Below are 72089 nucleotides of genomic sequence, written 5' to 3' on the forward strand. Positions count from 1 at the left end.
GTACGTCTGTGGCTTATTTTTGAGTGCTCCTCGTACATTTTTGATTGTGATAGAAATTCTCAGACCAAAGTCAGACCAAAGTCGCCGTACAGTTTTCTTGTGGATTTTTTAGTTGTTTCATCTCGTATCTATGTCAGTATCGTGATGGTGAAGTGGAGAGGGTGATTTTCTTCCTCTAGGCTTCGTTCGGCCGACTTTGCTTCGTCTTCGTTGAAAAGTGATCCTGAAAAAAAAGGCGATTCGCAAAATTATGTTGATTTTCAATGTACGTGATGACATGCGATTGCTGACTATGGCTTTCACCCGTAGGCAGTGCCCCAAGAAATTTGACCCTGCCGTTATTTTCAGCTTCCAGCAGCCTTGGGCGAGTTCTTTAGAGAAATGTGGCTCTTTCTCTTGGTGCACTTGTCTATGTCCAGGTGCACAAGGAGATGAGGATGGTCATTGTCGTTTTCTGAGCTGCGAACGGGCAGAAAGGTGAGAAAATGTCGGATTTTGATCATTTGTGCTGACCATTCGATTTCAATGTACCTCTCTATGACATGACCCAGCTGTAATGTCAGTCGTTGCATTGATTTCATTTTTGGTTTGCTTGTAGAGCGCTGGCACCCATATTCATTGACCCGAAAATTTGGCACTGCTGTGAATAGTTTAGTCGCAAAGTGAAGATTCACGGGTAAAAAGCCTCAAACTGTGAGATAGGTTATTTCAGCTTTCAGCAGCCCTGGGCGAGTTCTTTAGAGAAATGTGGCTCTTGTTCTTGGTGCACTTGTCTATATCCAGCTACACAAGGAGATGAGGATGGTCATTGTCTGTTTCTGAGCTGCAAACGGGCAGAAAGGTGAGAAAATGTCGGATTTTTACCATTTGTGCTGACATTTGAATTTCAATATACCTCTCTATAACATGACCCCGCTGTAATGTCAGTGGTCGCATTGATTTGATTTTTGGTTTGCTTGTAAGGCGCTGGCACCCACATTCAGTGACCCAGAATACTTTGGCACTGCTGTGAATAGTTTAGTCGCAAAGTGAAGATTCACGGGTAAAATGCCCCAAAGTGTCAGATAGGTTATTTTTCAGCTTTCAGCAGCCCTGGGCGACTTCTTTAGAGAAATATGTCTCTTTTTCTTGGTGTACTTGTCTATGTCCAGCTACACAAGGAAATGAGGATGGTCATTCTCTGTTTCTGAGCTGCGAATGGGCAGAAAGGTGAGAAAATGTCGGATTTTGACCATTTGTGCTGACCTTTGAATTTCAATGTACCTCTCTATAGCATGACCCAGCTGTAATGTCAGTGGTCGCATTGATTTGATTTTTGGTTTGCTTGTAGGGCGCTGGCACCCACATTCAGTGACCCAGAAAATTTGGCACTGCTGTGAATAGTTTAGTCGCAAAGTGAAGATTCACGGGTAAAAAGCCCCAAAGTGTCAGATAGGTTATTTTTCAACATTCAGCAGCCCTGGGCGAGTTCTTTAGAGATATGTGGCTCTTTTTCTTATGCACTTGTCTATGTCCAGCTACACAAGGAGATGAGGATGGTCTTTGTCGTTTCCTGAGCTTCGAACGGGCAGAAAGGTGAGAAAATGTCGGATTTTGACCATTTGTGCTGACCTTTCAATTTCAATGTACCTCTCTATAACATGGCCCAGCTGTAATGTCAGTGGTCGGATTGATTTGATTTTAGGTTTGCTTGTAAGGCGCTGGCACCCACATTCAGTTACCCAGAAAATTTGGCACTGCTGTGAATAGTTTAGTCGCAAAGTGAAGATTCACCGGTAAAAAGACCCAAACTGTGAGATAGGTTATTTTTCAGCTTTCAGCAGCCCTGGGCGAGTTCTTTAGAGAAATGTGGCTCTTTTTCTTGGTGCACTTGTCTATATCCAGCTACACAAAGAGATGAGGATGGTGATTGTCTGTTTCTGAGCTGCGAACGGGCAGAAAGGTGAGAAAATGTTGGATTTTGACCATTTGTGCTGACATTTGAATTTCAATGTAGCTCTCTATAACATGACCCAGCTGAAATGTCAGTGGTCGCATTGATTTTGATTTTTGGTTTCCTTGTAGGGCGCGGGCAACCACATTCAGTGACCCAGAAAATTTGGCACTGCTGTGAAAAGTTTAGTCGCAAAGTGAAGATTCACGGGTAAAAAGCCCCAAAGTGTCAGATAGGTTATTTTCAGCTTTTAGCAGCCCTGGGCGAGTTATTAAGAGAAATGTGGCTCTTTTTCTTGGTGGACTTGTCTACGTCCAGCTACACAAGGAGAGGAGGATGGTCATTGTCAATTTCTGACCAGCGAACGGGCAGAAAGGTGAGAAAATGTCGGAATTTGACCATTTGTGCTGACCTTTCAATTTCAATGTACCTCTCTATCACATGGCCCAGCTGTAATGTCAGTGGTCGGATTGATTTGATTTTAGGTTTGCTTGTAAGGCGCTGGCACCCACATTCAGTTACCCAGAAAATTTGGCACTGCTGTGAATAGTTTAGTCGCAAAGTGAAGATTCACGGGTAAAAAGCCCCAAACTGTGAGATAGGTTATTTTTCAGCTTTCAGCAGCCCTGGGCGAGTTCTTTAGAGAAATGCGGCTCTTTTTCTTGGTGCACTTGTCTATATCCAGCTACACAAAGAGATGAGGATGGTGATTGTCTGTTTCTGAGCTGCGAACGGGCAGAAAGGTGAGAAAATGTTGGATTTTGACCATTTGTGCTGACATTTGAATTTCAATGTAGCTCTCTATAACATGACCCAGCTGTAATGTCAGTGGTCGCATTGATTTTGATTTTTGGTTTCCTTGTAGGGCGCGGGCAACCACATTCAGTGACCCAGAAAATTTGGCACTGCTGTGAAAAGTTTAGTCGCAAAGTGAAGATTCACGGGTAAAAAGCCCCAAAGTGTCAGATAGGTTATTTTTCAGCTTTCAGCAGCCCTGGGCGAGTTATTAAGAGAAATGTGGCTCTTTTTCTTGGTGGACTTGTCTACGTCCAGCTACACAAGGAGAGGAGGATGGTCATTGTCAATTTCTGACCAGCGAACGGGCAGAAAGGTGAGAAAATGTCGGAATTTGACCATTTGTGCTGACCTTTGAATTTTAATGGACCTCTCTACAACATGACCCAGCTGTAATGTCAGTGGTCGCATTGATTTGATTTTAGGTTTGCTTGTAGGGCGCTGGCATCCACATTCAGTGACCCAGAAAATTTGGCACTGCTGTGAATAGTTTGTTTAGTCGCAAATTGAAGATTCACGGGTAAAAAGCCCCAAACTGTGAGATAGGTTATTTTTCAGTTTTCAGCAGCCCTGGGCGAGTTCTTTAGAGAAATGTGGCTCTTTTTCTTGGTGCACTTGTCTATGTCCAGCTACACAAGAAGATGAGGATGGTCATTGTCATTTTCTGAGCTGCGAACGGGCAGAAAGGTGAGAAAATGTCAGATTAACACGCATGCACTCGCTATTGCAGACCAGTGGAGAGCACACATCACTTGGAGGATTTATGGAGTGCTGGGCAACCGAATCTGGCATGTGATATTCATGTAGGATAGTCCACGCACGAGGTGCAGCCCATAAAATGGGCACCCATGAACTGGGCGGAGTGTGGACGGCCTGTATGATAGTGTGTATGTATGTCCACGCACAAAGTGCAGCCCATGAAATGGACGGAGTGTGGACGGTCCACGCACGAAGTGCAATGCCCGTTAGGAGGCAGGAGTGTGGGAGTATGAGTGTGATGGCCGAAGGCCGTGATAATTGCCAGATGAGAGGAGATAGCTGGCCCATGGTTGCCCAGCCTCCATGCTAAGTTGTGACACATTGCAATGCACGTGAATGACACTGTTGTTGCTATCAGCGCAGTTTGTCAGCACAATCCTAGCAGAGCAAGTTGCTGTGCTGTTCCAAACGGTCAGCCGTGTGGGTACGTGCATGGGTGCGAGTTGCGTGCCCGCGTGGCGGGTTCTTACATACCTCCATGCGTTCTGTGATGCGCTTGTACCTCTGACAGCTTTTGGGTCAGCTGCGCCATGTCTGTGTCGGTTGTCCTGATGTAGCGCAAGACACTGTCGCTTCTCCATCGGCCCATTGCCCTGATTAGCCAGTCAGGGGTACCCGCCATGGCTGCAGTTGTGGCGGCACCGATGCGGAACGAATGACCAGCGTAATCGCGTGAATTGGGTGTTCCCGTGAGTGGGAGAAGCTGTCGGAGCTCTTCTGTCAGTGCCTGCCTGGTCAGCGGTCTCCCAGAGCGGTAGCGGAAGAGTGCGTCAGCGGCGTCAGACGGACAGACTGTAAAATATGCCAGGAGGGCGGCAACCGGGCAAGGTTGTGAAGTGGTACTACCGATTATCACTGCATGGCCCTGACGGATTTGGTCCGTCTTCGATTGCTTGATGTGGAAGCGGATATATGTGCGTCCTTGAGTGACATCCAGAGTCACATCCTGGCGCGTGGCATGAGTGGCAGGGTCAAACCCGGCTGGAGGCGCAGTAAATTCAGCGCATCGGAGAAATCCGAAGAAGGCGAGCACCATTGCCGCCTTGAGCATGCACTTGTCCTGCTGGTGACGCCGTTGGTCCAGGCTGAGTTGGTTGAGGAGCTTCCGCAGCAAATCAATGGTGATTGGGAGGCGAGTGCGCTGGATTGCCGGGTCAGTCGCCGTCCTCTTGATACCTCGCATAACACGTGGCAGCAGCAATGCGTTCATCGTTGGATCGCGGAATCCGGCTTCGAGATGCATGTTGCGTACTGCGGCCATGTAGACATGAATTGTCTGTGGTTGAACCGATTGTGTGAGGTGTGCTGCGAAGCAGCTGAGCATCGTGTCTGTAGCCGGCATGGGCGTCCATCTCTGCAACGCACAGAATTGCGTAAATTTCCTTTCGCCAGTGGTGTACGTGCGCCGTGTTGTCGGGGCGATTGCCATGGCTGCCAGGTCGGCGACCTCCCGCATCAGTCCAGAAGAGGGAGGCGGATTGCAGTGTCCGGGGGTTGCTTTGCCGATGGTGCCAGCTGCTGGAATGCCTGCAGGTTGAAACGAGACAGAGCATCGGCGATAGAATTCAGATGCCCAGGTACATATTTGGCAGTAATGGTGAAGCTGTGAGTTGCACAAACGAAGAACAATGCACGCAGCAGTGACATCATGCCTGGTGACTTGCTGGAGCTTGACTGCAGGCATTCGACAACGGACTGATTTTCGCAATGCAGTACTATACGTTGCTGGGACCACAGATGGCCCCAAGTACTGCAAGCCATTGCCACGGCATAGAGCTCTTTGTATCCGATGCTCTCTTCTTCTTGCTCCTTTGTCCAACTGCCCTGGATCCAGCGCTGCTCCTTGCCGTAGAATGCGCCCCAGCCGAGAGTGCCGCTAGCGTCTGTGTACAGTCCAAGGTCGGCCGACGATGTACTGCTGTTATAGAGGAGGAATGCCTTCCCGTTCCAGTGCTGGATCAGAAGCTGCCACCAGCGGATGTCTTTCCTGGCCTCGCCTGTCAGAGTGATACGGAAATAGGGCTTGGTGCGGCTAAACCTCTTGTTGATATCCCATAAGCGCCGCGTAAATGTTCTGCCTGGTACGACGACGCTCGACGCAAAGGAGAGTTTCCCCAGGAAGTGATCGAGTTTGCGTTGCGTGGTCTGGGTGCAGCGTGACAGCTCGCTGAGGATAGTGACTTTACTCCCTCGCACCCAGACGCTGATTTTTTGGAAACAAGTTTCTATACTTCCGATGGGAGAATCCGACATGGCAGTGCATTTTGGCGTGGCCAGGTCAAATTGTAGAATATCGCATTGAGTGAATTGCTTTATCTGAGAGAGGAGATGTTCGTGTCCTTGAGACCCGAAGTCCCGTTTCCATACGACAAAATTTAGGAGCTCTGCGCTCAGCGCTTTTTCAGGGTATGAATTTCGGGTTGTTCTGGTCGGGTCGCAGCGTCGCGGACTATTCCATCGTCTTCAGCGTCGCAAAACTACTGGCCATGTGAAATTACAAGGCGTTGAGACGCTTTCGTCTTCCTCTACGAGAGAATTTGTTCTGCGCCAGCATACCAAAGTATGCAATTTCGTACGCGCAGTTCGAGTGACGAGGCGTGTGCACTGTACACTGTACTGCATGCACTGACTGTGCGGTCGTTCTCGATTCTCCCATCACTCCCATTCAGTTCTGTTTCCAGCAAAAGTCCAACTTGGCGCACTTCAAATCACTAAAACTCAAGAATGGCTGGGCCGATTTGAATAATACTTGCAGATTTCCTATGTACTAGGCCTGGGAGAATCGAATGAGACCAAAATGGAAGCGATCGGAGCAAGTTTTGGAAATTGGGTGTAGTCACTACTGAGGAGCTCGCTGAGGAGCTCGCGGAGGTCCGCCAGTTTGTCGTCTGGGAGACGGGCTTCCATGCGCACCGTGTCCAGCACAATTCTGAGGAAGGCAGTAATGTGTGAAAGCGAACAGTGTTCAGGGGAGTGGAAGTCGGCTTACTTTTTCTCAGTGGGCTTCGAAGTCTTCTCGTGGCTATTTGCAGGGCGCTGCCACCTGAAGCGGGTGGTGCTGGTGCAGGATGTGGCGGCATGTCCTTTGTCTTCACAGGAGCTGCGGGCGTAGAGACGGTCGCAGGGTGTGCGGGAGCAGGGCCTGCCGCGGTTGAAGTTAAAACAGACTTGGCGGGTGCTGCCCGCCACTGATGGAAAGGGCTGCGCGTGTTGAGCTGCGGCATGTGGACAGCGGTCGCGGCTGTGTTGGAGCGTGCATTTGGTGCATGACGGACGGGGAGAGCGGAGTAGGTGAATACTCCACAGCGTCTGATTGATAACGTCCCAGCGCAGTGCCATGCTGGCGGTGTGTTGGCGAAATGCTCGATCATAGTTCAGCACAGCAGACGTCGTGAACTGTTAGTTCGCAGTACAAAGTATGTGCTGGTAGCAGACGAGCTCATGAGCTCGGTCAGGACGAGCACGAACGACGATGCCCATGTAGATCGTCCAGGCCTCCAGCCAAGCCGAGAAGTCGTTGATCACGCGCGTGTGCTTTGCGCTGAGGTTGAGCGAGAGCTGAGCCATATCGCCGCCAGCTGTAACCAGTTGTATTGGCTCCTGTTCCTGAGAGCTGAAGTTTTCCGGCAAGAGTTCGTCAAGTTCCAAAAACTCTCCGCGCTGGATTTTTTCAATCGCACGACGTGGCGGTGTGGGTAGAACCGAGGGCTCGGAGAGAACTGGAGGTCCTGGCAAAGTCGGAGGTTCCGATAGAACTGGAAGTTCCGGGCAAGATAGTTCCGGAGCTTGACGCTCCGAGCGTGGGAGCGATCTTTCAGGTGCGGAGCGCGCGTGTGGGAGAGATCGGCTTCCAGACTCAGCACTGTTCTCCAGGCGTTCCACGCGCTCGAGGAGAGGGTGGAGGGCGTTCATCTTCATCACGGCTGAGGAAATGATGTCCGGGGAGAGCAATGAGGGCTCGTCCTGCATAGAAGCTTTGGTGCCTGGAGCGGGGTCAGAAGTCTGAACTAGCTGCTGACGGTGTGTCGGAGGCATCAGGCGCGAAGGCGCGCATGCCGTCAGTCCGCGCGTATGGCGAGGTCGAAGTCCTACCCGAGCGGCGACGGGTAACCTCGACGGCATACCCGCGTCCGCGTCCACGTCTGCTTCCTCGTACAAAGCATCGTGGCATGGTGAAAGAGAGAGAAAGGAACAAACCGGTGTTCTTCTCACTACCCAAGCAAAGCAAATATGAAGTAGCAATGTGGCCAGCGCGAAGTATGGTGTATGCGTTACGGGTTCAAGCTCCGATGTCTGCTGCAGCCGCATATGGCTGGTTGGCTGGCGAGTTCAGGTGAGTTCCGGCGTACGCATGCTACATGCCACCACAGCGTGCATGTACGTGTTACTTGACATGCATCAATGAATAGCGGGGGATCTGCGGGCTCTTTGGAAGCCGCTGGAGCGCGTGTGAAGTGGTGGCTTGTGCAATGTGTTAACCTACATTACCGCAAGCTCTAATGTGCTATTTTGACCATTTGTGCTGACCTTTGAATTTCAATGTACCTCTCTATAACATGACCCAGCTGTAATGTCAGTGGTCGCATTGATTTGATTTTTGGTTTGCTTGTAGGGCGCTGACACCCACATTTAGTGACCCAAAAAATTTGGCACTGCTGTGAATAGTTTGGTCGCAAAGTGAAGATTTACGAGTAAAAAGCCCCAAACTGTCAGATAGGTTATTTTTCAGCTTTCAGCAGCCCTGGGCGAGTTCTGTAGAGAAATGTGGCTCTTTTTCTTGGTGTACTTGTCTATGTCCAGCTACACAAGGAGATGAGGATGGTCATTGTCATTTTCTGAGCTGCGAACGGCCAGAAAGGTGAGAACATGTCGGATTTTGACCATTTGTGCTGACCTTTGAATTTCAATGTACCTCTCTATAACATGACCCAGCTGGAATGTCAGTGGTCGCAGTGATTTGATTTTTGGTTTGCTTGTAGGGCGCTGGCAACCACATTCAGTGACCCAGAACATTTGACACTGCTGTGAAAAGTTTAGTCGCAAAGTGAAGATTCACGGGTAAAAAGCCCCAAACTGTGAGATAGGTTATTTTTCAGCTTTCAGCAGCCCTGGCCGAGTTCTTTAGAGAAATTTGGCTCTTTTTCTTAGTGTACTTGTCTATGTCCAGCTACACAAGGAGATGAGGATGTTCATTGTCATTTTCTGAGCTCCGAACGGGCAGAAAGGTGAGAACATGTCGGATTTTGACCATTTGTGCTGACCTTTGAATTTCAATGTACCTCTCTATAACATGACCTAGCTGTAATGTCCGTGGTCGCGGTGATTTGATTTGTGGTATGCTTGTAAGGCTCTGGCAACCACATTCAGTGACCCAGAACATTTGGAACTGCTGTGAATAGTTTAGTCGCAAAGTGAAGATTCACGGGTAAAAAGTCCCAAACTGTCAGATAGGTTATTTTTGAGCTTTCAACAGCCCTCGGCGAGGGTTTCTAGAGAAATGTGGCTCTTTTTCTTGGTGTACTTGTGTATGGCCAGGTACACAAGGAGATGAGGATGGTCATTGTCGTTTTCTGAGCTGCGAACGGGCAGAAAGGTGAGAAAATGTCGGATTTTGACCGTTTGTGCTGACCTTTCAATTTCAATGTACCTCTCTATGACATGACCCAGCTGTAATGTCAGTGGTTGCATTGATTTGATTTTTGGTTTGCTTGTAGGGCGCTGGCACCCACATTCATTGACACCGACAATTTGGTGCTGCTGTGAATAGTTTTGGCAAAGTGAAGATTCACGGGTAAAAAGCCCAAAACTGTGAGATAGGTTATTTTCAGCTTTCAGCAGCCCTGGGCGAGTTCTTTAGAGAAATGTGGCTCTTGTTCTTGGTGTACTTTTCTATATCCAGCTACACAAGGAGATGAGGATGGTCATTGTCTGTTTCTGAGCTGCAAACGGGCAGAAAGGTGAGAAAATGTCGGATTTTGACCATTTGTGCTGACCTTTGAATTTCAATGTACCTCTCTATAACCTGACCCTGCTGTAATGTCAGTTGTCGCATTGATTTGATTTTTGGTTTGCTTGTAGGGCGCTGGCACCCACATTCAGTGACCCAGAAAATTTGGCACTGCTGCGAATAGTTTAGTCGCAAAGTGAAGATTCATGGGTAAAAAGCCCCAAAGTATAGGTTATTTTTCAGCTTTCAGCAGCCCTGGGCGAGTTCTTTAGAGAAACGTGGCTCTTTTTCTTGGTGCACTTGTCTATGTCCAGCTACACAAGGGGATGAGGATGGTCATTGTCGTTTTCTGAGCTGCGAACGGGCAGAAAGGTGAGAAAATGTCGGATTTTGACCATTTGTGCTGACCTTTGAATTTCAATGTACCTCTCTATAACATCACACAGCTGTAATGTCGGTGGTCGCATTAATTTTATTTTTGGTTTGCTTGTAGGGCGCTGGCACCCACATTCATTGACCCAGGAAATTTGGCACTGCTGTGAATAGTTTAGTCGCAAAGTGAAGATTCATGGGTAAAAAGCCCCAAACTATCAAATAGGATATTTTTCAGCTTTCAACAGCCCTGGGCGAGTTCTTTAGAGATATGTGGCTGTTTTTCTTGGTGTACTTGTCTATGTCCAGCTACACAAGGAAACGAGGATGGTCATTGTCTGTTTCTGAGCTGCGAACGGGGAGAAAGGTGAGAAAATGTCGGATTTTGACCATTTGTGCTGACCTTTGAATTTCAATGTACCTCTCTATAACATGACCCAGGTGTAATGTCAGTGGCTTCATTGATTTGATTTTTGGTTTCCTTGTAGGGCGCTAGCACCCGCATTCAGTGACACAGAAAATTTGGCACTGCTGTGAATAGTTTAGTCGCAAAGTGAAGATTCACAGGTAAAAAGCCCCAAAGTGTCAGATAGGTTATTTTTCAACTTTCAGCAGCCCTGGGTGAGTTCTTAAGAGATATGTGGCTCTTTTTCTTGTGCACTTGTCTATGTCCAGCTACACAAGGTGATGAGGATGGTCTTTGTCGTTTTCTGAGCTGCGAACGTACAGAAATGTGAGAAAATGTTGGATTTTGACCATTTGTGCTGACCTTTCAATTTCAATGTACCTCTCCATAGCATGGCCCAGCTGTAATGTCAGTGGTCGGATTGATTTGATTTGATTTTTTTTCCTTGTAAGGCGCTGGCACCCACATTCAGTGACCCAGAAAATTTGGCACTGCTGTGAATAGTTTAGTCGCAAAGTGAAGATTCACGGGTAAAAAGCCCCGAACTGTGAGATAGGTTATTTTTCAGCTTTCAGCAGCCCTGGGCGAGTTCTTTAGAGAAATGTGGCTCTTTTTCTTGGTGCACTTGTCTATATTCAGCTACACAAGGATATGAGGATGGTCATTTTCTGTTTCTGAGCTGCGAACGGGCAGAAAGGTGAGAAAATGTTGGATTTTGACCATTTGTGCTGACATTTAAATTTCAATTTACCTTTCTATAACATGACCCAGCTGTAATGTCAGTGGTCGCATTGATTTGATTTTTGGTTTGCTTGTAGGGCGCGGGCACCCACATTCAGTGACCCAGAAAATTTGGCACTGCTGTGAATAGTTTAGTCGCAAAATGAAGATTCACGGGTAAAAAGCCCAAATTGTCAGATAGGTTATTTTTCAACTTTCAGCAGCCCTGGGCGAGTTCTTTAGAGAAATGTGGCTCTTTTTCTTGGTGCACTTGTCTATATTCAGCTACACAAGAAGATGAGGATGGTCATTTTCTGTTTCTGAGCTGCGAACGGGCAGAAAGGTGAGAAAATGTTGGATTTTGACCATTTGTGCTGACATTTAAATTTCAATGTACCTCTCTATAACATGACCCAGCTGTAATGTCAGTGGTCGCATTGATTTTGATTTTTGGTTTGCTTGTAGGGCGCGGGCACCCACATTCAGTGACCCAGAAAATTTGGCACTGCTGTGAATAGTTTAGTCGCAAAATGAAGATTCACGGGTAAAAAGCCCAAATTGTCAGCATAGCCAGCAATCGCATGTCATCACGTACATTGAAAATCAACATAATTTTGCGAATCGACCTTTTTTTCAGGATCACTTTTCAACGAGGACGAAGCAAAGTCGGCCGAACGAAGCCTAGAGGAAGAAAATCACCCTCTCCACTTCACCATCACGATACTGACATAGATACGAGATGAAACAACTAAAAAATTCACAAGAAAACTGTACGACCATCATCGCGCTGACTTTGGTCTGACTTTGGTTTGAGAATTTCTATCACGATCAAAAATGTACGAGGAGCACTCAAAAATCAGCCACAGACGTACCTTTATCGCTCTCTACTCCTTTTTCAAGGCACAAAAGTCGACTCTCCACTTTCAAACCAGGAACCAGACATACCAGTGGTCCTTTTCAGCTGCTCCACGAGCGCAGGAAATGTTCACCAAGGGGCGCAGAGCAGCATCCATTCCAGAAAAAGAGCTAAAATACGAGTGAGACTGCATGCCTGAGTACATGAGTACATGTATGAGTACATGCAGAAAATAGTCAATTTCAGCGTTTCTGCTCCAAACAGCAACCAGCTTCGACTAGGAACACAGATTACACCAAAGGATCAAACAACAACGATTTTCTGCAGTTTTTTTGCAGTTGGCTTCCTTGTGCTTGGCCCAGCACGCCAAAAATCACACCTCGGAGGAGTACAAAAATTACAACTCTCAGATGTCCTTGATTGCTGGCCATGATAGGTTATTTTTCAACTTTCAGCAGCCCTGGGCGAGTTCTTTAGAGAAATGTGGCTCTTTTTCTTGGTGCACTTGTCTATATTCAGCTACACAAGAAGATGAGGATGGTCATTTTCTGTTTCTGAGCTGCGAACGGGCAGAAAGGTGAGAAAATGTTGGATTTTGACCATTTGTGCTGACATTTAAATTTCAATGTACCTCTCTATAACATGACCCAGCTGTAATGTCAGTGGTCGCATTGATTTTGATTTTTGGTTTGCTTGTAGGGCGCGGGCACCCACATTCAGTGACCCAGAAAATTTGGCACTGTGGGGAATAGTTTAGTCGCAAAGTGAAGATTCACGGGTAAAAAGCCCAAAGTGTCAGATAGGTTATTTTTCAGCTTTCAGCAGCCCTGGCCGAGTTATTAAGAGAGATGTGGCTCTTTTTCTTGGTGTACTTGTCTATATCCAGCTAAACAATGAGAGGAGGATGGTCATTGTCAATTTCTGACCAGCGAACGGGCAGAAAGGTGAGAAAATGTCAGATTTTGGCCATTTGTGCTGACCTTTGAATTTCAATGGACATCTCCATAACATGACCCAGCTGTAATGTCAGTGGTCGCATTGATTTGATTTTTGGGTTGCTTGTAGAACGCTGGCACCCACATTCAGTGACCTAGAAAATTTGGCACTGCTGTGAATAGTTTAGTCGCAAAATGAAGATTCACGGGTAAAAAGCCCAAAGTGTCAGATAGGTTATTTTTCAGCTTTCAGCAGCCCTGGCCGAGTTATTAAGAGAGATGTGGCTCTTTTTCTTGGTGTACTTGTCTATATCCAGCTAAACAATGAGAGGAGGATGGTCATTGTCAATTTCTGACCAGCGAACGGGCAGAAAGGTGAGAAAATGTCAGATTTTGGCCATTTGTGCTGACCTTTGAATTTCAATGGACATCTCCATAACATGACCCAGCTGTAATGTCAGTGGTCGCATTGATTTGATTTTTGGTTTGCTTGTAGAACGCTGGCACCCACATTCAGTGACCTAGAAAATTTGGCACTGCTGTGAATAGTTTAGTCGCAAAATGAAGATTCACCGGTAAAAAGCCCCAAACGGTGAGATAGGTTATTATCCCTTTGCGGACTGATGCCGCACATGTGCGTCAAAACGTTATACCCTGATTTCCTTATGCCGCATATGTGCGTCAAGTAAAAGCGCATACTTGTACAGTGCATATACATCGCTGTTCAAATTGTTGTAACTCCATTGTCCTTTATTTGATCGTCGCTCATTGGAAAGGTGAGAGAATAAGCTTTCCGGCGGTATGTCGTTTGATATAGCGCGGTGCGGAATCACTGAGTATCGAAGAACGAAACACGGATAAGCTTGAAATCGTTTCGAAAATTTGTACGCAGAGCGCTTCAAAGTGCATCGGTGTGCCTCAAACGGGGACTTTCCCAGTGACTCATCGCTGCACAGCGCATGCGAAGTAGAGATCAAATGAATCGCTTGAGCTTCATGAATCTTCAGGACTTTGAATCATCGTTCTACGTTGAGTAAAAATTGAGAAACGATAAAATTTGTGGAGGTGGGTACAGAATCTCTCTCAGGCGCAATAGGGCAGCTCTCAACAGGCTTGAAGGCGATTCTGTTGCTCCTGCCGGGTGTCTAGTGGCGATATTCAGAGAGAGGACATTTGTAGCTTTCCAATGAGACCAAAACGAAATAATTACGAAACTGGAGAGTGAAATTAGATGATTTTCAAATGCATACTGGGACTATTGCGAACGGCAGGGCGGCCGGTGGCAGGAATCAGGGGATTTAGCACCAGGGCGCAAAAGGTTAATCAGCTTTCAGCAGCCCTGGGCGAGTTCTTTAGAGAAATGTGACTCTTTTTCTTGGTGCACTTGTCTATATCCAGCTACACAAGGAGATGAGGATGGTCATTGTCTGTTTCTGAGCTGCGAACGGGCAGAAAGGTGAGAAAATGTCGGATTTTGACCATTTATGCTGACCTTTGAATTTTAATGTACCTCTCTATAACATGACCCAGCTGTAATGTCAGTGGTCGCATAGATTCGGTTTTTGGTTTGCTTAGAGGGCGCTGGCACCCACATTCAGTGACCCAGAAATGTTGGCACTGCTGTGAATAGTTTGGTCGCAAAGTGAAGATTCACGGGTAAAAAGCCCCAAACTGTCAGATAGGTTATTTTTCAGCTTTCAGCAGCCCTGGGCGAGTTCTTCGAAATATGTGGCTCTTTTTCTTGGTGCACTTGTCTATGTCCAGTTACACAAGGAGATGAGGATGGTCATTGTCATTTTCTGAGCTGCGAACGAGCAGAAAGGTGAGAAGATGTCGGATTTTCACCATTTGTTTTGACCTTTGAATTTCAATGGGCGCTTTCGATTACACGTTTACACAATTCTGGAACTGGTTTTTTAAATTCTGGAATGACCAGAATGAGCGTATTCTGGCCTTGTAAACGAACGACTGGAATTCACAACGAATTTTATTCATGTCATGTCACAAATGAAATTGATGAATCGCAAAAAGAGATCACGTACACCCTCGCAATCGATCGCGCGCACGTGGAGCTAGCACCGCGCACACGCCGGCCAGGGAGGCTCTTCGCGCGCTTGAGTCATGACCAAACCGGTAACACACCGACAGTGCAATTCTGGCGCCAGAATTAGAGAAATTCCGCCTTCTCTTCAGAATTGATGGATTCGACGGAATTGGATAAAATCAATTCTAACGACGGAATTTGTCACTTTTTGTGTAATCGAACTGTGCATCAACAATAACTAATTCTAGAATTGACCGAAATGCATGTAATCGAAAGCGCCCAATGTACCTCTCTATAACATAACCCAGCTGTAATGTCAGTGGTCGCATCGATTTGACTTTTGGTTTGTGTTCGTATTTTCTACTCACACGCACACGAACCCTTCGAAGACTGTATATTCATGCACTCGAGTACTCATACACTCGAATCATCACACAAACTGTGGGGCTTGATCTGTCTTACAACGTTCTTGCAAGACGATACAACAACAGCTCCTGTTCTCTACAAATCCTTACACACACACTAAAGTACTATCAACTAAAACCAGCTAATTTATGCACAGAACATATCCTGAAAAGCAGCGAAACAAAGGAAGCCAAAGCAGCAGGCATGGAAAGATCCCGTACGCACTATGAACTCTTGCACTCTAGATATGTGCAGCGTACGATACTAGTTCAGCGGCTACTAACACTAGCATGACAGACATGAATGAAACCGCAACCAAGTGAGCGTGACACAGATTACGAAGGTAATGAAAAGAACCAGACTGTCATCGCACAACCGCCTATTGTCGGCTCACACACAGAAACCAGATAGTCTAGCAATATATGAAATGCGACGGAACATAATCCCCCTCTCACACGAAGGGTATAAGACTGAGTGTGATACCAAACAGTAACGATAGAACATGAAAAGACAAAGAACTAAAAGGAAATATGCAGGTCCATTCTATGCTGCTACTGTCACTACGGTGGGCTAAGGCACTGAATTCCTCAGCCACTATCTGCACACAATGGAACAAGCTGGTGAACACTCCGGCGCTTGATCTTGTCGGCGATCTTCACGTCCACTACCCTTACATGACTATCGGCTCCTGGATGGGTTCCTACGACTCTGCCTAGTGGCCACTCAGTGTCAGTATAGGAACACCTTCAATTGTGAGCAACACCGGATTCAGCCGTTGTAGCGGGTCGGATGCCGGCAGAGTCTTTCCAAGTGCAAGTCGCTGGATTGTGCCTCCATAGGTGTCGACTTGAGCCGCTCTAATCCAGTGTAGTTCCGCATTCTGCAGTTCTTGCGGCGACAACTCCTCCGTAGCGTGTTGTTCTGTGGAGTTGCTGGCTGCACTCTTTGCAGACGTCCCGTCAGTCTGTTGCAATGGTACCACTACCGCGCTGGTGGGAACCGCTCGCCCCCTCGTGATCCTTGCTCTCAGGTTGCCTAGGAATCGCAAGCACCATGCCGTGATGCGTACTAGCCGCGACCAGGACGAGTACGTAGATGGGCTTAGCCTGATCTGTTCATGTTCGACGGCGAACGTGATGGCTGGCTTCTTCTTCAGTTGTCCGGGGAGCTGAGCTGGCACAGTGAGGTTGGTTTTCGGCCATTCTGCCGGTGCCGACGGCAGAAATTGGGGTCCTCTCCACCAGGTATCGTTCCGTATGAAGTCGGCTGCGCGCTCGCCACGGGTGCTGAGGTCGGCTGGATTGACTTTGCCTGGCACATGGCGCCATTGATCGGCTGTAGTACTCTTCTGGATCTCAACAATACGAGTGGCAATGTCGCTCCGGAAGTTCTTGGCGTTGCTGCGCAGCCAGTACAGAACGTTGGTTGAGTCAGTCCAGTATACATGCTTCTCTACTGGTATGTCTAGCGCTCGAGCTACGACTTGACTCGCACGTACTCCCAGGGCTGCACCACGAAGTTCGAGCTTCGGGATGGTGGTTGGCTTGATTGGCGCAGTCTTGGCTTTGGCGAATGCGAGCGTGACTTTCACGAAGCCATCAGGGTACTCGCAGCGCACGTATACTGCTGTAGCGACTGCATGCGATGACGCATCGGTGAAGACGTGTACTGAGAGTGCCGCGGACTCTGGAGGACGACGTGCATCCTTGAAACATCGATCTGCCTTGATCTCTGCCAGCAATGGTAATTCCGCAAACCACCGCTGCCACTTAGAGCTCTGTTCATCAGACAGTGCGGCGTCCCAATCCTTCTGCTGCGTACATAGCTCTTGGAACATCAGCCGTGCACGGATAGTGAAGGGTGACAGCTGACCTCGTGGATCATAGATGGTAGCCATCTTGGACAACACTGATCGTTTCGTGAGTTGCTGCGGTGATGTTGCTTTGTAAATGAAGGTGAACACATCATCTCTCGCATTCCAAGCTACGCCGAGTGTCTTGACTGGATTGGAGATGGTCGGGTTGTCGTTGCTACTGAGATGCAGTAGCGAATCTGTAGCACGGTCAGCCTCGGGTATAGCCTTCAGCACTTGGCGGTCGTTGCTCCGCCATTTGCGCAGGTGGAATGAACCATGTTGCAGGAGGGACTGGACTTCCCGCTGAGTGGTGATAGCGCTATCAGTTGTAGGACAGGACTTGAGCAGGTCGTCCACGTACAGAGACCGGTCGATAGCACTACGAGCCATGTCACTGTAGTTAGAGCCAAATCTGCTTCCAACCTCCTTGACGGCACGGCAGGCTAGATATGGCGACGCCTTGAGGCCAAATACCAATCGGTTGAATTCAAACGCTTCCATGGTGGATTGTGGGGACTCTCGCCACAAGAATCTCACATACCGCCTATCTGCGGGTTTGAGGCCGACTTGCAGGAACATCTCAGCGATGTCGCCGACGAGTGCAACAGGTTCCTGACAGAATCCTAGCAGGACCTCCACCAGGTCTTGCTGTAGTTTCGGCCCAGAATACATATGGTCATTCAGTGACTGGCCGTCGTGGGTGGCTGCAGCGTCAAAGACCATACGCACTTTCGTTGTCTCCTTGTCCTGCCGCACTATTGGAAAATGGGGCAGGAACCACTGGTCTGGCTCGGTGAGAACGTCGGCATCGCACCTCGTGATGTAACCCTTCTCTAGATGTTGAGCTACAAGCTGACGGTACTGGTCGTATACTGGTGGGCGCCGAGCTAGCGAGCGCTCCAGGTTGAATAAGCGGCTCTTGGCTGTCGCGATGTTGCTTGTCAGTTGCGGCCGACCACCGTCACTCGTCCATGGGATGCCAGTGACGATCCGAGTACCATCGTGCGTAGTCATCTCACATACCAGACGGTCGGCTTCGATTTCAGCCTGGGTGAGGGTAGACTGTGTCACAGTCCCAACATCGTCCCACAACCAGAACTTCTCCACAATAGCGTCCAATCGCTGCTGTGGTGTCATGTCATCTGCTGGCTTGACGGCTGTGGTCATCGAGCACTGTGAGGGCGTCACTACTGGTCCAAAGCACACCCAGCCCAATGGTAGGCGACGAGCGATTGGGTCACCATCATTGCCAACGACTTCTTCCAGTGTAGTATGTGCTCCCGGCACATTCAGGCCTACTAGTAGCTCCGGAGTGCGGGTGTTGGTTGGTGGTAATGGAATATCTCTCAGGTGCTCATAACAGCATTTGATCTTGTCCCAGTTGACCGGTGCTGTGTGGGTGGTAATCTGTGGCTGGGTCCACACCTCGAGGTCCGCACTGTAGTTGCCATCCACACTTCTCATAGTGACCTCGACACACTGGTGTTGTCCTGTCACTGTCTTACCGCCCAGAACAGTTGTCTGGAGCGACTGGGGCTTGCCGACTATGCCGAGCTTACTCGCAGCGTCATCCGTCAGAAAGCTGGTAGTAGAGGCTGGGTCCAGCAATGCGGTGACGCGCTGTTGGCGACCCTCATACTCCAGCACTACTGGCACAGTCATGAAGGCAATCTGATCTCCCATCGATGCACTGGTTTGATGGTTGGTTGCTGCCTGGGGCTGTGTTCCGTCAGTGTTCGAGCCCTCTCGTGCTCCACTCGTTCCGTCAGTCGTCGAGCCCTCTCGTGCTCCACTCGTTCCGTCAGTCGTCGAGCCCCCTCGTGCTCCACTAGTCCTCTGGGTACGCTCTTGGTGGAGCAGAGTGTGGTGCCTGGCTGGACAACGTTCGCATCCTCCCGACTGACACGCTGCCCTCCAGTGCCCGGACCTCAGGCAGCAGGTGCACAGCTTCCATTCGTATACTAATTCCCGGCGCTGTTTCACTGGCAGTGCCTTGAAGCTTCGGCACCAGGTGATGCAGTGGCTGCCGTTGCAATTCCGGCAGGACCGAACTGGTTTGTCTCGCCTGGCCTCGTTTGCAGATGAGCTGGCGGCGTGCAGTGCTGTCTGCCCGCGAGGCTTGTACGTTGTCGTTGGTTGTGCAAGGCTCTTGGCTGGCGCCACCAGCGCTGCAGCCTCAGCTCGCTCTCCCAGCCAGGACGAGAACGTGTCGAGTCCGAGCTGATCGGTCGTCAACCCTTGCGTCTTTAGATACTCTCCCCATTGCATCCGTTGAGCTGGTGGTAACTTCGTGACCAACTCGTTGCGCAATGCAGGGTTGGTCAGGTGGCCCTGGCTGTTGAGCAGCTTCATTGTCAGCACGATGTTGTTGATGGCCGTTGCCAGTCCGATCAAGCTGTCGGGGTCGTCTGCCCTCACGGGTTTGAGTGATTTGGCTTGCTCGATCAGCTCAGTGACGACGAGCTCCGGCCTGCCAAACCGTCGCTCGAGCGTCTGCACGGCCTGCTCCACATTGTCGGGCACGGAGAGCATCAGCTGTACCGCATCCCGTGCTTTGCCCTTCAGGCACGCTTGCAGGCGTTGAACGTTCTCGGCATTGCTGAATCCGCACTGCTTGGTGCTGCTCCTGTATGTGCTGATGAACGTTGGCCATTCCTCAGGTCTCCCAGAGAACGTGGGCAGCTTGGTGTTGATGGAGCTGTGTCGGGCTGCTAGCTGGTGTAGGCCAGTGTCAGAGTCAGGAGTAGTACTGTGGCTGGTGGTGGTGTTGTTGCCACTACTCCGTAGTGCTGCTGTCAAAGCACCCATAAACTCCTGTGCCATGTTGGCGATGCCTATGGTGCCCTGGCCAGTACACTGGTCTGAGTCAGCATTGCCAGCTGTACTGCTACAATCATTACTAGAGTCACTGCTGGCTGGCACGGGCACTTGACTGCTGGCCTCATCTCTGACCACTCGACTGTGACTGCCACTCATCTGACAGGCAGACAGCCCGTGCGTTACACACTTGGCACCATCACGACTGTCTGTACTATTCACGGATTGAGGAGAATTCACACGTGATGCAACTACAGCTGTGGACTCGTCACATACCTTGCTGTGTGCATGCTGCACGCGCCGCTCCATCTCCGCGAGTTCGTGCCGCGCTTGCTCCAGCTCACTGTACATGCTCTTCTCCTGTTCGTAGCTGGTTTGCAATAGGTCTCGATTCTCCCGCTGTGCGACCCTAAGCTTGCTTTCGGCGACCTCCAGCTTCTGGACGATCGATTGAGCACGGTCTTTCACCCTTCTCGACTCCTTTCGGCACTCGTTCAACTGCTCGCCGAGGTAGCCGATTTCCTGCTGGTACCTGAGTTCCTTCAGCTGGAACTCGCGTCGGAGGTGACTTTCGGCGTCCGACTCTATCTCCTGGACGTGTCCTGCTACGTCCCCGACATCTCCTGCAACCAGTCCGACGACTACTGCGTCCGGTTGAGAGTTGTCGTGTGGCTCTCCTTGTGGTGCCTCCTCGCCTGCATCAAACACTTCTGCGGCCTCCGCAAACACTTGTTGTTGCATCCCGAGAGACGGGGACCTCCCTGTCCCGGAGCCTGGCGAACGAACACTACTTGTCCTTACAAGAGTTTCCGCTGCCAATTCAGATTCTCGCAGTTCCAACTGCGCCTTTGCGACTCGAATCTCAGCTTCCAACACTGCTCGTCGCGAGCTACCACTGTGCTGGGCTGATGATGTCCGCGATCGAGCACTCACAGCTCGACTTCCATTGCCGGACGTCGGCACTGCTCCTTGCTGGTCACGATTACCTTCGACAGCTTCGGTCTCGAAACCCCATCGCTGAGGAGGTACTCCTATCGTGGAACGGCTGCTCCTACGCATACCAGGATCCGACGCCATGCCACAATCCGGCTCGAAGGACCAGATATGTTCGTATTTTCTACTCACACGCACACGAACCCTTCGAAGACTGTATATTCATGCACTCGAGTACTCATACACTCGAATCATCACACAAACTGTGGGGCTTGATCTGTCTTACAACGTTCTTGCAAGACGATACAACAACAGCTCCTGTTCTCTACAAATCCTTACACACACACTAAAGTACTATCAACTAAAACCAGCTAATTTATGCACAGAACATATCCTGAAAAGCAGCGAAACAAAGGAAGCCAAAGCAGCAGGCATGGAAAGATCCCGTACGCACTATGAACTCTTGCACTCTAGATATGTGCAGCGTACGATACTAGTTCAGCGGCTACTAACACTAGCATGACAGACATGAATGAAACCGCAACCAAGTGAGCGTGACACAGATTACGAAGGTAATGAAAAGAACCAGACTGTCATCGCACAACCGCCTATTGTCGGCTCACACACAGAAACCAGATAGTCTAGCAATATATGAAATGCGACGGAACAGTTTGCTTGGAGGGCGCTGGCACCCACATTCAGTGACCCAGATAATTTGGCACTGCTGTGAATAGTTTAGTCGGAAAGTGAAGATTCACGGGTAAAAAGCCTCAATTTGTGAGATAGGCTATTTTTCAGCTTTCAGCAGCGAATTCCTTAGAGACATGTGGCTGTTTTTCTTGGTGCACTTGTCTATGTCCAGCTGCACAAGGACATGATGACGGTCATTGCCATTTTCTGAGCTGCGAATGGGCAGAAAGGTGAGAAAATGTCGTATTTTGACCATTTGTGCTGACCTTTGAATTTCATTGTACCTCTCTATAACATGACCCAGCTGCATTGTGAGCGGTCGCATTGATTTGATTTTTGGTTTGCTTGTAGGGCTCTGGCACCCACATTCAGTGACCCAGAAAAGTTGGCACTGCTGTGAATAGTTTAGTCGCAAAGTAAAGATTCACGGGTAAAAAGCCCCAATTTGTGAGATAGGTTATTTTTCAGCTTTCAGCAGCCCTGGGCGAGTTCTTTGGATAAATGTGGCTCTTTTTCTTGGTGCACTTGTCTGTGTCCAAATACACAAGCAGATAATGATGGTCATTGTCATTTTCTCAGCTGTAAACGGGCAGAAAGGTGGGAAAATGTCGGACTTTGACCATTTGTGCTGACCTTTGAATTTCAATGTACCTCTCTATAACATGACCGAGCTGCATTATCAGCGGTCGCATTGATTTGATTTTTGGTTTGCTTGGAGGGCGCTGGCACCCACATTCAGTGGACCAGAAAACTTGGCACTGCTGTGAATAGTTTAGTCGCAAAGTGAAGATTCATGGGTAAAAAGCCCCAAACTGTCAGAAAGGTTATTTTTCAGCTTTCAGCAGCCCTGGGCGAGTTCTTTAGAGAAATGTGGCTCGTTTTCATGGTGCACTTGTCTATGTCCAGCTACACAAGGACATGATGACGGTCATTGTCATTTTCTGAGCTGCGAACGGGCAGAAAGGTGAGAAAATGTCGTATTTTGACCATTTGTGCTGACCTTTGAATTTCAATGTACCGCTCTATAACATGACCCAGCTGCATTGTCAGTGGTCGCATTGATTTGATTTTTGGTTTTCTTGGAGTTCGCTTGCACCCACAGTTAGTGACCCAGAACATTTGGCACTGCTGTGAATAGTTTAGTCGCAAAGTGAAGATTCACGGGTAAAAAGCCCCAATTTGTAAGATAGGTTATTTTTCAGCTTTCACCAGCCCTGTGCGAGTTCTTTAGAGAAATGTGGCTCGTTTTCTTGGTGCACTTGTCTATGTCCAGCTACACAAGGAGATGATGATGGTCATTGTCATTTTCTGAGCTGCTAACGGGCAAAAGGTTGAGAAAATGTCTGGTTTTGATCATTTGTGATGACCTTTGAATTTCAATGCACCTCTCTATAACATGACCCAGCTGTAATGTCAGTGCTCGCATTGATTTGATTTTTGGTTTGCTTGGAGGGAGCTGGCACCCAAATTCAGTGACCCAGAAAATTTGGCACTGCTGTGAATAGTTTAGTCGCAAAGTGAAGATTCATGGGTAAAAAGCCCCAAACTGTCAGATAGGTTATTTTTCAGCTTTCAGCAGCCCTGGGCGAGTTCTTTAGAGAAATGTGGCTATTTGTCTTGGTGCACGTGTTTGTGTCCAGGTACACAAGGAGATGAGGATGGTCATCGCCATTTTCTGAGCTGCGAACGGGCAGAAAGGTGAGAAAATGTCGGATTTTGACCATTTGTGCTGACCTTTGAATTTCAATGTACCTCTCTATAACATGACCCAGATGTAATGTCAGTAGTCGCATCGATTTGACTTTTGGTTTGCTTGGAGGGCGTTGGCACCCAAATGCAGTGATCCAGATAATTTGGCACTGCTGTGAATAGTTTAGTCGGAAAGTGAAGATTCACGGGTAAAAAGCCTCAATTTGTGAGATAGGCTATTTTTCAGCTTTCAGCAGCCCCGGGTGGGTTCTTTAGAGACATGTGGCTGTTTTTCTTGGTGCACTTGTCTATGTCCAGCTACACAAGGACATGATGACGGTCATTGTCATTTTCTGAGCTGCGAACGGGCAGAAAGGTGAGAAAATGTGGGATTTTGACCATTTGTGCTGACCTTTGAATTTCATTGTACCTCTCTATAACATGACCCAGCTCCATTGTGAGCGGTCGCATTGATTTGATTTTTTGTTTGCTTGTAGGGTTCTGGCACCCACATTCAGTGACCCAGAAAAGTTGGCACTGCTGTGAATAGTTTAGTCGCAAAGTGAAGATTCACGGGTAAAAAGCCCCAATTTGTGAGATAGGTTATTTTTCAGCTTTCAGCAGCCCTGGGCGAGTTCTTTGGATAAATGTGGCTCTTTTTCTTGGTGTACTTCTTTGTGTCCAAATACACAAGCAGATGAGGATGGTCATTGTCATTTTCTCAGCTGTGAACGGGCAGAAAGGTGGGAAAATGTCGGATTTTGACCATTTGTGCTGACCTTTGAATTTCAATGTACCTCTCTATAACATGACCCAGCTGCATTATCAGCGGTCGCATTGATTTGATTTTTGGTTTGCTTGGAGGGCGCTGGCACCCACATTCAGTGGCCCAGAAAATTTGGCACTGCTGAGAATAGTTTAGTCGCAAAGTGAAGATTCACGGGTAAAAAGGCCCAATTTGTAAGATAGGTTATTTTTCAGCTTTCAGCAGCCCTGCGCGAGTTCTTTAGAGAAATGTGGCTCGTTTTCTTGCTGCACTTGTCTATGTCCAGCTACACAAGGAGATGATGATGGTCTTTGTCGTTTTCTGAGGTGCTAACGGGCAAATAGTTGAGAAAATGTCTGGTTTTGACCATTTGTGCTGACCTTTGAATTTCAATGTACCTCTCTATAGGGTAGGACTAAAGGGACAAGCCCAACTTTTTTTGCAGTTTTCTGTCATAAAAAAATAAACGTCACAGGCGTCCGCGTCGGAGCGGTCCGGGCGAGCGACCGCATCTCAGTGGGACACTTGTCCGTGGCCGTTGTACTGGAAATCTGTGGCAGAACCTTGCCATGCCAGAGGCTACACACACCCGGGTACCTATACCGGGATAGACAAATCCTTGGTGTTGCTCCTTTCATTTTTATTTGTTCTTGCTGAGAAAGAAACGTTGCTGCTTGGAAAGCTTTCTGTTCACTCCAGCGACTTTCCTCTAGTAACGTTGCTCACTGATAATGATCATAGCTCGTGATACCAATGGTGAAGAGAAGCTGGGTTTCTTGCCATTTGCAACTTCCTGGCTCTGAAAATATAGCTTGAACAAATAAGAGCTCCAAATATTTTAGTTTTAGATTTCGATGTGCCAGACCTATCGTTACGAGATGCAGAGATGAGGAGCAAGGGAGGCGTTGGATTAATGCCAATAATGGTGTTTATGGCCCAGACAACGCCAGCGATTTTCACTTGTCAAGAGGACAGTCAAGTTGGAGCAGGCAGATGACAGATTATTTGAGCATTTATAGCGGAGTGGGTGGTTTGCTAAAGAGAATCGTCTCAGTACCTCATGGTTACTAGTATCTGACAAATGCCTCTTATTGCTAGTCTGCATTAGAGCATAGCAGAATTGATCATGTCACAAGTAGTGTCAAGACTTGATGTCCTACGATTATACTCAGATCATGTTGTAACTTCACGGGAATATCCGTCCTGCCACTTTACGCTCTCCCAAAATTGCCTGCAGGAGTCACGTGCCTGTGCAAGGGACAATGCGTTTGCATTGCTTACGGATGCAAGCGGATGGAGTGTAGACCAGATGAGAAAAAGTGATCCGGATATTCAACTAGCTTGGACCGCCATTATAAATTTGCCTGATGCCTGGACTATCTGAACATTGCTCCAAACCAATCCACAGAAGCAATACCCACACAGGAAGCCAAATGATAAACCCATTCATCAGCTATCGAACCTTTCATCAAAACATAATGCAGTGCATGCCTACTACTACTCAAACGAGATCAACGGATGCCACATGCCACACAGATACAACGTGGAGGCTCAGTATTTTCAAGACCCCGTGCAGTCTACACAACTAGAACAACGAGGTTTGCACCTAATGTCCCTCGATTTGCTTGCCGTATTTAGTTCCTTGCAATTGAAGCAAGCCGTATCCGAGAACCGATCACTGAGTTTGCAGTGTCGTCGTCGCGTGTATGTTGCCGTGGTGCTCTCTACCCTCCTGTACGGCGCGGAGACCTGGACAACGAAGGCTCCGGACCTACGACACCTCAACCTTTTCCACCATCAATGTGTCAGATCTATCGTTGGAGTGTCGCGACGGCAGCAATGGGAGACCCACGCAACGTCCTCAGCCCTTGCAAAGACCCTTGGAGTGCCTGAGGACATTGGTCACATCATACGGGAATGACGTTTGCGCTGGCTTGGACACGTGGCACGGAGGGAAGATCACCGGTTGCCGAAGTGTGTTCTCTTCGGTGAACTGCCTGCCCCGCGCCCCGCGCGTGATCCACGGAAGAGGCGGAGGGACGTTGTTATGCATGACTTTGCGTCGGTTGAGCCACCGGTACCAACATGTGGATGGTAAATGCAGCCCAGAACCATCCGGAGTGGCGTGCCATTGCCCGTCGACCACACAAGGCACCCTCTGCTGCTGGCTACGGTTGCGCCTGCGGCCGCATGTTCCGTCGAAGCGGCGACCTGAAACGCCATCAGTCATTCTGTCGTGGACTGGAGAAATAACAATGCGGTATCTTTGCTACGCAATGGGCAAGGTCAAGGTGTGTTTATGGTGGTACAGGTAATGCTATGTACGCCTCTTTGGTCGCTCACACATTATCCATTGCCGGCATTGGTTACACGTTATTATCAATTTGTTATGACCTTCGCTGGTCTGCACACCCACCCACTCTACTCTCTACTCTACTCTCTGAAGTTGAGACTTTCGTTTGCCATTTCATCCAGTAGTTTGACTCTCTGAGAATATCCCTGCTACATGTATATGTATAATATAATTTATACTTTACAATTATCCTTGTCTTATCTATCTTCTTGACACCATGACTTTCTTTGAAGGTCTTGTAGCTATGAAATGTTATTTGCTGCAGGCCATGTGTGTGTGTGTGTGTGTGTGTGTGTGCATCCGTGAATGTCCCACGCTTGGCCCGTGGGTAAATATACAGTCATGTATATGTGTTAGCTGCTCCCGGCTAATAATGCCCCCTCACACCGGAACACAAGGGTATTATGATTGGATAATTAGAAGTATTCGAGAAGAGTGTAGACAAGGAGAACAGGACAACGACAACTCAAGACTAGACTACAACAGAACTGGAGCATGCGCTCTTCTATGTGAGTGCTCATTGCCAAGGGGAACGAGCGGGAAATACAAATAGTGAGTATTCAGGTCGTAGCATACATACACCTATTACACTGTGCCCCCCTAGCTAAAATTCACGTCCACGGGAATGAACGAAATACCTAGGAAACAACAAAAGAAAACAAACCAAATAATAAACTCAGTCCAGGACATAGTCAGCTAGTCGAGCAGGTGCAGTGCGGACACGGCCAGAACGACGAGAAACAGGAGAAGAAGTACGGACCGGATCAGACGACGGTGGCTGTAGCGGCGGAACGCAGCGCGGCAAATCATCATCAGGCAGCGTAATCGGGTCAGGACGAGAAGCAGTAACGGCAGGCGGTTGACAGTCGGGAGGACGGGAAACGGCTTCAGGCGGACGAACAAACTTGCCACTGGCAGCATCATATCGGGTGAAACACTCAGACAGAGCAGGATCAGCATACGGAGCAAGAAGACTCTGAGGCTTGTAACAATCCGGCAACGGTCCAGCAGCAGAGGAACCAGGAGGACGAACAAAAACGGCCGGAGGAATAATCTCAGCAGCCGGAGGAACATCAACAGCAAGTGGCACTTCATCAGCAGCTGACAACGGAACATCACGGGCAAGAGGCGGCGGACTCGGCGGAGGAGACGGCACATCGGTCACCACGCGGGACATAGCATCGGCATTCAGATGTTGGCGACCTGGACGGTGGACGACTCGGAATTCATATTCGGATAAACAGTCAAGCCAACGTGCTTTCCGTCCGCGGGGTTCCTTCAGGTTCCGGAGTGCAGTCAACGCAGTATTGTCCGTCCTGGCAACAAATGGTCGTGCCAACAAGTAGTGCCTGAAATACTCCGCAAAATAGACCAGAGCAAGGGCCTCACGATCGCTAGCATCGTAGTTGCGCTCAGCTTTCGTCAGTACACGGCTGCCGTACCCAATTGGTCGCTCAGTTCCATCCTGGATCTGACTGAGGACTGCACCAATCGACACATTGCTCGCATCGGTGTCCAGAATGAATGCACCTGCTGAATCTTCAAACTGGGGGTACGCCATCACCGGCGCACTGGCAAGCGAACGCTTCAGAGCCTGGAACGCCGCTTCGCAAGCTTTCGACCATGCAAAGCGAGCATTCTTGCCTGTCAGAGCAGTCAGCGGAGCAGCACGCTGGGCGAACCCACGGATGAAGCGGCGATAATATCCAGCGAAGCCAAGGAACTCGCGGACAGCTGTGACAGATTTCGGAGTCTTCCAGTTCCTGACCGCGACGAGTTTGGCTTCATTCGGGGAGATGCCCTCCGCTGACACGCGGTGTCCTAAGAAAGTGACCTCCTCCTGGAAGAAGGAGCATTTCTTCAGATTGAACCGCAGTCCAGCGGACCGAACTCGCGCGAACACGGGCAGCAGAATCTGGAGTTGGCCAGACAGCGTTTCGCTGGCATTCAGGACATCATCAAAGAACACACGGCAGAATGGCTGGACCGGTGTGTTACATAAGCCACTCAGGACTGCTTCCATTACGCGCTGAAATGTCGCTGGGCCATTCCTGCAGCCCATCGGCAGAACATTAAACTCAAACAAGGCCAGTGGCGTGGTAAATGCCGTCTTAGCCTTGTCGCTTCCTTCCATTGCTATTTGCCAGTACCCTGACGCGAAGTCAAGGGACGTGAAATACCGACAGCCAGACAGGGAATCAAGCATGTCATCCGCCCGGGGAATCGGGTAGGCGTCAGGTTCGGCGACAGAGTTCAACTTCCTGTAGTCGATACAGAGTCGAAGAGAGCCATCCTTCTTTGGCACCAATACTATGGGTGATGCCCACGGACTAATCGATTCTTGTATTATGCCTTGCTTTAACAGCGTATTCAGTAGATCTTGCAGAGCCTTCCGGCGGTGATATGGAATCCGCCGGGTAGGTTGTTTTATAGGGTTATTTTGTCCTGTGTTAATTTTATGAGGGAATATGTCACAGTAGCCATAGTCATCATCATGCAAGATAAATAAATCGTGGTTATCATGAAGTAGTTCAGTGAGCGTGCGAGACTGTTCTGTGGAGAGATGATTTTGTGCGTTGATATATTCATCGATGACTTTCTTGCGTTGCTCAGTTAGCGGGATCGGGTCGGGTGAAACTGAGGAAACCATAGCTTCAGTGTCGTCAATATGTTCACAATCTGTAGGAATTTGATGAAGTTCGGCAACATTGGTATTTTTATGAATGAGTATAGGATGATTTGCATGATTTTCAACAGCCACAACCACACGTGTTTGGTTAGGGCCAACAGTTACAAGACTAGGAGTCACTGCCACATCTGGATGCTTCGCCATAAAGGACTCCAATGGATCTGCCACGCAATCCATCGCAACCGTGCACACATCAACAGCTGCACAAGGCACCAAGACAACATGTCCTGCAGGTACCGACAACTCCATCTCAAACACCACACGAGATGAGTATACCACAGGGTCGGCCACACTTTCGGGCGCACACGCCGGGACAACGCCAGGTTGAGCCATGGGTTCAACAACCCGTGCAGACAATGAATCGTCAAGGGCAACACGAGAAGAATACGACGAAACAGGTACATCGTCGGAGCATGCATCAGAATCAGAATGAGGAGTATGAGTACTATTACATGAGGGGGAAGTATTACGCGGAACAATACGATCATAGCCATAGGGCGTACGTGACGGAGGACACCCGGAACCAGAAACATGCAACGGAACAGACACATCGCCAAACATCACAACACCACGAGCAATATCTAATACACCACCATGCTGCAACAAAAAATCGGAACCAAGAATCATGTCACAGTGAATACCAGGAGACACAACAACCGTGTGCTGGAAAGACAGATTTCCTAGCGACATACACAGATCCATGGATCCAACGACAGGAAGTTGTGCGCCATTGACTGCACACAACCGCGGAGCAGACTCTAGAGGAGGTCGCTCTGTCAAATTAGGCAACAATTTCGAATGCACTAACGACACACTTGAACCCGAATCAACAAGAGCAACAACAGGAGACGAATACGAAGACGAAAGACAAACATCAACGTGCACAATAATGGGTGAGATCGCACCACATACCTCCTCGAGGGGCTCCACTCGGACGACTGACGGCGGCCCCGTGTCACCAGTCCAACCTAGTTTTTTGCGTGCGGGCAAGATGCAATGAAGTGGCCCTCTTCACCACATCCATGGCACACTCCACGGACAGGCCTCGCAAAACTCTGGCCACGACCACGACTAGGCGCACCAGCACCAGCACCACGAGCAACAAAACGTACATGGTCTTGCTGGGGTCGGGTGGGGCGATACAGACTCACGCTCTCCATTTTCGCCTCCAAAGCAGAGAGACGCGAATCAAAACTCGACAAAAGCGAAGCCAACTGGTCTCGCTCAGATTCCGACTTCAGTGGACCGACTGCTGTGTAGGGGTCACGACCATGACGGGGCTTCACTTCCGGAGCAGCAGCAAATACGGGCTGTGCGTACTGGTGAGGTACGGTGCGGGCCTGCTCGCGAGCATAAATAGCACCTACCTCGATGGCCTTTTGGACCGCCGCATCCAAATCAGTGGGCCGAGGTGACGCCAACGCCAAGCGCAAATCCTTCGATGCCTGGCCATCAATAAAAAGTTGCAAAAGCATTGAATCAAGCAGTGCACCTTGTTGTCCTGGGTAGGCTCGACGAGCGAGCCGACGAAGTTCCGTGGCATACCCGTGCTGAGTTTCACTCGCCAGCTTCACTCGCTGGCGAAGACTGGCCTCGTGCATCAATGCTTGCTGGGGCGGCTCAAGACGGACATGCAGAGCCTCGACTGCGTCGGAAAAGTTTATGTCACGCGTGTGAGTTAGAATTTCGGTGAACATCTCATGAGCTGTACCAACAAGGCGAGCAGGTAGTAGCCGTAGCTTTTGGTCGTCGTCGTACCCACTCAGCTCGCATGTGTGGACGAAATGCCTCATGTACGTGGTGAAATCTTGGCCTGGCTGATTTCCGAATGTCTCAGGAAGCAAGACTGGCTTCGGCAGTGGACGTGCATGTGGTGTGTCTGTGTCCGGCAAACGAAAACGATGGGACAACCCTTGTACCGGCGAACTCTCGCGCTCTTCAGCAATGCTCATGTCACAGCCAGCTTCAGCGAAGCTACGCTCTAGCTTTTCTTGTCTCTTGGATTTCGCTGAACGGCCCATTGTGAAAAAAAAATTTGTTTTTGTATTTTTGAATTTTCGAAAAAAATTATCTGCAAAAATTTCCCGTGGACTCGATCGACGCCTCGATCAACTATCGATCTAATTCTAAATCTATTACGTAACCTATCGTGCGTAGCGGCAAACAACTAAATTTGGCAGAGACAATTCCAAAATAGGCAACTACTCTACGGACACAGTGTAGCTAGACTCTACTACCCAGCTAGCAGATATCCTAACAAGACACTAGACAGCAGCCAGTATGCACAAAACACGGACACAGAAAATGTTACGAAAATGTTTGGCCAGACAGGTTGGCGCCAATGCTTGACCTATGGACTGTAAACCATGGTAAACAATGCATGCAACAAGAAAACGACGAGCAGAAAGAAACACAATGCAGATAGGAAAATATTGACGAAGAGAGTGGATGAGGATATGGTTTCACTTGCGTGGGCCTTCGTGGTACTTCATAGTCGGCGATCTCCGAAGGCGTACATACTCCGCCAGCGATGTAGTGGTGGACGTTTTCCGCTGCCACCAGTGTTAGCTGCTCCCGGCTAATAATGCCCCCTCACACCGGAACACAAGGGTATTATGATTGGATAATTAGAAGTATTCGAGAAGAGTGTAGACAAGGAGAACAGGACAACGACAACTCAAGACTAGACTACAACAGAACTGGAGCATGCGCTCTTCTATGTGAGTGCTCATTGCCAAGGGGAACGAGCGGGAAATACAAATAGTGAGTATTCAGGTCGTAGCATACATACACCTATTACATATGTTATGTGCCACACCAATTTCGCTATCTGTATAATATTATGCAGCACAGTGGCAGGCATAGAGAGAGAGAGAGAGACGTTTTAATGTCTCTGATGTGAATTCTTCACTACTACATAATCTACATTGTACTTGTATGATCGAGCGTATGAGTGTGTGTGTGTACTTGTATGATCGAGCGTACAAGTGTGTGGGTGTGCATTTGCAGATTTGGTGCTTCTCTTGCGACGGGCGTATACATGGTGTGTGTGGGTGCATCCGTGAATGCCCCACGGGTGGGTAAATATACAGTCATGTACGTGTTCTGTGCCATTCAATTTCACTAACTGTATATGCAGCACAGTGGCAGGCATAGAGAGAGAGAGAGACAGAGAGATACGTTTTAATAATGTGTCTGAGGTGAATTCTTCACTACTACATGTACTTGTATGATCGAGCGTACGGATGTGTGTGTGTGTGTGTGTGTGTGTGTGTGTGTGTGCGTGCGTGTGAATGTCCCACGCATAGCCACGTGCGCGGTACCACACAATTTCATTATGTGTAGAACAGCGGCTGGTAGAGAGATAGAGACAGACAGACAGACACAGAAAGACAGAAACGGAGGGATGCTGCGCATAAAGAGCGACAGACAGAGACTCAGAGAGAAAGAGACCAAGACAAAGCACAGACTGAGGAGAAAACAGACAGAGACAGACAATCAGACGCAGAAAGACCGAGACAGAAACAGAGGGACGCACATAATGAATGACAAAAGGAGAGACAGACACAAAGACACAGAGAGCCAGAGACAGAGGGTCCTTAGGGAAAGACAGAGAGAAAAAAACTGAGAAAGGGAGAGGCAGATCGAGAAGGAAGAAGACACAGAGACTGAGAGAGGGACAAAGAAAGACAGAAGAAGAGAAGCAAACGGAGAAACAGCAACATAAGTACAGGGCCAAGAAGACAGACAAACATAGAGAGACAAGCATAGAGAGACAAGCAGAGACAGACCAAGACAGGGAGACAGCTGGAGAGTTACACAGACAAACACAGAAAGGCCGAGACGAAGATTCAGAGAAACACAGAGAGAGAGAGAGAGAGAGAGAGAGAGACGAAGAGAAGAGAGAGAGAGACACGCGCACACGCACGCACGCACGCACACACACACAGAAACAGAGAGAGAAAAGTGACAAAGTAAGAGACAGAGAAAAGTGACCGAGTGAGGGACAAAGAGAGACACACAGAGAAAGACTGAAGAAGAGAAGCAGACAGAGAAACAGAGACAGACAGATGGAGACAGAGAAACAGAAAGGAAGACAGACAGACAGACAGACAGATGGACAGACAGACAGGGACAGGCACACGGACAGAACGAGATAGGCAGACAGCTAGAGAATGACAAAGACAGGCATACAGAAAAATCAAGACACAGACAGAGACACATAGACACAGAGAGAGAGAGGCAGACAGATAGATAGATTAATAGAATAGAGAGACAGACAGACAGAGAAACATGTGGAGACACACAGATACGAGAGATTTCGTTCGTTGGATTTCTAATACTGAAGTAGTATAATACAAGTAGGTAGCAGCATAATGCACACAGATCTAGAGTGCTGAGAGTTGTCGAATGCGGCGAAAGCAAAGTGTAGTAGACACTACTGTACAGGAGTGAAGCAAAGCTGATTTGTTGTAATGCTGCCTGACTGCTTGCCTGTGTGCAATAATGAGGTGAACTCATAAAACAGTGAGCCGAAAAAAATACGATTAAAAAGCCGATTCACAAACCAGGTAAAGACAGGAAGAGAAGGAAAGATATGTGCGCATATACCCTGCACCCGTGCACGCACACACACACACACATACACACAGAAGGGAGTTGATAGGTGGAGAATTGCGAAAACAGGGGACCCAGTGTGCCCTCAAGGAGATAAAGAGATAGAGATAGATAGAGAGATATTTTTGGCACAGTATATTCGGCCCTGGTTTAAATATGGCTTTGGAATTTATTTTTCATTGCAATCAGGTTCGGCCTCATTTCTCTGTGCTGTGCTAATGAGTCCACAAAGGACGAAACAGTTCTGTCCCCAGATTGGATAGATAGATATAGATGAAGATAGAGAGAGAGAGAGAGGGGGGGGAGAGAGAGAGAGAGAGAGAGAGAGAGAGAGAGAGAGAGAGAGAGAGAGAGAGAGAGAGAGAGAGAGAGAGAGAGAGAGAGAGAGAGAGAGAGAGAGGGAAAGAGAGAGAGACATAGGCAGCTGTCTTGGTCATTATCATCCGATGTATTCCGTGTGGCGTAGACCAGGTGTGCATTGAGAATCCTTTCACAAGGCATCGCAATAATTATAATTACGGAATTGGGCAGTAATGCGGTGCTAGTCTTGATATGTTTCACTCAGGTCATGTCTGATATCGTTGGCATAAGAGAAAATCAGTGGGTGTACATCCACTGCACTTGCAAACTTGCGTGTCTCTCTTGCGACGAATGCACATGGTACTTGATGTCTGTGTCAATTGGCTCATTCTGTGGGCGAGTGGTTACTGCCTGAGTTCAATGTCGGAAAAGGTAAGTAGCTCTAGGTGCAGTATAGAGAAAATTATGCCAAATACGCGGTCATTAGGAGAGACTATACCAGCAACTTCGACTCATATACTTCAATATCTAATTGGATCTGTATAGAAGACGCTGCTCAGTGGTATTGGAGTTGTGGTTGATCAACAGCGTATCTTTTAGGTACATGTGGCATCCATTGGTCTTGTGTGAGTGACACTAGGCATGCAACCGGACAACGTTGGTGAAAGGTTTCATTACCAAAGAACTTGATTGGTTTGCCATTTAGCTTTCTGTGTGGCGTCACATCGTTTCCGTGGACTGGTTTAGATTCTTGCCCACGTTTCCAGGAGTCCAGCCAATTAATAGCAGCCGAAGCTATTTGAATAGCCAGACGTTATGTCTTCTTATCTGCTCTGCACTCCATCCGCTTGCATCAGTAAGCAATGCAAACACGTTGTCCCCTGCACAGGCATGTGACTTCTGCAGGGAATTCCGGGAGAGCGTAAAGTGGCAGGACGAATTACCGTGAAGTTGCCACATGATCTGAGTACAATCGTAGCACATCAAGTCTTGACACTACTAGTACTTGTGACATGATCAATTCTGCTATGCTCTAATGCAGACTAGCAATAAGAGGCATTTGTCAGATACTAGTAACCATGAGGTACTGAGATGATTCTCTTCGGCAAGCCACCCACTCTGCAAAAAAATGCGCCAAAATTAATAATCTGTCATCTGCCTGCTCCAACTTGACTGTCCTCCTGACAAGTGAAAACCGCTGGCGTTGTCCGGCCATAAACACCATTATTGGCATCAATCCAACGCATTAATCCAACGCCTTCGTTGCTCCTCATCTCTGCAGCTCATACCAATAGGTCTGGCACGTCGAAAAACTAAAATACTCGGAGCTACAAGCTACATTTTCAGAGACAGGGTTGCAAATGGCAAGAAACCCAGCTTCCCTTCACCTTTGGCATCACGAGCAATGACCATTTATCAGCCAGCAATGTTTTACTAGAGCAAAGGCGCTGGCGGGAACAGAAACAGCAACGTTTCTTTCTCAGCAAAAACAAATAAAAAGGAAAGGAACAAAAAAGGATCAACACCAGGGATTCGTCCATACCCGGTACCCAGGCCAGGTGTGTACTACTACTACCCCTGGAAAGGCTCTCCCACAGATTGCAGTACAAAAGCCACGGCCAAGTGTCCCACTGAGGTGCGGTCGCTTGCCCGGACCGCTGGGACGCGGACACCTACGAAGAGCAGCCTGTGACGTTTATTTTTTATGACAGAAAATCCGCAAAAAAAGTTGGGCTTGTCCCTTTAGGCTTTCGCCTCTCTATAACATGACCCAGCTGTAATGTCCGTGCTCGCATTGATTTGATTTTTGGTTGGCTTTGAGGGCGCTGGCACCCACATTCAGTGACCCAGAAAATTTGGCACTGCTGTGAATAGTTTAGTCGGAAAGTGAAGATTCACGGGTAAAAAGCCTCAATTTGTGAGATAGGCTATTTTTCAGCTTTCAGCAGCCCTGGGCGAATTCTTTAGAGACATGTGGCTGCTTTTCTTGGTGCACTTGTCTATGTCCAGCTACACAAGGACATGATGACGGTCATTGTCATTTTCTGAGCTGCGAACGGGCAGAAAGGTGAGAAAATGTCGGATTTTGACCATTTGTGCTGACCTTTGAATTTCATTGTACCTCTCTATAACATGACCCAGCTGTAATGTCAGTGGTCGCATCGAGTTGACTTTTGGTTTGCTTGGAGGGCGCTGGCACCCACATGCAGTGACCCAGATAATTTGGCACTGCTGTGAATAGTTTAGTCGGAAAGTGAAAATTCACGGGTAAAAAGCCTCAATTTGTGAGATAGGCTATTTTTCAGCTTTCAGCAGCCCTGGGCGAATTCTTTAGAGACATGTGGCTGTTTTTCTTGGTGCACTTGTCTATGTCCAGCTACACAAGGACACGATGACAGTCATTGTCATTTGCTGAGCTGCGAACGGGCAGAAAGGTGAGAAAATGTGGGATTTTGACCATTTGTGCTGACCTTTGAATTTCATTGTACCGCTCTATAACATGACCCAGCTGCATTGTGAGCGGTCGCATTGATTTGATTTTTGGTTTGCTTGTAGGGCGCTGGCACCCACATTCAGTGACCCAGAAAATTTGGCACTGCTGTGAATAGTTTAGTCCCAAAGTGAAGATTCACGGGTAAAAAGCCCCAATTTGTGAGATAGGTTATTTTTCAGCTTTCAGCAGCCCGGGGCGAGTTCTTCAGAGAAATTTGGCTCTTTTTCTTGGTGCACTTGTCTATGTCCAGCTACACAAGGAGATGAGGATGGTCATTGTCATTTTTTGAGCTGCGAACGGGCAGAAAGGTGAGAAAATGTCGGATTTTGACCATTTGTGCTGACCTTTGAATTTCAATGTACCTCTCTATAACACGACGCAGCTGCATTGACAGCAGTCGCATTGATTTGATTTTTGGTTTGCTTGTAGGGCGCTGGCACCCATATTAAGTTACCCAGAAAATTTGGCACTGCTGTGAATAGTTTAGTCGCAAAGTGAAGATTCACGGGTAAAAAGCCCCAAACTGTCAGATAGGTTATTTTTCAGCTTTCAGCAGCCCTGGGCGACTTCTTTAGAGAAATGTGGCTCTCCTTCTTGGTGCCCTTGTCTATGTCCAGCTACACAAGGAGATGAGGATGGTCATTGTCATTTTCTGAGCTGCGAACGGGCAGAAAGGTGAGAAAATGTCGGATTTTCACCATTTGTGCTCACCTTTCAATTTCAATATACCTCTCTATAACATGACCCAGCTGTAATGTCAGTAGTCGCATTAATTTAATTTTTGGTTTGCTATCCCGCGAATTATTATTATTACTATTTATTATTTGTAGGGCACTAGTGCTCGCATAGATTGGATTTTTGGTTTGCTTGTAGGCCGCTGGCACCCACATCGGGTTACCCTGAAAATTTGACACTGCTGTGAATAGTGTAGTCGCAAAGTGAAGAATCACGGGAAAAAGAGGTCGGTGTGAGTTTCTGAGCTTCGAACGGGCAAAAAGGTGAGGAAATGTCAAACTTTCGACCTGTTGTGCCCATCTTTCACGCTTCAATGTACCTCTCTATACCATGACCCAGCTCTAATGTCAATTGTCACATTGATTTGAGTTTTGGTTTGCTTGTAGGCCGCTGGCACCCACATGCAGCGACTCAGAAAATGTTGCACTTTTGTGAATAGTTTAGTCGCAAAGTGAACAATCACGGGACAAAGCTCCGAACTTGGAAATAGGTTATTTTTCAGCTTTCAGCAGCCCTGGGCGAATTCTTTAGAGAAATGTGCCTCTTTTTCTTGCTGCACTTCCAGCTATACCCAGCTGTAATGTCAGTGGTCGCGTAGGTTTCATTTTTGGTTTGCTTGTAAGTTGCTTGATCATTTTTGACAATGTGTGTCATTTCTGTTGCGCATTTCCCTTTTGTGGTGTCAGATAGAGTTCATTCACAACTAGCAAGGAGGACAACAAACGAAGAACAACATTCCAAGCAGTGTGCGAACACAAAAGGGAAGTGTGTACGAACACCAAGGAAAGTGTGTACGAGCGCATATGGAAGCAGGAGCTCTAGGCGGGTGCATACGGGGTGCGGGAGTTGCACCATATACGGAAGTATGCCATATACATCATGCCCCTCCTAAGATAAAAACGTACAAGTGTTTATCTAATCAACAAAAATAATGTGAAAATTGCATGTGCGTAGCAAATGACATGTCGCGGAGCAGCAGCAACTTCCAACAGACTTGTAAAAGGGATAATTGCAAAAATTATATACATGAAGGTTTTCAACTGCGAAACAATGGGAATGACAATTGAATAGGTACAATGGACATCAACAACTGAACAGAGCGAGTGTTAATTGTACGATTGTCCACGCGTTGAAATAATGTTAAAGGGGACATTCTGTCGCCGGGGACGTTGGCTTGTTCGAGGTGGTACCTGAACAGTTGACTGTGGCGACGACTGAGTCACAGGGACTGCTTGTGGTGCAGCGTCGGGTACGGGAGACGATGCAGGCATGGCTGTTGAAGCTGGAGTAGGAGGACGGTACGGGCGGAGGTAGCGACGGTTGCGCCAATATACGCGTCCACTCGGTAGCTTGACGTAGTAGTCGCGGTGGTCACCGATAGCCACGACAACGAAGCGGGAAGACCACCGTTTTGTCTTCGGGTGCTGAATGTCAACGTGCGTCCCGATAGACAAGTGGGGGAGCTCTCGGTGAGGCTGACTGGGAGGCTGGTCTACGCGATCAACATCATCCATGTCAGATGCGGTGTCTTGCCAGTGGGAGTCGAACTGGCTCCATTGGGCGAGAACGAAGGAGACGAGTGGGCGACCATACAGTAACTGGGCAGGACTCTTTCCCGAAGTGCCAGGAGTATTGCGCCACTCGAGAAGGCCACGCTGGAAAGCATCGGTGTCTAGATTACCATCATTGGTAGTCTTTTCCACCAGGTACTTCATTGCCTTCACGGCTGCCTCCGCATGTCCGTTCGACTGTGGGTAGTGAGGGGACGACTTGATATGACGGATTCCCCAGCGCTCGCAAAATTCAGCAAATCTGTGAGACGCAAACTGAGGACCGCCGTCCGTTGAAATGACCTGTGGTACGCCTACATCTGGGAACCACCTGCGGAAATGACGAATGACGTCAGCTGACGTGGCTGAGTGACCAAGCTTGGCGATGCATGGCCATCCGGTTAAGCGGTCGACGAATACCAAATACTCGCAACCTTGGCAACTGAAAAGGTCAGCACTAACACTTTCGAATGGCAAAGTGGGCTTGCGGTCAGAAATGGGCGGTTCGGCAGACTGAGACGGCTGAAATTCACGGCATGTATCACAGCTGCGGACTAGCGTGTCTAACTCACTGTTCATTCCGGGCCAATACACTGTCTGACGGGCACGTCGTTTGGTACGGGTCAGACCTTGGTGGGCTGCGTGAAGGTCGATCAGCGTTGACGCACGCAGAGAGGCTGGGACGACTATGCGTAGACCTTTCAGGACTATGCCATTGTCGGTGGACAAATGTTCACGCACGTTCCAATACGCACGAAGAGGCTCGGGCAGCTGCTTTTGTGCTGAGGGAAATCCGTTCTGGATATACCCAAGTAGCATCTGGTAGTCAGGATCAGATGCTGCTGCGGCACGGAGCTTAGCGAACTGGAGACTCTGGGGACCATCTTGGAGTAAACAGATACGGATACTGCGGCAGGACAGTGCTGGATCTTCTCCAAGTTCATCATCACTAGTCGGGATTGATACAGGATGCCGTGAGAGGGCGTCTGCGAATACGTGCTACATCATCACCTTTGTGTGCCGATTTCAGGAATTCACGGCGGCCAATGTCCATTTTGCAGCCGTGAATAGTCGGAAAGGTGAGAAATGGTGAATTTTTTGGAAAGATGAAGGATTAGGCCATGCAATATATACAAAAAGATATGAAAAATGTAAAACACACAGCCAGTGGGGCTCTATTTTATTTTTATGCCCAGAAATTGCTATTCACCACATAGGCAGTGCCCCTGGAAATTTGACCCTGCTGTAGCTGGCTTGAGTTCCAAGTCCGGATGTACACGCAAAATGCCCCAATCTTGGAGACAGGTTATTTTCAGGGTTCAGCAGCCCTGGGCAAGTCGTTTATGACAATGTGTGTAATTTCTGTTGTGCACTGCACTCTGTGTGCCTATTGCGGGAATTCACGGCGGTCACTGCCCATGATGCAGCTGCGAACGGGCAGGTGAGAAATGGTGAATTTTGGCCATTTGTGCGCACCTGTTCATTTCAATGTACCTGTGGGTTAATGGGCCCAGCTACAATGTGGATCACGAAATTGCTTAGATTTTTGGTTTGCTAGTAGGCGGCTTACACTAGTAGGCAGTGCCCCAGGAAATTGGACCCTGCTGTAACTGGCTTAAGTTCCAAGTCCGAATGTACGGGGAAAAGCCCCAAACTTGGAAATCGATTATTCTCAGATTTCAGCAGCCCCGGGCAGGTCATTTCTGACAATGTGTGTCATTTCTGTTGTGCACTACACTTTGTGTGTCTATTGCAGGAATTCATGGTGGTCACTGTCCTTGTTGCAGCTGTGCATAGTCGGAAATGTGAGAAATGGTGAATTTTTGACCATTTGTGCATACCTGTTCATTTCAATGTACCTGTGGGTAAATGGGCCCAGCTGCAATGTGGGTGCTGGAATTGCTTAGATTTTTTGGTTTGCTAGTAGGCCGTTTGCACTCGTAGTAAGTGACCCAGGAAATTTGACCCTGCCGTAACTGGCTTGTGTCCCAGCTCCGAATATACGGGGCAAAAAGCACCAAACTTGGAGATACGGTATTTTCAGGGTTCAGCAGCCCTGGGCAGGTCGTTTAGGACAATGTGTGTCCTTTCTGATGGCCACTACCCTCTGTGTGCCGATTTCAGGAATTCACTGCGGTCACTGTCCATGTTGCAGCTGTGAATAGTCGGAAAGGTGAGAAATGGTGAATTTTTGACCTTTTGTGGGCACCTGTTCATTTCAATGTACCTGTGGGTAAATGGGCCCAGCTGCAATGTGGATGCAGGAATTGCTTCGATTTTTGGTTTGCTAGTAGGCCGCTTGCGCTCGTAAGCAGTGCTCCAGAAAATTTGACCCTGCTGTAACTGGCTTGAGTTCCAAGTCCGGATGGAAGGGGCAAAAGCCCCAAACTTGGAGAGAGGGTATTTTCAGGGTTCAACAGCCCTGGGCAGGTCGTTTATGACAATGTGTGTCATTTCTGTTGTCCACTACCCTCTGTGTGCCTATTGCAGAAATTCACGGCGTAAATGGGGCCCGCTGCAATGTTGGTGCTGGTATTGCTTAGATTTTTGGTTTACTAGTAGGCCGCTTGCACTCCTAGGCAGTGCCTTAGGAAATTTGAAAAAAGCCCCAAACTTCTGTAACTGGCTGGAGTTCCGAGTCCGGATGCACACGCAGCCCTGGGCAGGTCGTTTATGAAAATGTGTGTCATTTCTGTTGTGTGCTATCGCAGGAATTCACTGTGGTCACCGTCCATGTTGCAGTGGTGAATACTGTAAAAGCCATATATAAAACGAAGTGCTAACTCTAACGAGTTAACGAGGAGAAATCTGTCGTTAAAATAGAAATCCTTATACTGAAATCGATACATATAATGTCCTATTCAGCATTGAGAATGAGTGAGAATCGTTACCTTTGGTACACGTAAACTAGTCAATTTTGGGAAATCATTATATATGCGCCTCGTTAGAATAATGGCTTTTACAGTAGTCGGAAAGGTGATTGGTGAATTTTTGACCATTTGTGCGCACATGTTTTTTTAATGTCCTTTGTGTAAATGGACGCAGCTGCAGTGTGGGCGCTGGAATTGTGTTGATTTTTGGTTTGCTAGCTGATTTTGTGAGGTCTGCATTTGCCACTAAGGTGGCCTGCGAAAGCGAAGGCTTGTGTGTTTCTGACCATTCAAGTGATGCTAAACTCGAATCTCGGGAATATTATTGTTAATAGTAGGCCGCTTGTACTCGTAGGCAGTTCGCCAGAAAATTAGACCTTGTTGACCCTGTGACCCCGTTCCAACTCCGCGTGCACGGGCGAAATGCCCGAAACTTGGAGATGGATAATCTTGAGCTTTCTGCGGCGCATAATGCGTTTGATTTCTGTGGTGCACTACCCTTTGTGTGCCTATTGCAGGAATTCACGGTGGTCATTGTCAGTGTTGCAGCTGTGAATAGCCTGAAACATGAGAAATGGTGAACTTTTGGACCATTTGTGCGCACCAGTTGGCCAAGCTGCAATGTGGGTGCTGGAATTGCTTTGACATTATTTTGGTTTGCTAGTACGCCGCTTGTACTCGTTGGCAGTGCCCTAGGAGATTTGACCCAGCTGTTACTGGCTTGAGTTCCAAGTCCGGAAACACGGGCAAAAAGCCCCAAACTTGAAGATGGTTAATTTCAGCTTTCAGCAGCCCAGGCAAGTCGTTTATGGCAATGTGTGTCATTCCTGTTGTTCACTTCTCTTTAGTTGGAAGGTTGAGAAATTGTGAATGTACTGTCGTGGACGTGCAAATCCGGTCGCACGTCTAGCGGCCCCAGGGCGCTAGCCATGCAGCCGAGGATAAGCGGAATGCTGAATGTATATGCACTGCAGCGCGCTGGTCGCATCGGATCAACATGACTGCACGCAGCGTTCTGTACGCGCTGAGGGCGGCGGTCCCGGTCAATCGACTGGATTTCTATGTCCGCTACAGTACCTGTGTGTAAATGGGCCCAGTTGCAATGTGGGTGCTGGAATTGCTTTGATTTTTTGATTTGCTGGTAGGGCCGGAAAGAAAGAATTTGGTACAGCACTCACACTTTTCCCTTAACATACCAACACTCAAATACCCACCCACACACATGTACCTCACCTGCATTTCCCCAATCTACACTTACTTCAACACTACTCGCTGCTCACGTAATAGCGCATCCAATAGTGCTAGCTTTAGATTATCAGTGTTGGTTGTATCAGTTTTACTTCGAAGTAGATCTAAACTTTATGGTACCATAATCAATATTTTTCCTTCGTCGTCCAACTCTCGGTGTGATGAAGATTTCGTTCAAATCATATTGTCCTGTTGTTCTCAAGTATGAGTGCGAACACTTTACTTTCATCGATATGAAGATTCTTGCCTGCCGACTTTTTGATCATTTTTTAGCTTATCCTACCTCTGAACTTCCCACCTGAAATGTTTGGTCAACCGCCCTCAGCTACCATTATTTTATTTTATTCCAAGCAATACATGGCTGGGGTAGCCAATGACCACTTTGCGTGGCGATTGCAGGGTTTTTATAGCCAACCACGGCTATCATGCACAGAGTGCAAAATAATTGTGTACGGGTTCATCACATGATGTGAAGTTCTGCCGTCGCGGACCCCATACTCCATAGACTAGAGTTGCACACTCTTGGGGGTTATGTACTCTTGATGTTAGGCATCTGAATGTGTGGTGGGCATCTGAACGTGTGGTGGGTATCTGAACGTGTGGTGGGTATCTGAATATATGGTGGGCAACTGAATGTGTGGTGGGCATCTGATTGTGCGGTGGCATCTGAATGTGTGGTGGGCATCTGAATGTGTGGTGGGTACCCGAATGTGTTGTGGGTATCTGAATGTATGGTGGGCAGTGGGCATCTGAACGTGTGGTGGGCATCTGAATATGTGGTGAGCATCTGAATGTGTGGTGTGTATCCGAATGTGTTGTGGGTATCAGAATGTATGGTGGGCATCTGAATGTGTGGTGGGCATCTGAATATGTGGTGGGCATCTGAATGTGTTGTGGATATCTGAACGTGTGGTGGGCATCTGAATGTGTGGTGGGCATTTGAATGTATGGTGGGTATCTGAATGTACTGTCGTGGACATGGAAATCCGGTCACACGTCTAGCGGCCCCAGTGCGCTGGTCATGCAGCGTGGATAAGCGATACACATGCATTGTACTAGTAAGTAGTATGCGGTCTAGTGCGCTGGTCGCATCGGATCAACAAGACTTGCACTGCAAGCAGCGCTCTGTACGTGCTGAGGGATTTCCATGTCCGCTACAGTACATGTACATGACTGTGCACATGTATGGTGGGCATCAGAATGATTGTATGGGTGGGCATCTGAATGTATGCTGAGCATCTGAATGTATGCTGGGCATCTGAATGTATGCTGGGCATCTGAATGTATAGTGGGCATCTGAATGTATGGTGGGCATCTGAATGTATGGTGGGCATCTGAATGAATGGCGGGCATCTGAATATGTAGTGCCCTGCCTTGCTAGTACTGAACTGTAGCTGACTACTTATAGCGTATATTTTATTGTATTCCCGTACGTCTGTCGCCCTATAAAAGCAGCTGGGCGTTACTGATTTCTACACAACTGATTTCTGATTTCTAAAACTGCAACAGAGCCGAGCAGAAGAGCTGTTCTGACCTCCAGGTGTCCACCGGAGAAGGTTTCTTTCTTGCCGCTTCTCTTTCTTGCCTTTTTACATGTAATCAGGTGTGTACCTGAGAAAGTTCGATTTAAAGTGAATTCGTGTTGATTGCCGTGCCTCCACTCGGCTACCCACTACGAATGTCTTGTGGGCATCTGAATGTATGGTGGGCATCTGAATGTGTGGTGGGCATCTGAATGTGGAGTGAGGGCATCTGAATGTATGGTGGGCATCTGAATGTATGGTGGGCATCTGAGTGTGTGGTGGGCATCTGAATGTATGATGGGCATGTGAATGTACATGTACATGTATGGTGGGTATCAGAATGTACTGTACGGTGGCAGTGTTGCCAACCGCCCGCATTTGTCTGTAGTTTTGTCCGCAGTATGGATTTCAATCGAATTATTTAATTATTCCGCAAACTATCGTGTATGATAGATTACTAAAACCTTTGTGTTGGGTTCAGTTAGACAAGACAACATTGGTGCTAGTTTCAGTTCTTGTCCAAAACAAACTCAAATCAAATACCCGAATCCAAAAACCTACAATTGTAGTGTACGAAACTGTGCCCATGCGCTTGGACATCAGTAAGCACGCAGAACTTTTGTTAGCGATGACATGAGAGATCCGCTCACAAAACATGCATAAAACACAGAATAACAATAATAAAAAAGAGACCCATGACGCATAATGTACACAGCACATACATGTACATGTACATGTACATGACGTTACATTGTATTAATAGGTGGGAATCACACTCCTGTGATCACAACACTTCGTAACTCCATCGTTTCTTGTGCAAATTCAACACTCGAAGGGTCTACGTGGTAGCGAAACCTCCAAGCTGTCCAATGCAACAGTCGCCGAAGAGTGACGATGTTGGATTCCAGAGATATCAAGCGCCGTGTTCCGGTATTCCTAGCTCGGCAGATCCAAATTTTTGATCGATCTCTTCGTCATGTTTGGAGAAAATGCCTTTTCGCATGCTCTTGGAGCGACTGAGCACATCATTATGGCGTAGCCGGTTGAAGTCTGAATTGCGTCAAAAACATTTGAGCGTTCTGTGATGAAGGAGAGTGGAATGGTGATGATGGGACAAATATGCTTGCATATTAGGCTTGAAGACGACTTAGCTGTGTTACGGCGCCTGATTTGTGGCAGCTTCATAATGGCGTTGCTCCTGCCAAGAGCTTTCCAACGAGCCCTAGATTGTGATAATCAAGCTACGTAGACCACGGTTATGACCTGGTGAGGTTGAAAATTGTACTGAATTTGTGAGGTTCACAAGTGAACTCTGTGACTGGAAAAGTAGTTGTACAGTATCTCGTTTGTTCCTCCAAATTACACTACAAATCAGTCAAAATGTTGACCCAAAAAACGAGGACGCAAAACTGAAAAATGGCACTGGGAAATACGCTTGGGGGTAGAGCGCATTTGGTAACACTGTGGTGGGTATCTGAATGTAGGGAGGGCCCAAATATGCTTGCGCATATTTTGGTCCTTTTGACACAAGGTCGGATGAAGTACTTGGTCCGCCCAGTTAAAATTGGCGCTTATCTTCTCACTTGTTTTTTTGGTGTTCTGCCTGTGCCATACGGCATGGAACCGCCGATTCACCATCCGAACATGACCATTGACCATTGCATCCGACGACATGGCAGCACAAACCATCACAGAAGTTGCGATCAGTTCGTTTGAGTCTTTTTGACGGAGCTGCCGCCGACGAACACTTCCGTCAGCGCAAGAAAACACTGCAACCTCCGCTCGAGTCCGTAAAATAGGTCAGGATGTTCGCATTTCAGAGCGATGGAGAATACAGTTTCTGTCTACTTCCAGCTGTCTGATGGCAAGGATTGTTTACTCTGGGGAGGTATAGAAAAGCTGAAAAAGCGCTTCGCGAGCTTGAATTTCAGTGCTTGCACAGTACAGCGCCTAGTGAAGGGCTATCACCAGCAAATCGCTGACGAAGAAACTGCAGCTCATGTCGATGTCTCCAGTAAGTGAGACCAATCCGGCGGACACACTTTGAAGCTCACAGAGGACAGGGCAAAGGAGCTAATCAAAGGAAACACCAAGTCCTGAGAGAAACACTCGTGCAAAGGACTTTCAGGAAACTAGCCGAAAAGCCTGGTGCACGGCGTTGTAGGTGCAGTACGCACAGGTGCTACATCAAGCGGAAGCTATCACTGCGCTGCATGTACAAGCACCAGCGGCTCGCGTGGGTACGGGTGCTGATCAGCAAGTCCGACAAGCGCAAGAGGCGATTTGAAAAAAGGACACTGATATGGCGTTGCCTTTTTGTCTCAAACAAAGTCGCATTATTGCGACGAACGGGGATAACACAGTCAACATGCGGGCAGTCTCACTCAGCTTCTGATGGGAAGGTGACAGGCACGCACTGCCTTTGAGCGTGATTCGAGACGAGGAGAAGCGGAACAAGCTATGAAACGACCTGTACAGCAGCTGTCCGGATCGTACGTTTTGAGCTCTACCTCCAGCGACGATAGTGGCGAGGAAGATGTGTAACTTGCTTGAATTTTCGACTGAGTTGCTTACTGACATGTAAATAATCATGTATATAGTGCTTTGTGACCGTAGCTTGCTTCAAATATTAGTATTTCTTTCCTGAGACAAGTGTGAAGATAAGCGCCAATTTTAACTGGGCGGACCAAGTAGCAAATCTAGCATACGAAATGTAGCATATTTTGCTACAAGGAGCATAGAATTCGCATAATTATAGGGCAGATTGCGGAAATGGACAAGGAAACTTACCACGGCACGCTCGGTCAGGGAACACTTCCAAACTTAGCCCGGAAGGAAAAATGCTCATTCAAACACGTGGCGAAACTTTGACCCGAGAAGAGAGTGTCCGCACTCAAGGTCGCATAAAGTAGCAAATCTAGCATATTGTACCAAATGTAGCATATTTTGCTACAAGGAGGAAAGAATTCGCATAATTATCACTGATATCAGTTCATATTTCGAGCATATTATTCTGCTTTTGTGTGATTTCGAAGCATATTTTGAAACAAATGGCCAATATGCGAAAAGCATAATATGCGAAATTTTTGAGCATATTTGGGCCCTCCCTATCTGAATGTATCGTGGGCATTGGAATGTGAGCCGCGCCAAGCTAAAAAGTGGCTTAGCGTTTTGCCAACAAATCGAGAAAATCACCAAAACGTCACAGTTGGCAACAATCTACTCGAGCGCAGTTGCAAAAATATTCACTTTCGAGCACCCTTTCAAGTAAATAGTTTGCCAGTCGAGAAGAAGAAAGAGGACTTTCTATTTTTGAGCAACACTTCTTCAGTGCTCCCTCTTTCATCGTTGTGGTGATTTCTCGGCGCTGCCAGAGATCATAATGGAGCGTTCTGGAGAATGTGGAGGTGAGCAGGACGACACTTTATCTCCCTGTGCGCCCAACCCTACTTGACGAGGAAGTCTCGCTCATTCATAATGACCGTATTTCTCATCGTGGCCATGACGAGAGCGGCTAGTATAGCTATGGGGAGACGTATACAAGCTGTCCGACTATCATTCTGACAAGCTGCGTAGTGAGTTGGCTCTTGCTGCGATGTTTCACTTTGTTTCGGCTACTTTCAGATGTTCATGACGTGGCGTACTGTATTCCAAAATCTCCTCATTTCAAGGCCAATAGTGCTACACGACGAAGCGATGCATTGACTCTACCTGCTAGCATATCGTCCCGTGGTGCCTTCTACCACTACCTACACCAGGGAAGGAGAGTGACATGGACTAGCACGGACAAAGAATCAGTGCCGCTTTTTAGCGATGTGCAGTCTGCTGGACCTACGTGCAAGGGACCAATGGAGCTCGATCTCTGGCACAACACTACGAGCTACATGAAAGGATTAGTAACTGTTCATTCTGGTGTAGGTGATTGGAGAGAGTATGACGGACTATCTTGGTAAGATGCGGCGTTTCTCAGCCCAGCGAAAATAGTCACAGACTCGTGCACAACATGAAGGATATGAAAATTCGTGTTGCGTGATGAAATGAGATGAGAAACATAGATCAATTATTTCTTATTTCTTGGATCTTCTAATTAGCCTTTTACTTCTCAATATGTCTCTTTTGGAAGCGGAGCAACTTGCCTCAGACAGAACGCACTGGCTCGACGTTGTCGACAGATGCATGACCCTCATTTGATTTTTCATATGAGCTATATGCGTGCTGTATTATTATTATTATTATTCTAATTAAAAAACAAGTGCTCGTTCTTCTTGTATTGCTTCCACACCTGCTAGGCTTTGTCTCCACTTGGTGTCCCATGTTTTTTGGAGTTTGGGCAGGTCTTCAAATCCTTAGTGTCATTGATACCAGGCATGCTGTGACATGTGCGCAATGTACATGTATACTTATTTATGGCACATATACATTTCAGATGTATACTTATTTATGGCACATTTACATTTCAGATGGGCACCAAAATTTCCATGATGGAAGTTGGATAGGTAGACATCACTTTGGCATGAAAAATAAAATTCCAAAAATTGTGCCTAAGCTACCTTTTTGCTTGGCTCGGCTCATGTATTGTGGGCATCTAAATGTGTGGCAGGCATCTGAATGTATGGTGGGCATCTGAATGTACATGTATGGTGGGCATCTGAATGTATTGTGGGCATCTGAATGTATTGTGGCGGACATCTGAATGTATGGTGGGCATCTGATTGTATGGTGGGTATCTGAATGTATTGTGGGCATCTGAATGTGTGGCGGGCATCTGAATCTACGGTGGGCATCTGGAAGTGTGGTGGGTATGCGACTGTATGGTGGGCATCTGACTGTATGGTGGGTATCTGAATGTGTGGTGGGCATCTGAATGTATGGCGGGTATCTGAATGTATGCCAGGTATCTGAATGTGTGGTGGGCATCTGAATGTGTGGAGGGCATCTGAATGTATGGTGGGTATCTGAAAGTGTGGTGGGCATCTGAATGTGTGGTGGACATCTGAATGTGTGGTGGGCATGTGAATGTGTGGTGGGTATCTGAAAGTGTAGTGGGCATCTGAATGTGTGGTGGGCATCTGAATGTGTGGTAAGCATCTGAATGCGTAGTGGGCATCTGAATGTATTGTGGGTATGTCAATGTGTGGTGGGTATCTGAATGTGTGGCAGGTATTCAAATCTATGGTGAGCATCACAATGTGTAATGTATATCACAATGTATGCAGTGACGTCACAAATAAAATGGTGGACCATCCTGAAAAATTTGGCCATAGGTTCACCCCTATTTTCAGTTTTTAGACGTTTTTTTAATTTTCTGTTAATATTTTTAGACTATCTGCCTTCCCATTTCCACATTCATTTTACCCTGGGTGACAGGTGTTCCGTTCCATCTGGGCTTTGCATAATACAGATCCGAAAAATGGCTCCTCAAGTGGCACTATTGAGCAAGGAAATTGTGAAAATATCTGCAAAAGCCACAAAATAGAGCCATTTCTCTATCACTGCAGAATGCATTTTAGAGTGAACTATGGAGATGCTGGTGATTCCATGACGTCCTTGATTCCGAGGAGATGCAACTGTTCCTGTACTGGGAAAATCTACATTGACATGGAAAGTATCAATGTCAGCGCTTCGCATCAAGACACTATAACACTTGGCGTATGTCATCACTGCACAATTGCATACACTGTCAAGGTGCACACGTATAATTATAACAGTCGACTCCAAATATAACAAATACCATTGTGCAAGATAATTACTCCCATATACATGTTAGCCAAAGTTCTCTGTAGCAGGAGTGACATGTGTGGCCCATGGCAGTCTGAGTGCACTTGGCTAACGTGCAACCCTACAAGATAATGTTCGCAATAAACGAAACCTGTTCGCTATAAAGGGTTAGTTTTGTGTGGGTTTAAACATGGACATGAACTATGTTTCGCTATATCACGAAATTCCCTATACTGTAAAAGCCATTATTCTAACGAGGCGCATATATAACGATTTTCCCAAATTGACTAGTTTACGTGTACGATTCTCACTCATCCCCAACGGTCAATAGGACGGTATATTTATCGATTTCTGTGTAACGATTTCTATTTTAACGACAGATTTCTCCTCGTTAAAGTTAGCACTTCATTACATATATGGCTTTTACAGTATTCGAGTTCATTACAAGCGGAGTCGACTGTGCCGTAAATATATCCCGCAATAAAGTTGTGTCTCATTTCTGTCAAACTCTTTCCAAGCGCATGCGTGGAAAAGCAAATGTGTCAGGTGTTTCTATAACCAATGCGTTTTGCACTGGTACATGTTCAGAATGGACAGTACTTGCACCTGTGCAGGGCGAAACATTTCACCGGGGTTAACGGACAATAGGTAGCAGGGTTGACGAGGAAGGACTGTTTTGAAATTTTATATACACCCTCTTTGGCTAGTGGAGATATCGACTGTATCACTACTGCTAGGTTTCTATCCACAACAAAGAGTATCACTCTATATTTCAAAGCATTGCACGACTTTCAGTTCACTGACGTCTGCGGCCATGTGTAATAAACGCCTTGGAATATAATGAGAACGAACTAATGGCGATCTCATTGTAAGGCTACGGAGGATTAGCAAGACGAAATTCGCGTTCCCATTCGCTCTCCAAGGAAAGTCGAACTCAGTGACGGAATTCACATTATGAAAAGGATTAGCAAACAGAATTCGCACATGCATGACGTTAACATGACGTACATGGTGTACAGACAGTACAGCGTGGTAAATTTATGACTGCCCTGACACGAATCGAATCCGACTACTTTTCCGAACGAAAAATGCGAAAGTTCGCAATCCAGTTCGCGAACTGAAAAATGTTTGCGAACGCGAACGCGAATTTCGTCTTACTAATCCTCCATACTATTTATGCGCAAAGTCTCTAGGTAATAAATTGCTGGCACACAACACCTTGTGATATTTACCTTGTAGTTAGTTGGGATGGGGACTTGTGTCCGCTGCCCCCATCCCTGGCGTTAGCGAAACTGATGGTGTTGATAGCAGGGGTGTGTGCCTAGCAGTGACGGTGTTGACGGCATTGCTGTTGACGCTGACGTCCCTTATGCATGGGTGGAATCACACGTGGACACAACCATCAGACTCATGGCAGCATTTTGAGAAGGGGAGTCTTTCAGACACATGCAGTACATTGGTGTTTTTGAAGGATTGTGAGCAGGATAGAAATAGGCAAAAAAATCTGTAATTGCCAAGTAACTAGAGCAGGCAGGAAGGCACCCAATACAAGCAAGCATCTGGAGACATGATAATAAACAATGCCAATTGCAGCTTTTTTTGCTGTTTGCTTATCTCATCTCCCCACCACTTACCTATATTGAGCACATTCCCAAAAACTGGGTCATTCAGATTCAAGAGAGCAAATGCATTTATATCTGCTAATTGCAAAGACATCTCATGCACGGGGGATCAACATGCACACAACACATGCAATTCTGACGCACCTGTTTTCAAGGTATACATTACCATCTGGCAATATGCTGCCAGGTTTAGAAATCTTGGGTGAGATTCGGCATGGATCCATTACCACCTACCTGGGTAGTTGTGAGCAAAACATAAGACAATCGCTTAGCAGCACAAGCCCATGCAACAACGGCCTAAGATGGCCACTGCTGCATGGAATTCCCTAGGCTTAGCAGCTTCACTGAAACATGCAATAGCAACTAAATTTACATCATGCACAGGTCAAGAGAAGGCACCCAACACAAGCAAGCTGCTGAATAACAATGCCAATTGCAGCTTTTTTGCTGTTTGTTTATCTCACCTCCCCACCAACCACCCATGTTGACCACGTTCCCCAAAACTCTGTCAGCCTAGTTGAAAGAAAAAGTATTGCACGTAAATCAATTTGGACTGGCTTGCGTTTAACCAAACCCTTAAAAATAGGGAAGAAAAATGGGTGATTTGCACCCTGCACTTTGATGACATGCAAATTAGTATACATACCAGGATATATTTACCAAAGACGACAGTAACGGAAGACCCTTGAGCAGGATGTAGCGCACCGCTGGATGTTGAAGATGGCCTACAGGGTTTACCTGACCCCGATCTATACTTAACTAACCCAGGGCCAACCCATTGCATGCATCCAGGACAAAAACTCCCTTGCACCCAACGTGTACCCACCCACATGCACCAGGGACCAACCCATTGCACACAAAGAGGTTCCAACCCATGCAAAGAAAGGAAACAAGGTTACAAACACAACATGGTGTGGTACAATACACCGGGTACAAAACAGAACGACATAGTTACCAAATACAATGGAGGTGGGCCCACCGCGCCTTGATCTGGTCGTAGCGTAGTGTTGGATGTTGAAGAGATGACCTACAGGGTTTACCTGACCCTGATCTGTACCTAACTAACCCAGGGCCCAACCTATTGCATGCACCAAAGACCATGTCCTCCCACTGCAGTAATGGCCAACCCAGCATGCACCAGGGACAACACTCCCCATGCATAGAGATAAAAGTTTTTAAAAAAAATACATGCATCAAATATATCAGATCAAAGTTTAGAAGTGAATAAATGAAATGCTAGGATAGACCAAGTAGAATGTGGTGATGGTGATGGAAATTGATGGGAGTGTAATGGGTTGATGTTACTGTTCCGCATCATCTGGCTGCTTCTTCAGTCCAAGCCAGGAACTATGTAATAGCACTGCAATGTTCGGCAGTGTGATGGCATCTGTTTGGAGTGAAAAAGCAGCCATGCAGGTACAACTTTAATCAGGGATTGTTCTGTTCAATGCAAGGGTGGGAAACCAATAGCTGAGTATCAAGCAAACTCAATATCATGCGCACAAATGTTATTTACTTACGGTGCATTCCTTATAATTATACAACATGGAGATGGAACATTTAGTCTTTGGTGGTTATGTTCAATTCCTGTCTGCCATTCACAAATCCGCTCTAGTATGCAACTTTTGAATACCAACCGTACTGTTCAAAATCGCTGTCTGCACCTTAGACATCAGATTTGTTTTCTTCACAACCCATTGCTGTGACGAAAACATCATAGCCATGGACCTCAAGCAACGTTTTCACAAGTATTTTGCACACATCTATGCAATATTTGTTTTTGTTTCCAGCCTGTTTAGACCAGAAACCGGAATTGTCATGGAATCACCAGCAGATCTCCTTTTCCCCCCTGCCCTGCCTAGTATCCCTCCAAGCCCAGGATGGAACGGAACACCTGTCATTTTTTGGCAAAACACTGCCGCAACCGTAGATTGCCACAATGTATTGCTCCCTTTTAGAGGATGGTGAAGGATGTAGACACGTGACATGTTGACCTGGAATAACACACACATAACACACAACACACAACACAGAACGTAGCTCACCATAGCTCCCCCCCCCCTCCCACACACACACCGTACAAGAAACCATCCATTACGTGGCTGGCAGCTAAGAGAAACCACCCGTCAAAAAAACTCACACAAGTATAGGGAGAAGGTGTAAACAAAAATGATGGCAAGGTTGAAATTTCCCATTATGTAGTCCATAACTGCTATTGAATTGACTTACAGGGTTCACAAAGTAGGCCTACCTCGACTTGTTATCAAGGCCATAATAACCTTGACCTTTGTATCGTTGTAAGCTGAATTATTGACTGATAGGTCCAACCTTCTCCCCCTTTGGCAGTCCAAGATGGTACCATTGCTACAAATATTTCTTGCATGATCTGTCCTAAGTAGAGCAATGAACAGTGGAGAAGAGATGTAGACAGGGGTGGTGTATATGGGGTACTGCACACAAGAGTGGGAGTACTTAGCAAGAATCCATTCCAGCAACTCTTCTATTGGACAGTACACACCACTGGTGACTGTGGAGCACTCCAGAGGGCCTCAAGAGACAATCTACAAGGTGACACGTAAGAATCAGACATGTTATACCTAAAGTCTGCGTAGACCAAAAGCGTATTGGCAAACACAGCAGGGTTGCATTTCAAGATCTTTGAATAGGAGAGCCATGGGAGGGGGAAGGGTTTTTGCAGACTTGCCCCACACCCGAGTGCAACTCCCAATGGCAGCTAGGAGCACGTGAAAACTATATTCAGAATGAGTATTGCAGTCGCAGCTTGGATGCTATGTGCATCACAGTGAACATCACGCGCAACAGAGTATCGCGACAGCAGGTGCACAGTTAGCATGACCAGTGGATTCAAACTCTCAAGGCCCAAGTCACCTGATCAACGGGCCAGCAAGCGACAACTTTCACACTAAGGTTCAACTCGAGTTCAACTCCAGTGACAGGAGTGCACCTAAAAAAGGTCAAAAAGGCTGTAAGTTGTACCTTGTAGGCGCTAGGCTGGCACGGTGACCAGGTGACTGGTGTACGCTGGAGCACATAACGCTTGCTCAACCATGTTAGATTGGGAATAAAGGAGGAACGCTGCTGCAATGAACGCTGCATTGCAGCATTCTCGGACGAAAACCAGTCGACTCAGCGTCCAAAAGACTACAACATATGGGCCAATCGCGGTCATCCGTGCTTTTATAAGAACGACATAGCGCTTTTCGTGATATTTTGCACACAAATCCCCATCTAGTAGGGCGCGGTCACCCAGTTTCGGTGGGAGTGCGTGAGTTTGATTGGGAATAAAGGAGGAATGGAGCGTCTCAGCTTCCTCGGACCAAGACCATTCGACTCACCACCCCGAAGACTACAACTGGTGAAAATTTGATTTTAGGCTTCCCCTTTCCCATTGATAATTTAGGGTTCACGGATTGACATCCTAGCGTCGCCGGCTACATCTTGCACGTGACAGGTGCGTGCATATACTGTACCACACAATCGGTCAGTGCTCAAATCGCATTTTCCCATCAATATCACTCACTTTCAACTCTACGGGATTCATTACGGTTGGCTCAAACTGCCTGAATTTTTGAATCCACACGCACGAAAGACGTTCCAAGACTTCACCGTTCGTATTTTTTCAAAGGAGTTCCGGGTTTACCAGTAACTTTGGCTTAAGTTCGGCTAAAAAAAACAGGGGGAGCCGTTGCGTTTCCATAAAAATATTGAACGGTAGAAGGATAGCCAAGGTCGAGAGCAAAACAACAAGCCATTATTTGTCAAAATCGAACAAAAAATGGCTCAGCGCATCTATTTTCCGTGCACGCGCGCACGTACTTTGGCCGACAAGGTGTGCAGAATTTCTGAAGAAGAAGAATAACAAGAGCAGCAGCGCTCGGAACAGCCGTGCTGGATACTTCCAATCCCGACACGATGGAGCGTGTTGGCTGTCGTGAGCTGCTGAAACGACCATGACATTTCTTTTTCTTTATATACCCTACATATCTTGACGTTCCCTTGCTCAGTTTCGGCCTCTTTACAGGAAGAATATTTTCTTCCTTGGCATCAGCGGCCAAACAGCAAGAAGAGCAACAGATCGAGATGTACAGGGCAAGGATGCGTGCAGCTACATCTAGTCAGGTTCGATGCAGCTGCGCTTTGCCAGAACCTCAGCAGATAGGAAAAGACGACAGAGTGTCTCAGAAGGAACTGGATCTTTCGCCAAGACAGCCACCGCCGCCATCATCAAGTCCAGGTCAGTCAGAAAAACCGAAGCAAAAATGCAAAGCCCGAGTGAAGTGAAGCCACTGAAGCCAAGGAAAAATTCAAAAAGTACGCTCTGCGGCTAGACTTCGAGTCAATATTTTTTTTAATTTGATAGGCGCTGTCGCGGCCTGTAGCGAGCGTTCATAATCCAAAGTGGAGGCGCACGTACGGGTGCTTTTAGTGGCAAGCCGTGAACCCTATAATTATGGTCACCAAAGACATGAAAAGACTACAGCTGTAGAATGCAGACAATCTGTGGGGGCAGGAAGTAATAATGGCTTAGCAATGCTGTTGGACGTAATCACTAACACATGCACTAAAACCATCAGACCAGCAGAAAACTGCACAGTAGACATGTACGTACCGTCAGGAGCATGATCTGACAGGAATCACTGCTATCCAGCTATAGTGAAGTTGCGCATAGTGACGATCATCAATGACCAACCATGGGAAATCTTTGCACGTCTGTCTACTGCACCCACCTGGTGATGACCATAGCTGGAGTGAAAACGCAAATGCACGAGAAACCCCAGAAGAGGAAATGAGGAGTTGATGGACAGCAACAGGAGAATCCCTCGTGCAATAACATCCACGCTTGATTCAACATTTCTGTTCAAAAATATGTTGGAATCAGCAGGCAATCGATGTCCTATAAACAGCTGAAGTCCAGCAGGGATTCTAGCTCATGACCTAGCAGTATATTTTTATGACACCGAAGTTACGGAACTTTCCCTGTAGAAAGTGGAAACCTTTCCTGTATGCAGTCCATGTTTCTGTCAGTTGGATTTTTGGAAAGATTAACTGTTCGCTTGATCCAGCAATCATGGACTGCGCTGGACAGCTTTAACTGTGTCTCAGGATTCAACTACTTCCTCCGTTAACAAAAACTTCGTGATGGATTTTGATGGATATGAAAACAATTAGAACAGGTGAAGAATAGTTTGTATCGACTGTAAATCACTGGACGAAGGTAGTTCAGCCTATGTACAGCGTCTGTACAAGAGAAATTGTTGGCGAAGCAGAGAGTTCAGTTTGCGTTGCTTTCGCTTGACTCATTTTTGACCCTGCGTCGCCGTCGTCATCTGCTGCACGCGAGTCGTCATCTCTCTCTCTCTCTCTCTCTCTCTCTCTCTCTCTCTCTCTCATCAGCTCTCGCAGTTCTTGTTCAGCTCTTTTCAGCCTTGCTTCAGCTTCTTTGATCACACGTCGCTGAACTTTGGTGACGTCGCCGTCGTTCTAGTTAGCTGGCATTCAAGCTGCGTGGTTCGCCGCTGTGGCGATAACTCGTTTCCACCAGGGCGTCCTCAAAATATTTTACGACTTCCTGGTTTCACATCCACTCTCCAGAACTACACAAAACGAGGAGCAAAGGCACAGCCAAACTGATTCCATTTTCTCTGATGGATACTCCTCCCAGCACTGAACGGCAGCGGCTTGCAAGTCCCCTCAATTCTCCTTAGCCACGAGACTCGCGTCGGACTGCAGACTTCTAAAGAATGCATGGTATCAGCATTCAAATCTGGGCTCTGTGACGGTTTAGCTTGAATTCAGAATCATTTCATTGTGTTTGTGGGATCAGAGCAGCTCGGAACTTGCTCACTATGTGGGCTTGCTGCTCCATTCTATCGCTCTCTACCACTCTCAAACTCAGTGCCATAGCTGTCATCACCTGTGTTGCCACAGCGTAACCATCGATTCCGCTCGGCTTGTTGTGAAAGGTCGCTTTCCTTGCATCGCATCTCTTTCATGGCTAAGGCCGAGAGAGTGATTTCGACTCAATTTATGGCAGTTTGTGCGCAAACCAGTCCCTCAAAAATCCATCACAAAGTTTTTGTTAAAGGGGAAGTTAAGGCAAAAATTAAAATTTCACCAGTTGTAGTCTTCGGGGTGCTGAGTCGAATGGTCGTGGTCCGAGGAAGCTGAGACGCTCCCTTCCTACTTGAATCCCAATCGAACTCGCGTACTTCCACCGAAACTGGGTGACTGCGCCCTACTAGATGGGGATTTGTATGCAAAATGTCACTAAAAGCGCCATTTCGTTCTTATAAAAGCACGGATGACCGCGATTGGCCCATATGTTGTAGTCTTTTGGACGCTGAGTCGACTGGTTTTGGTCCGAAAAGGCTGCGATGCGACGATCCTCCTTTATTCCCAATCGAACATGGTTGAAGAAGCGGTCACGTGCTCCTGCGTACACCAGTCACCTGGTCACCGTGCCTGCAGGGTACAACTTACTAGCCTGTTTGACCTTTTTTGGGTGTAGTCCTGTCACTCGAGTTGAACTCGAGTTGAACCTTGGTGTGAAAGTTGTCACCTGCTGGCGTGGTGACCAGGTGATTTGGGCACGCAGGACCACGTGACCGCTTCTTCAACCATGTTCGATTGGGAATAAAGGAGGAACGCTGCATCGCAGCCTTTTCGGACCAAAACCAGTCGACGCAGCGTCCAAAAGACTACAACATATGGGCCAATCGCGGTCATCCGTGCTTTTATAAGAACGAAATGGCGCTTTTAGTGACATTTTGCATACAAATCCCCATCTAGTAGGGCGCAGTCACCCAGTTTCGGTGGAAGTGCGCGAGTTGGATTGGGATTCAAGTAGGAAGGGAGCGTCTCAGCTTCCTCGGACCACGACCATTCGACTCAGCACTCCGAAGACTACAACTGGTGAAATTTTAATTTTTGCCTTAACTTCCCCTTTAACAGAGAAAGTAGCCACAAGGACAACAGTTTGTGTTTTGGAGTCTTTCCCTCGCTGAACTGAAGCTAATGGAAGTGATACCATCACCACTACCACCACCTAGTCAGTAGATATTTTGGTAGAACTTGACAGGGTTTGGGGGCCAGCTAGCTCTGGGGAAGGAAAGAAATTCATGTGGCGCTAGACCTTTGGTACAAATACAAGTTTATAAAATGGTGTAGCACCAGTGTATTGCATCAGTTACGATTTCAAAATTAAAAAAGAGGACCAAAAGTTTACAAGTTCAGCCCTCACCAACGCTGTACAAAGCGTCACTGGCCCGTTTCTCAACGGTCGCGCTAATCGACCAATCAGCGTACAGCTAATGTACCAAAATTCTCAAACTTACCGTAATTCCTTGGTTCATATGGTGTAGTTTCCAAAGATTTTTTATGGACCAACGTCTTCTTTCGATAGATACCAACAGATCGTCCGCTTCGAATTTTTCGATTTGATTGCCGTTTGGCCGGAAATTACCTCCGAAACCGGCCTCCACTCGTTTCACTTCAAGGTTCTCCAGGTGGACGGCATCGCAATTCGGAAGCGGAGAAAGGATAGCCAGTGAAAAAAGAAAAACAACGACGTATTGGTTGTCAAAATCGACCAAGAAATGAATTCAATAGACCTGTTTCCGTGCTGCGCCCTCGCGGCCCGCGCGAGTGCGAAAGGGATTCTTTCTCGACAAAACAAACAACAACTACGCGCAGTACACAGCTACATGCAGGTGCTTTTTGCAGTGCAGTACACTGACATCACTGCACTGGCTGTATATACCTTAGGAATATCCTGTTCTTTTCCAAGGCATGATTGTCGCTAGTGGGAGAACTCAGCCACCTGAAGCTTTCATAAAGGAAGAAGTAGTAGGTGAATGAGTTCGCCAGAAAATGGAACGACAAGAAAATAGATACTGTTGCTTTCCGGGGCGCTCATGAGACGACGGCAAGATAGGACTGAAACGATCGACAGTCTGCCTCGACGCAAAAGAAACTCTTCTAGGAGAAGCTCGACGTGCTGTAGAGTTTGCAGTATTCTGCTGGAAGAAGACAAGAGAACTAAACTCAGACTAAAGCGTGGAGCTGAAGCACGAGCGAAGCAAAAGCTGAAGCAAAAGCTGAGCGAGTTCGAAGAAATGGGGAAACACAGGAAAATGAGTGGGCGACATGATCTTTACTGACTTTAGCTTGAAGCTCGCGCTAAGACACGCGGTGGGCACGTGCGCCTACGGGTAGCGCGGCCAGCCACCATGTTTTCAAAATGGAGGTCGACGCTTTTGAAATCCGTGTAGACGATGGTGAGGGCTGAAGTTATCCGTTTTTTCCAACACTTACGGTTATAAGCAGAATACTGTTGAGTCAAAAATGTGCAACAAATATGCATGAGCACATGGATTATTCAATCATGTTCGATTGGGAATGAGGGCCGAGCGCTGCACTGCGGCCTTCTCGGACCCAAAACCAATCGACTCGGCATCCAAAAGACTACAACATATGAGTCTATCGCGGTCATCTACGTTTATATAAGAACAAAATGGCGTTGTTAGTGAAAATGCATACAAATTCCCATCTAATAGGGCGCAGTAACCCAGTTTCGGTGGAAGTGGTGAGTTCGAGTGGGAATAAAGGAGGAAGGGAGCGTCTTAGCTTCCTCGGATCAAGACCATTCGACTTGGCACCCCGAAGACTACAACTGGTGAAAATTTGATTTTAATCTGCTTTTAAAGCTCATTTCTGAATAATCGGTGTGGAGTGGTTTGAACAGTTTGGTCCTAGCAAGTTGCCTTCAGGGTGCGCCAGCCTTTTCTGTCTTGGCTCACCAGCTATTATATCAATGAACTAGTAATTTTCACCTTTCTGTAGCGCATCCTATCGATCACAGCTATTGTTCTCTGCAGCATTGTTCTTCAAGATTCTGAGCTTTCTGTTTGTCTTTCTCTTTATCATCATCCTGAATGGCACAAGTGAAGTAGGCATCACCGCTTACATTGTGATAGTGCTTATAATAATAATAATTTTAAAGCTCATAGCTGTACTGATGGGGCTTTTTTCTATTTTCTTTTTTTACTATGTTCACATAACCAGCTCGAAAAGGATAAGTAAAGACAATGGTACAGAGACTAGGATAAACGTGACAACTAATGAGCAGGCGCTGCACCGAGACGCAGCAGTGATGGTGGGGCATTGATGACTCTGGCGACCTGAGGTCTCGGCGTCACGGCCACAAACACGCACCAAAAGCAATGAAAAAAAGAAGATAGCCTATATTGCCGAAACAACTTGCTGTCTACAACATTGAGTAGGACAGTGACTGCATACTGGGAATCCAACTACACTATCTATACTGATGGGGCCTTTATGGCTGAAACAGCTTGCTGTCTACAATATTGGGTAGGACAGTGGCTGCATACCGGGAATACAACTACTTCCTCCGTTAACAAAAACTTCGTGATGGATTTTGATGGATATGAAAATGCTTAGAACAGGTCAAGAACAGTTTGTATCAACTGCCAATCACTGGACGAAGGTGATTGAGCCTATGTACAGCGTCTTTACAAGAGAAACTGTTGGCGAAATGAGCAGAGAGTTCAGTTTGCGTCGCTTTCGCTCGATTCATTTTTGACCTGCGTCGCTGTCGTCATCTGCTGCACGTGAGTCGTCATCTGCTGTACGCGAGTCGTCATCTCTCTCGAGTCGTTGTTCAGCTCGTTTCAGCCTTGCCTCGGCTTCTTTGATTACACTCCGCTGGCCTTGATGTCGCCGTCGTTCAAGTAAGTTGGCTTTCAAGCTGCATGATCCGCCACGATGGCGATTACTCGTTTCCACCACGGAGCCGTGAAAAATATTTCATGACTCCCTGGTTTCATCTTCGCTCTCCAGAACTCCGCGAAACGAGGAGTAAAGGCACAGCCAAACTGATTCTATTTTCTCTAATGGATACCAGCACTGAACGGCAGCGGCTAGAAAGTCCAGTCGACTTTCTTTAGCCAAGAGACTGGCATTGGACTGCAGACTTCTGAAAGAATGCATGGTCATCAGCATTCGAATCTGGGCTTTGCGCAGGTTGAACAAGAACTTGAGTTCAGAATTATTTACATTGAGCCGTGCGATCGGAGCAGCTCTTTGTTCACTCGCTCATTATGTGGGTTCGCTGCTCCGTTTTATCGCTCTCTATCACTCTCCAACTTACTCAGTGCTAAAGTGGTAGAGAGGCCAAGCAGCGCAATATCCCCTCGGAGAAGTGGTATTTCAGTTTTGCTCGCCATGACTGTCATCACCTATGTTTCCACAACGCAACCATCGATTCCGCTCGGCTTGTTGTGAAAGGTCGCTTTCCTTGCATCCTACCTTTGTCATGGCATACCAGGTAAGGCCAAGAAAGTGATTGCGACTCATTTCACGGCAGTTTGTGCCCAAATCAGCCCCTCAAAATTCCATCACGAAGTTTTTGTTAACGGAGTAAGTACACTATCTATAGATGCTGTAGGGGCATACCGTCCGACCGTTTCAGGATTTAGACTGCATACCTGACTCCCGACTGCCTACCGAGTCTAACACATATACACCACGAAGCTGCCTACCTGTGCACACTGAGTGACAGATGGCTCACAAACACGGCCACCATTGAGAGAGCATGTTATTGCAGTCCTGCATCCTGGAATACACTCTCCCATGCCCATGTGGTCATTGGAAGGGAACAAAGAGAGAAATGCAGAACATTAGGATTATGTGATACCAAACAAGCATTACACTCATCCAGCTGAAAAGGACATCTGCAACTAATAGGTCATCCACAAAAGTACGTGAACCACAGGGAAAGTACACAAGAGAGATAGCACAGGATGTCGCAACCACAATGGATCATGGCGAACATTGAATTGCAGAATTTCATTGCACTATTGGTTGCTTAGAAGCCAGGATTCACGACCATCTCGGGAGATGGCGAAAAATTCTATTGCCATGGAGTTATTGCCCATACAGCTCATGCAGTTACCAAGTTTCCCTCCTTCTTATGAGTATTCCTATGTTAATCAATTAGTTCTGATTGGAATTTTAGCCATAGTTCTTATTAACTTCACTGTATGGTTAGTTCGAATAGCAGTTTTAGCAACTAAATTTAGTATGGATTAGGTCAGCTCCAGCGAATCTATCTGCTGGAAATCAGCAGCATTTACTTCACTGTTTGGCGTATATTGTAGTTTTAGGTTCAGGTTATATTTCTGCCGAAGATCAGCAGCATTTTAAACTTATTAGCTTGGTTTATAAAATAATTAGCTTTTAGATTAAGATATTACTGTTCAGTGGAGTATCCATCAACATTACAGTATAGGTACTCTCGATATTAGGTTTAGAAATTAGTCAGTTTAGTAGCGATTATTGGAAACTCATGAAAAGCAGATAAAGAAAAGCATAAAATGATAAAAAGCAAACATTTAGCACATTTTACAGGCTCCTGATTTCGGTTGATCTATGTCATTATCCTAACTACTGTCATGCACCTGGAAATCTGGTCGGAGGTCAAGCGGCCCAGGACGCTGGCCATGAAGCCGAGAGTACGCATACGAACAATATAATTATACACTGCATGCAACGTTCTGTACACACTGAGGGCGCCGGCCCTGGTCATTCGACCGGATTTCCAGGACCACGACAGGAGATACGGAACCATAAACACCAAGCAATAGCAGGCGGAATCATACCCCCTCCCCCCCCCCCCCCACACACAAAACGCAAGACCTACATAAGCTGTATGGACAGATAGGTCCCAAGGTGGAGCAACAAACCGTCGCTAGGTTTCTGAAACAGCGCCACGATATAATCGAACAAATCTCTTTTTTTATGAGAGGCAATACCAGCAGTGCGAAGTGAGTTGTAAGAGCGCACATCCTGTGCTGTCTTCCCAAATGGAAATAGATAGGTTTGAGTGGAAACTCATAAAAAACTACAGGTTCATGGCCCAGATCCTATTAATTATATTTTGGCGTCGATGCCAGAAATGCAAAATGCAGCTAGGAAGGAGCAGTGAAAACACGGACAAAGGCATTGTAGTAAAACTGATCCAACATGGGTACTGTACCTGAACGAAAGGAGAGCACCCCTTCCAGCGATGGATACCTGGAGTTCCAAAGGTTCTGGCCGCAAAACATCCGGACGGTACGACAGCGTAGCAGGTGTTTGTGACCGACAAGGTGATATGAGTGGCGCACCCGCAGGGCAATCCCAGTGTCCGCAATAGCTAGCGGTACACAGCAACATGTTTTCCTACAAAACAACAGAAATAACGCTTGTTAGTAGATAATCGTGTGCTTGTTGAACTGCTAGTTGGCAAGAGTGAAGGAGAAAGTGGAGGTGCATCCTATTCACGATTCAATAAGGTGGTCAACTAGGACACCAGAATCCCCTTACGACATAAGAATGATAGTCGACAAAGGAAATTCTTACCTCTTGGGAAATGAAAAAAGATGCAGCCAGAAGTGTGCCGCCGTCACACCGCGCATGCGCATCAAGCCTCTTGATACACTCCTTGGCTGCAAAGAAAAAGAGAAAGACAACAGAAGACAGGGCTGAATCATCACAGGACAGTGTTTTATATTTACTGCGGACCCACACGAAGACGCCACATGTTGTTATGCGGGCAGGAGTGTTCCTGTAAAGCGCAAAGATGGTTCGCGAGGAATACACAACACGTGGTGAAAGAGATGAAGGCCAAAATTTACCTTCTTCGCTCCCCGTGGCGCTCCAGTTGAGAAACCTGCACACGATAGTCGGAATCCTTCAAAAATAAGCCTATCGACTACATCTTATCTTTGCTCTGTACACACCTATCAAATGCTGGCCGGCTTTACAGTGTCTCGGGTTAGCCTCAAAGAAAGCAAACGGAGAAGAAGGACATTACGTGCTTCCTTCCAAACAACAACGAATAATGAAACATGTTCTTGATCTACAAGGAAAAAGTAATATTAGTTAGTAAGTTGATTCAACCCGGCCTCGCTGGCGAGCGGATGCAGCTGCTAGCATTCTTCGAGCGTGAACTTTGACCTTACACCATACGATTCTCGGAAGCCGTCCAACGGCCCTTGCCCGTGGCAGTCTAGCAGTGCTAGCCGCGTGGTCTACCACTGTACCAGTAACAATACAACCGCTTCATCGTGTAAAGCACTCGCTAATGCATGGAGAAGGACATCGCGGTCTGGTGTGAACTTTGAAATGGGCCAATCAGCTACTCACACGTAGTTAGCACGTGGCACGGTGACTTCTGTACAGAGCTAGAGAATTCCACCAGACAACGACAATCACCTGGTTGGGAAGTAATTGCTCGTCTGCTACTGTGCTAGCATTAGATGCAGCCTAGCCTACGGACACTCAAACTAGTAGCACTAGACGTAGATCTACTCAGAAGATTCTAGACTGCGCGAACAGCAGGCAGTGCGCCGGCAGATTCGGCTCGGACAGACGTCCGTAGATCTTCACACCTCGACCCGATCGACCGAGCCGCAATCGCTGGCTCATCAAAACGCAAACCACGCAGGGGTCCGCTAGCACACGAAGGAACGAAAATCAGTCGTGACCTGCTCTCGAAGAAGGAATACTAATGCAATACGGTTATGAGTCGTACATATAATTATGTTTATTGAAGACTCAAGTGTGGATACGTCGACGAGTTCATCAAAACTCGCCACAGCTTCGATACATCCATGCATCTCGATCTCTGGACGGAATACAGCAGCACAATGCATTAATGGAAGGCGGCTTTCACAGAAAAACCATGCCACGCGCTTTGCAGCTCATACGCTAGGCTTCCTAAACTGCTCGGCCACACCTGCGAAACTAGGATATTGCGACGTCGGCGGTAATATCCGAAAAAAAAAGATGGCTGCTCCTCAGGTTGGAACTCGCGCTGCCGACACTTGACTGACTGAGGACTGCCGTCCGAAGCTAGGCCCCGGTGTAATATGCCCGAAACTTTGCCGAAAATGCTTTTGGGAAATTCTCGTAAACCTTGCCGAAAATGCTCCCATACCTTGCCGAAAATGCTCGGAAATGCTCACTTTTTTGTAATCCTCAGCACACGCCGTCAAAACCAGGGAGTCAGAAAATACTCAATAAGACTTAACTAAGAGGCTTGCTCGAGTTGCCATGGGAAACAATTCATAAACTACTCAACAAGAAGCTAACCCACGGAATGCGGAAGTGACGTTCTTGTTTGGGAAGTTTTTCTTCTCTCAATCTTGATACACAACGGCCAAGTGCTCCGTTTCCCCCAAAATGCTGCATCAGCAGCCCAAATTGCTGGGTTTGCGGATTGTACCGAAAATGCTAAAAAATATGCCGGCATATAACACGGGGCCTATCCGAAGCACACGAGAAGCACGTCGAACCTTGCAATCGGTAAACCGGCACAAACCACCACTCCTGCTCAATACACTATCCCTGTGGGAATTTGCCGACAAATTCTCGAAAACGGGCGCAATAAATTGCGGCAGAAAACAACAACAAAATGCGGCGAAAAGTGCCGAACTTGCCAGGAGCTTGCGGAATTATTGGCAGAAAATTGCAGATTTGGGCCAAATCACGAAATTTGTTGCATCCTTAGAATCGCTATTTTGTGTGCTGTGCAAATAACCTACATACCGTATTATCTCTAATACGGAGGATTAGCAAGACGAAATTCGCGTTCGCGTTCGCAAACATTTTTCAGTTCGCGAACTGGATAGCGAACTTTCGCATTTTTCGTTCGGAAAAGTAGTCGGAACGGGAATCGCGGATTCGTGTCAGGGCAGTCATAAATTTACCACGCTGTACTGTCTGTACACAATGTCCGTCGTGTCAACGTCATGCGCATGTGCGAATTCTGTTTGCTAATCCTTCTCATAACGCGAATTCCGTCACTGAGTTCGACTTTCCTTGGAGCGTGAACGCGAACGCGAATTTCGTCTTGCTAATCCTCCGTAATATAAGCACAGTCTCCAATAATAGCACATCAGCAATGATGGCCAGATTTGGCTTATCAAACGTCTCTGCTTCCGCAAAATTTAGTGCGTCTTCCGTCACAACCTCAAACAACTCACGATCCATAATAATTATCATTCTTCTCAGCCGCATCCATGGCAGCGTCATCACCTTCAGACGGGTCCGAGGGATTGGGGGCAGTTTCCATGGTTTCAGGAGAGGCAAAAGTACAGTAGTAGATTCTACGCGCAAGTCGCTGCTCCTGAAACCACACAATGACATGTGTGACTGTGAGTGTGAGCAGCTACTGTCTGTAGGCATCACTCCGATTGATCCGGAGGTAACCTGGTAACGGAATGGCAATGACGTCGTTAGCCACTGTGCCAGTACAAGAACGGTGCATGCAGCAGGTTCTTCGGAACATGGCAAGGTCACAAGGATGATAGGAAACTCTTTTCGTCTTTACTTCAGTGACGAACGCAAAGACTTGGTCTCTCTCTCTCTCTTTCGGGTAAGCCGTGAAAGCGTCTCATCTTGCGAACACCAGCTGCTTATTCAGTTTGCCAGGAAAGCTGATGGGAATTCTTGTAGAGTGTGATGCATCTGCTGCAGCGTTTACTTGGCCCGCCAGACATATCCATTATTATTATTTTTGTTTCTTTGCGATTTTCGGTGTTGTTTACACATTGCTCTCAGAATGGTCACCGACGCGACGCCATCCCTCTCTCAATCGCAGCTGAAGCTCACAGCTCCGTTATTAGGAGACAGGAGAAGTAAAGGAGTGACAGTACGGTGAGTGCAAGCTGAGACACTCGGCACGCTAGAGAGGTTAAGCTGCACGCTATTTTCGACGTGACGCGAAAGTTCCTATCGCGATATTTGGCTCGCGCGTTAGAAAACAACGCGAGAGAGCTACCACTCACGTCGAAAGTAGGCATTAGCTATAATAGAGAGGCTAAGATGCACGGTATTTCCGACGTGACGCGCTATTACACGTCAAATTTGGCGTAGAACTCCAAATTTCGACTGTAGCTGCAGGTCACTCGCGTTGTTTTTCGACGCTCGTGCCAAATAACGCGAGCTGAACTTTCGCATCATGTCTGACGTGACGCACAATTTCACGTCAAATCTGGCGTAAAACTCCAATTTTCGACGCGAGCTGCAGGACACTCGTGTTGTTTTCCAACGCGCGTGCCAAATAACGCGAGCTGACCTTTCGCGTCATATCGTAAATAACGTGCATCTTAACCGTTGTTTCCGATGTAACGGGCAATTTCACGTCAAATTTGGCTAAAAAAGATGACATGATGACAACTTTCACACCAAGGTTCAACTCTAGTTCAACTAGAGTGACAGGAGTGCACCCAAAAAAGGTCCAAACAGGCTGTAAGTTGTACCCTGCAGGTGCTAGGCTGGCACGGCGACCAGGTGACTGGTGTACGCAGGAGCACGTGACCTCTTGTTCAACCATGTTCGATTGGGAATAAAGGAGGAACACTGCATTGCAGCATTCTCGGACCAAAACCAGTCGACTCAGCGTCCAAAAGACTCTAACATATGGGCCAATCGCGGTCATCCGTGCTTTTATAAGAACGAAATGGCGCTTTTAGTGAAATTTTGCATACAAATCCCCATCTAGTAGGGCGCAGTCACCCAGTTTCGGTGGAAGTGCGCGAGTTCGATTGTGAATAAAGTAGGAAGGGAGCGTCTCAGCTTCCTCGGACCAAGACCATTCGACTCAGCACCCCAAAGACTACAACTGGTGAAATTTTGATTTTAGCCTTAACTTCCCCTTTAACCCTTATCCGTCCGACAAAATCGCTGCGAAGGCCAAAATTGCAATTTCACGACATATTAATAATTATTTTTACCTTCAAATTATCATAACTTTAGTCTCCATTGGCCGAATTCCAGGATCTTATGCTTTCTGGAAAGGTCCTTCCGCGACGAATGCACAGAGCCCACATTCAACATCTATAAAGCCACAAGTCAAGCGCCGCCACTTGCCAAACTTGCCCCAGCGCCAGATCTGCGGGCAGAATCCAAATTGTCTCGCCATTTCACTCTCCTCCATCGCTGGACTTTGAATTTTTGTGTACGGAACACTTTTTTGGTTTTACGTCATGAGCATGTGCTTGGTGACGTAACTGTCATGCAAAAAAAGAAAAATCTGACTTTGAAATGTTCCCGAGCGCAGAAAAATCGCAATTTCCGTGAATTTACTTTCGGCAGACAATTTCGTTGCAAGGGAGCGTCGTAGCTCTTCGGCGATTGTTCGAGACGATAGCATGGTGTTTTCTAACGGCGATAGACCCCGTGGAATTTGGTCAAGAAATGACTGAGATATGATGGGTTTACTGATCGACGGATAGTCGTAGATTTTTGACTGGTCGGACGGATAAAACTCCAATTTTCGAAGTGAGCTGCAGGTCATTCGCGTCGTTTTTCGACGCTCGAGCCAAATACTGTGAGCTCAACTTTTGCGTCACCTCAAAATAATGTGCAGCTTAGCCTCTCTATTAGCTGCGCACGTCATTTGAGGCGTGACGGGCAATTTCACGGCAAATGGGTCCAAATTTGGTGGAACACACCAAATTTCGAGGTGAGATGCAGTTCTCTCGCTTGATAGGGTCCAAAGAACACTAATTGTACTTCTAAAATTATTGAAATTCGAATGACTCCGCAACCGTGACATTGGCTAGCCGTATGCAGTGTGTTGGCTAAGAAGGTGGTGAAGAATATTGAGAGAAGAGGCGAGCTAGCAAGGCGGCCTTCTCTACACCACGTGTAGTCGTCAAAGTCCATTTCACAGATCGGGAATCGGAGCGCCGGGCTTAGAAAGATTGCATATTTGTTTGGCTCTTCGCCACAACTTCTGTCCGCCACGGCCTTCCTCAACACCGGCCGACATGTTAGCATAATTGCAAGAATTCACGGTGGTTGACCCTGCTTTGATTGCCTTGAGCTCCAAGTGCGGAAGCACGGGCAAAAAACCCAAACTTAGAGGTAGGTTATTTTCAGTTTTAAGCCACCCTGGGCAGGTCATTTATAACAATGTGTGTCATTTCTGTTGTGCACTACCCTTTGTGTGGCTATTTCAGGAATTCACGGTGCTCACTGTCCGTGTTGCACATGTGAATAGTCGGAAAGGTGAGAAATGGTGAATTTTTGACTGTTGGTGCGCAACTGTTCCTTTCAATGTACGTGTGTGTAAATGAGCCCAGCTGCAATGTGAGTGCAAGAATTGCTTAGATTTTTGGTATGTTAGTAAGCCGCTTGCACTTGTGTGAAGTTGCCCAGGATATTTGACCCTGCTGTAACTGGCTTGAGTCCCAAGTCCGGAAGCACGGGCAAAAAGCCCCAAACTTGGAGATAGGATATTATCAGGGTTCAGCAGCCCTGGGCAGGTCGTTTATGACAATGTGTGTCATTTCTGTTGTGCATTACCCTTTGTGTGCCTATTGCAGCTATTCGTGACGGTCACTGTCCATGTTGCAGCTGGGAATAGTCGGAAAGGTGAGAAATGTTGAACTTTTGACCATTTGTGTGCACCTGTTCTTTTCAATGTACCTGTGGGGAAATAGGGCCAGCTGCAATATGGGTGCAGGAATTGTTTAGATTTTTGGTTTGCTAGTAGGCGGCTTGTACTCGTAGGCAGTGCCCCAGAAAATTTGACCTTCCTGTAACTGGCCTGAGTTCCAAGTCCGAATGTACGGGCAAAAAGCCCGAAATTTTCAGGGTTCAGCAGCCCTGGGCAGGTCGACATTGACACCTGTGTCATTGCTGTCGTGCACTACCCTTTGTGTGCGTATTGCAGGAATTCACAGTGGTCACTGTCCATGTTGCAGCTGTGAATAGTCGGAAAGGTGAGAAATGGTGAATTTTTGACCATTTGTGCACACCTGTTCATTTCAATGTACCTGTGGGTAAATGTGCCCAGCTGCAATGTGGGTGCTGGAATTGCTTAGATTTTTGGTTTGCTAGTAGGCCGGTTGCACTCATAGGCAGTGCCAAAGGAAATTTGACCCTGCCGTAACTGGCTTGAGTTCCAGCTGCGGATGTACGGGCAATATGCCCCAAACTTGGAGATAGGTGGATTACAGGGTTCAGGAGCCCTGGGCAGGTCGTTTACGACAATGTGTGTCATTTCTGTCGTTTCACTACGCTTTGTGTGCCTATTGCAGGAATTCACGGTGGTCACTGTCCATGTTGCAGCTGTGAATAGTCGGAAAGGTGAGAAATGGTGAATTTTTGACCATTTGTGCACACCTGTTCATTTCAATGTACCTGTGGGTAAATGTGCCCAGCTGCAATGTGGGTGCTGGAATTGCTTACATGTTTGGTTTGCAAGTAGGCCGCTTGCACTCGTAGGCAATGCCCCAGGAAATTTGACCCTGCCGTAACTGGCTTGAGTTCCAGCTCCGGATGTACGGGCAAAATGCCCCAAACTAGGTGTATGTTATTTTCAGCTTTCAGCAGCCCTGGGCGGGTCGTTTATGACGATGTGTGTCATTTCTTGTAAGCACTACCCTTTGTGTGCCTATTGCAGCAATTCACGGTGGTCACTGTTTCATGTTGCAGCTGTGAATAGCCAGAAAGGTGAGAAATGGTGAATTTTTGACCATTTGTGCACAACTGTTCTTTTCAATGTACCTGTGAGTAAATGGGCCCAGCTGCAATGTGGGTGCTGGAATTGCTTAGATGTTTGGTTTGCAAGTAGGCCGCTTGCACTCGTAGGCAGTGCCCCAGGAAATTTGACCCTGCCGTAACTGGCTTGAGTTCCAGCTCCGGATGTACGGGCAAAATGTCACAAATTTGGAGATAGGTGATTTGCAGGGTTCAGGAGCCCTCGGCAGGTCGTTTATGGCAATGTGTGTCATTTCTGTTGTGGACTACCCGTTGTGTTCCTATGACAGGAATTCACGGTGGTCACTGTCCATGTTGCAGCTGTGAATAGTCGGAAAGGGGAGAAATGGTGAATTTTTGACGATTTGTGCACACCTGTTCATTTCAATGTACCTGTGGGTAAATGGGCCCAGCTGCAATGTGGGTGATAAAATTACTTAGATTTTTGGTTTGCTAGTAGACCGCTTGCACTTGTGGGCAGTGCCCCAGGAAATTTGACCCTGCCGTAACTGGCTTGAGTTCCAGCTCCGGATGTATGGGCAAAATGTCCTAAGATAGGAGATATGTGATTTTCAGGGTTCAGGAGCCCGGGGCAGGTTGTTTATGACAACGTTAGTCATTTCTGTCGCGCACTACCCGTTGTGTGCCTACTCCAGGAATTCACAGTGGTCATTGTCCATGTTGCAGCTGGTAATAGTCGGAAAGGTGAGAAATGGTGAAATTTTGACCATTTGTGCACACCTGTTCATTTCAATGTACCTGTGGGTAAATGGGCCCAGCTGCAATGTGGGTGCTGGAATTGCTTAAATTTTTGGTTTGCTAGTAGGCCGGTTGCACTCGTAGGCAGTGCCTCAGGAAATTTGACCCTGCCGT

The 72089-nt window shown here is 47.4% G+C and overlaps 6 long non-coding RNA genes across 6 annotated transcripts; 4 read left to right on the top strand and 2 right to left on the bottom strand.

Annotated features, from left to right (window-relative positions):
- Positions 1-781: 781 nt before the first annotated feature.
- LOC135810960 (uncharacterized) lies at positions 782-1571 on the top strand. Its single transcript, XR_010552480.1, has 3 exons — positions 782-841; positions 1152-1209; positions 1518-1571. It is a non-coding gene; the product is annotated as an uncharacterized LOC135810960 (long non-coding RNA).
- Positions 1572-23105: 21534 nt separating this feature from the next.
- LOC135810775 (uncharacterized) lies at positions 23106-36683 on the top strand. Its single transcript, XR_010552381.1, has 6 exons — positions 23106-23165; positions 23475-23532; positions 23854-23899; positions 35892-35949; positions 36259-36316; positions 36626-36683. It is a non-coding gene; the product is annotated as an uncharacterized LOC135810775 (long non-coding RNA).
- Positions 36684-40344: 3661 nt separating this feature from the next.
- On the top strand, positions 40345-43253 carry LOC135809037 (uncharacterized). The gene is made up of 3 exons (XR_010552161.1): positions 40345-40465; positions 40785-40833; positions 41372-43253. It is a non-coding gene; the product is annotated as an uncharacterized LOC135809037 (long non-coding RNA).
- A 10498-nt stretch (positions 43254-53751) lies between these two features.
- LOC135810776 (uncharacterized) lies at positions 53752-62291 on the bottom strand. The gene is made up of 3 exons (XR_010552382.1): positions 62222-62291; positions 56272-56405; positions 53752-54202 (listed from the first exon to the last, which is right to left on the bottom strand). It is a non-coding gene; the product is annotated as an uncharacterized LOC135810776 (long non-coding RNA).
- Positions 62292-63382: 1091 nt separating this feature from the next.
- Positions 63383-64570, bottom strand: LOC135810777 (uncharacterized). Its single transcript, XR_010552383.1, has 3 exons — positions 64358-64570; positions 64083-64168; positions 63383-63902 (listed from the first exon to the last, which is right to left on the bottom strand). It is a non-coding gene; the product is annotated as an uncharacterized LOC135810777 (long non-coding RNA).
- Positions 64571-67022: 2452 nt separating this feature from the next.
- Positions 67023-70107, top strand: LOC135810958 (uncharacterized). The gene is made up of 4 exons (XR_010552478.1): positions 67023-67101; positions 67287-67382; positions 69692-69740; positions 70058-70107. It is a non-coding gene; the product is annotated as an uncharacterized LOC135810958 (long non-coding RNA).
- Positions 70108-72089: the final 1982 nt, after the last annotated feature.

Source organism: Sycon ciliatum, chromosome 2, assembly GCF_964019385.1.
Source record: "Sycon ciliatum chromosome 2, ocSycCili1.1, whole genome shotgun sequence".
NCBI lineage: Eukaryota > Metazoa > Porifera > Calcarea > Leucosolenida > Sycettidae > Sycon > Sycon ciliatum.